The 72,089-nt window shown below is 33.0% G+C and overlaps 1 protein-coding gene across 1 annotated transcript; it reads left to right on the forward strand.

Annotated features, from left to right (window-relative positions):
* The first annotated feature begins 18,283 nt into the window (after nt 1-18,283).
* LOC108463739 (ATP-dependent zinc metalloprotease FTSH 12, chloroplastic) lies at nt 18,284-46,514 on the forward strand. Its single transcript, XM_017763641.2, has 19 exons — nt 18,284-18,718; nt 19,616-19,800; nt 20,564-20,790; nt 21,150-21,427; nt 22,961-23,038; nt 23,133-23,375; nt 23,463-23,603; nt 23,693-23,860; nt 32,532-32,644; nt 33,195-33,411; nt 34,817-34,888; nt 40,461-40,580; nt 41,003-41,119; nt 41,235-41,411; nt 42,588-42,707; nt 42,793-42,867; nt 43,837-43,944; nt 45,359-45,439; nt 45,787-46,514. Exons 1-19 carry the CDS (start codon nt 18,344-18,346, stop codon nt 45,859-45,861), a joined length of 2,970 nt encoding a protein of 989 aa, XP_017619130.1. The 5' UTR covers nt 18,284-18,343; the 3' UTR covers nt 45,862-46,514.
* Nucleotides 46,515-72,089: the final 25,575 nt, after the last annotated feature.

Raw genomic sequence — 72,089 nt, forward strand, 5'->3', positions numbered from 1 at the left:
GTAAGCCATGTCTAGGACATGCATCGGCCTCGAGATGTAAGCCAGTGTAAGATATGTCTGGGACATGCATCGGCTACAAGATGTGTCAGTGTAAGACCATGTCTGGGACATGGCTTCGGCACGGATATGTGAGAGTCAGTGTAAGACCATGTCTGGGACATGGCATTGACCTAATGGATGAGCCAGTATAAGACAATGTCTAGGACATGGCATCGGCATTATTCCAAGTGTTTGAGGCTTAGTGAATATCCGATAGTATTTCAAATGGTTCAACAGTGAGAGTTACAGTTTAAGTTAAACGAGAAAAGTATAACCATGTTGTGAGTGGTACAGGTACCTATTTGAAATGTATGAGATATGAGTTTAGTATATGCTATATGAATTATTGGATAGAGACAAGTAAGTTGTGCTTATGCCTACTTTTGTTTTATGAGCATGATGATGAATGGTAAAGTTGTTGTTATATTTATTTTCATACAACTTACTAAGCTTTATGCTTACCCTATTTCTTTCTATTTTTTTATAGTACCTCCTAATTAGCTCGTGGATCAACGGGATGTCAGAGGCATTGATCACACTATCATTTGAAGGACTTGTTATAATTAGTTCTTAAATTTTGATTATGGCATGCATAGGACTCTTTGATTTTGTTTTAGTGTCACATTGTTTTGGGGCCAAATGTGCTGGCTTGCTTCAATATTTGACTCATTTTGTATAAGGCCATGAAAAATGGCTAACATTGAAAGTTATTATATGAATGCAAAGTAGTATTTCATGAATGTGAAATTGTTGGTTTGGTTGAGTACATGAATTGTATTTAGGCCTTAGCTATATTGTTTGGTTGTGAAATCATATTAATTTAGACTTTGATGTGTTGGTTGGTGTTAAATTGTGTCTCAGGATGGCAAGGGCTTGGTAGATAGCCTTACATTGTCCACACGGGTAGACACACGAGCATGTGTCTATCTTACACGGCCAGCCCCATGGGCATGTTGTCCAACCATATGTCCCCTGCGCGTAAAAATTACAAGTCAGTATGCATGGTAGTAAACACAGAGTAGAGATAGAGCCGTGTGTCTCAGCCATGTAGAGGACACAGCCACTTGCCATGGGCGTGTGCCTTGGCTGTGTGCCCCTTATTGGATGCTAACGTCAGAAACAGAATGTTAAGTTTTTAGACACGAGTTAGGACACAAGCGTGTCATGGCCATGTGAAGGACATAGATCATAGACACGGGCGTGTGTCAGGCCGTGTGAAAACCACTGTAGGTTAAAATTTGGAATTAAACTCACATGGGTATAGGACACGGGCGTGTCCCTAGATGCTTAGGCCGTGTGTGTCACACGGGCCATCAACACGGCCATGTCATAAAGACCACACGGACGTGTGCTGTGATATCCCGAATTAGGGCCTAATCAGAATAGTGGTTTCAGGACCACAAATTTGAGATAGAAATAATTATTTTATGATTATTTTGAGGTCTATGATATGATTGCATGATTGTGTGAAAATTTCGTGAAGAAATTCTATGCATAAAGTGCTTAATTTGGAGTTAGGGACTAAATACAAAATTTGCATTCTAGAAGTTTCTAGTATGAAATTGCTTTGAAATATTAATTAGGAGGTCTTAAATAGCAATTTGACCAATTTCTAAGTTTATGGACAAAAATTGGACATGGATGGAATTTTTGAAAGTTTAATAAGGAAGGGCATTTTGGTCATTTTGATATTAAATGAAATAAAATGGGAAAAATAACAAAAAATTGGTCATCTTCTCCATAAGTTGCTGCCAAATTTTGCTTTCCACCATAGCTAGGGTTTGAACACTTTTAAGCCTTGATTGTAAGTGATTTCTCTGCCCGTTTTTAATGTTCTTTACATTTTTGAAATCCTCGTAGCTCAGTTTACCTGTTTCTACCAATATTTTGAGCTAGGGTTTATATTTAAAAATTTACCCATGAATGATATGCATGAATTTTGATGTTTTATGGTAGAATATGAAGCTTCAGATTGTGTTAAACAACTTTTGCTAAGTGACTTTACGTAAAAACGACTAAAATGACATAATCGGTAAAAATACCTAATGTTCATAAGTACATGTTAGAGTGAGAATTGGATGTTGCTGTAGAAGGGAAAAATGATCAACATATCATAAAACATAAGAAAATAGGATGAATTTTAATTTACGAGATTTGGGGCAAAAGTGTAAATATGTGAAAGTTTAGGGGTAAATTTATAATTTTTCCAAAATATGATTTTGGGTTGATTTGAATAATATGAGTCCTAATTAGGCTATATTTGAAATGATAGAGCAAGGAAAATCAAAATTCGGGCTAAAATCGGCAAAATACCAAGTTGTGGACAAAATGGTAAAAATGACCATTTTCGCATACGAGGTAAGTTCATATGTAAATATTGTAATATAACTGTTATTTTGAATCATTTAATGCCATTTATACGATATTATGATTGTTATCATGCAATTCTATGTTTTGTGGTCATTGTTGAACAACATGCAAAAATTTTATGAATTATGTGAAAAATGTGAAAGACTACCAAAGTATCGTCATTGGTATTCCAAGGAGAATGGTAAAGGAGTACAAACGAGGAAAGTCCCGTTGAACCTTAGGAATAGATTTAGATATCTAGGCATCCGAACTCGTTGAGTTGAGTCCGAGTTCACTTATGGATGCGAACGTCCGAACTCGTTGAGTTGAGTCCGAGTTCGTGAGATGTAACTAGGCATCCGAGCTCGTTGAGTTGAGTCTGAGTTCAGTTATGGATGCGAACGCCCGAGCTTGTTGAGTTGAGTCCCAGTTCGCTTATGGGCTGGTTACATGGTAGCTTGGCTACATATGTGGCACTTATGTGCAAACTTTCCATGTATCCGAGTTATATTCCGATATGTTCAACGGGTAAAATTCTAGTGAAATGGAAGAATACTCAAGATGCAAGTGACGTATTGGTTGGAATGGGCACTTTGGACAGGTATGTACTTAACCCTCGGGTTGAGACTTGATAGGACAACAATAATGTAGTAAGACGATAAATGATGAATAGAAATGTGATATATGTTTTGGTGATATTATGCTAATGTTGGTATAATTGCTTTGTTAAGTTATTTGTTATTTGCATGTGAACTTTCTAAGCATTTATGCTTACTCCTTCCCTTCCATTCCTTGTAGTTTTGATTAGCCGGTTTGGAGATCAGGACGGTCGGAGGCACGCTCACACTATCAATGGACCATCTCGGTATGGTGGCTTGCATATTTTGGGAATATGGCATGTATAGCATTATAATCCTTTTCTGTATATAATCTTATGTACAGCTCATGGATGGCATGAAAATGTTTGAAAATGATTAGCTATTGGAGTGGCTAATCGAGATTATATTTGATAACACGTATGCTTTATGTGCTAAGTAATCTATGGAAATCCATAAAATGGTGAAATTGGCTATAAAACAGAATCACACAGCAGCAGTGACGTGAGTTTGAAAAATCACTAAAAATAGTAGAGATAGAATTAGATGATGAATAAAATATGGAATTTAAGATTAATGAATCTATTTTCATGTGGAAGAAACAAAATAGGTAAAACAGTTGTATTTTATGAGATATTTACGTCTTGGTGAAACAGGGTCAGAGCAATTTCTAGATTCCCTTTTATGACTTTAGAAATTCACCATAATTTGTGTAAAAATAATTAGGACTTAAAATTTATATTTATAGATTCCTTACTGAGTCTATTTTTAATTGAAACAAACAGAATAGTCATTTAATTCCTGTACAGAAAGAAATTTGATTCGTAGTGCACAGGGGTTAGAGTAGTCGAACCCTAAAACAGGGGATACTTTAACTAATAAACTGTACTACTTGGCCCAACCAAAAATTCTAGAAAAAAATTAGTAGATATATATATGAGTCTAGTTTCAGGAAAAATTTACGGATCTTAATTTCGAGTTTCAAAACTCAAGATATGAATTTTAAGCGATCGTGACGCGTGATTAGCCACTTGTCTGGAAATTTTAAAAATAAATTGTTTGAGCTATTTAATTAATGAATTAAGTCCGTTAACACCTCGTGCTCGACTCCGACGATGGTCTCGAGTACGGGGGCGTTACATGTGCCCTGTTTTCAAGGGTTAATTTTCTAAAGTTGGTTAAGGACCCGAACAGGTCTCGAATGGTTTCGAATGGACGTTTGAAGCCTGGTAGGCCCATGTTAAGGAATTTAAACAAATTTTGAAAAAGTTTTAAGTTTGATAAAGTCTTAATGATTCAAAAAATTTGGAATGCATGTGTTTAAGTGAGGTAATGCCTCGTATCTCGTCCCGGTGTAGGACTAGAGTGTGGGGTGTTACAATCTCTTGCTAGTGTTACCGGAATGATGAGCGAAGGTGGGAGGAGATTTTCGTCTTAAAAAAAGAGAAAGCCATTACGAGAGGAATTGAATAGGCAATTCAGAGCCCAACCCTCTAAATGAGTATGCAATGTTCACACGTAATAGGGTCCATAAGGAATAATTGATTCGACAGTTAAATTTCAACCAAGCAGATGTAACACTGTAGTGCGTGGAATAGAGACTAAATGGAATTGTAACAACCCGATTTTCAATGGTGACGGAATAGTGGTTTCGGGACCACAAATTTCCATCGTGTCGACTCATAAATATTATTTTTAGAATATTTATAGTCATTATAGTCGTATTAAAATTTGGTTTAGAAATATTAATGTTTAGATAGTTAATTAAATGAATATGACTAAATTGAAAAAGGTGCAAAGTTTAGTAAATCTTGAATTCCATAGACTTAATAGCTTAATTATGGAATAAAAAGGGGCTTAAATAATAATTAGCCCATTTGACTGTTAATGGACCATAATGGGTTTTTATATTGTGGTTTTAAAAGGTTTTAATTAAGGCTAATTAGGTAATTTAGTAAATAAATTAATGTTTTGATAAAACAAAAGTCAAAATTATCATCTTTTTCATCTTCTTGCTGAGAACCTAAGGCATTTTTCACCATTTTGGGAAGCTTTACAATCGGTTGAGCATAGAAGCTTGCATGTAAGTCCATTTTAATTTTGTTTCTTATAATTTTTATGTTTTTGAGATCATTGCAACTAGGTCTAGCTTGCACGTACCTTCATTTTTTATTCTATTAACAATTTTGGAAGTTTCCATTAATGAATATTAATTTTTTTTTATGAATACCATGTATTTGGAGCTTTGATTATGCTATTTGATGAATTTGTAAAGTGATTTTTGTTAGATTTTGATTTTAGGATTAAATTGTGAAAATGTTAACATTTTAGGGTTTAATAGTGAATTTAATATTTATTAGAGGCTTTTTGAGGGCCTAGTATATTTGGATAAAATATTGACTTGAGAAAAATGGTTAATTTGATGAATTTTGGGTTAAGGGACTAAATTACAAAAATTGTAAAAGTTTGGGATAACTGTGTAAATTTAAAAAATAAAAGAGTATTAATTGTAAAATGTATTGGAAATGAAATATATGCTAATGAATGAGTAATTTTAAATTTTAGATCAAGATCTCGTAGATACTCGTGGAAAAGGAAAAATAGTGGAATAGTCCTTGAACTTCTGTAGTTTCTACAATTTAGTCCAGGCAAGTTCGTACGATTAAAATTTAATATTTATATACATAGGTGATTGGTATTACATGATATAATATATATGTAACAACCTAATTTCAGTGAAATCGGAACAGTGGTTTTGGGACCACAAATCCGATTCGAAAATAAAATTTATTTTTATTTTATTACATGGTCCATAATATGTTAGAAAGGCCATGTGAAAATTTCGATAAGAAAATTTTATCGATTAAGTGCTTAATTACGGGATGGACTAAATCTCATAAATTGCAAAAGTTGAATTCTAGTAGCTAGAAGGATTAAATAGCTATAGAATTCAAAACTTGAGGTCCTTATATGGAATTAGACCATTAAAGAAAAGTATGTAGATATTTTGGTGACTCATCCATGGAAATTTAGGAAAAGGGCAAGGACTAAATTGGAATTTGAAATAATTTAATTAATTAAAAGATGAAAAAGAAAATATCATCTTATTTACTCATCTTCTTCCCCAAAAATACATGAAAACCCTAGGAGAGAGAGAAGAAACTTTCATGGCTTCATTGGGTAAGTTTCCTTATCCCGTTTTTAGTAATTTTTATATTTTTGAAATCGGGATAGCTTAATCTATCTATTTGGGGGATCAATTTGAAGAGTTATCAAAGTATAAAGATTAGGTCATGGATGAATATGCTGAAAATTTAAAATTTATGGTAGAAAATGAAAGGTTATTGATAGATAAACAACTTTTACAAAGTGATTTTTGATGAAAACATGATTTAGGGACCAAAATGTAAAGTTGTAAAAATTGATGAAAAATGCTAAAATTTATAGAAAATATGTGCTGTAAATTTTATATTGAAATTTTGGTTAGGCTTGGAATATAAATTGCATGAATTTCATTTTCCGAGCATAGAGATGAAATTAGAATTTATGGAAAAGTTGGGGGAAAAATAGTAATTTTGCCTAGGATGTAAATTGAGTCCAAATAAATAAGAAATGTCTGAAATTGATGATTAAAGTTATTTATATAGATCCTGACAACACAAATTCGAGGTTAGATCGAGGAAAAGAAAAGGTTTCGGATTAGTAGATTATTTACGTGAACAAGTGTCAAGGTAAGTTTTTGTAACTTAATCGAGCATGTAAATATGTTAACTTGAATGTTACGATTGTATGCAATATGATTTATGTTTATGTGAATATTATAAATGTATGAAATGATTACATGTTCGTGAATGTTGGAAAAAGGGTAAAGTCTTGTTTGAATATTGAATTTCAATGAATATATGTGCTTTCCTGAAATACATGAGGTCCTGCATTTGTTCTTGACGGATTTAGCTCAGATTTAGTAATCCTATTGACCTCATTATAGAAAGGATTTAGCTCGGACGGGTAAACTTGATATATCCTCTCGAGCATATGTTACAATTAGGATTTAGCCCGACGGGTAATCCTAATTGAGCTCTCCTAAGCATACGTTACATAAAGGATTTAGACCGGATTTGGTAATCCTATAATACGATATGTAGCTCGAGAATGTGTTCTTTGATTAAATGCCCTAAAGGGGTACTCTTGAATAAGAATTGACGGGTTATTGAATTGTACACCTTGAGTGTACTACTTGAGTATCCATCGAAATTTCAATGATTCAATGGACAAAACTTTTGGCATGATGAGAGAATTATGAGATGAAATGATAATGTCTTGAAAGAATATTGCATGTTGAGCTCATCTATGTTTACTTGATGTATATGAAAAATTTGTGACTAACATGTTTGATTGAATGCATGTGTTTAGGCAATTTTTCCAAGTTGATGGAAAACATGATATTGTATGCTTAGATTTAATAAACGGGATTGGTAAGTTTAGTTTCTGTTATATGAACTTATTAATCATGTAATGCTTACTCTGTGTTATTTTCTCCTGTTTTATAGTGCTCGGAAGCTCGTGAAGGTTGAGCATCATCACACTATCCACTAGTTTATTTTGGGTATATATATAGTAAGATCATTTTGGTATAATGGCATGTATAGGCTAACTTGGCCATAGATGGCTTAAATATGTGGTTTGTAATCTAGCCATTAGAATGGCTAGTAATGGTTGTTTTGATACACTTGTAATGTCACACTATGGTAGCTAAATATATATTAAATGGTTGATCAAATTATGTCTAACATATGGAATATATACCAAGGTAAGATTATAAACATGTATGCATGTAATGATATGCCATGTTAAATGATAGAGTTTGCTTAATTTGAATGCTTGAGATGTTTGGTATTTAGATGTGAGTTTAAGTGCAGGTCATTGGTGTGATTTTGAGTGAGAAATGAAGCTAGAAATAGCTTTATTTTGTCCACATGGGCATGTGTGTCTAGACAGTGTGTGACACACGGCCTGGTACATGGGCTTGTAGTTAGGCCATGTGTGCCTGCACCTTTAATTCGAGAAGCAGAATGCTCAAATTTGAGCACATGGGCAGAGACACAGTGTGTGTCTCGGTAGTGTGCCTCTGCACCTTTAATTCGAGAAACAGAATGCTCAAATTTGAGCACATGGGCAGAGACACAGGTGTGTGTCTCAGCCGTGTGTGCTACATGGCCTAGAACACAGGCATGTGGCTGGTCATGTGGCACAAGTCAGAGAGTTACACAGGTTTGAACACGGCCTGTAGCACGGGCGTGTCCTAGGGTCACACGGGCATGTCCCTTGGACCGCACGGGAATGTGAGCTCTGTAACTTAGAAAATTTGTGTAATTTCACGAAAAATTTTTAGAGTTTTCTATTAAGTCCCAACTTGATTCTAATGCTCGTATTGGGCCTCGAGGGTCCATTTAAGGGACGATATGAATAATCTCTGTTAATTAATAATAATTTACGTGAATTATCTGAAAAATATTCTGAAAGTTTCAATAATGCTCCGTAACCCTGTTCCGGCGACGTACATGGGTTAAGGGTGTTACAATATATATGTTCCATTGTTGGAAATGAATCATTATCTGAGTTATAATATTGAATTTGATGCTTGGTTTGAATTAAACGCGGGATAGAGTACATTCGTGTTTTGGTGTATTACGAGAGTTTGGAGTAAAGATGGTATTGGAAGGAGATATCTGTATATTACTCAAGTAACGGAGGTTTAGCATGTAACACCCTATACCGGTCCGACTATATGGACCGTGTAAGACTATTACATTTGGCGCCAAAGCGATTTTGGCTAGACATTCTATAATTCAATCATTCATACATAGTGTTTTAACTTATTTAACTCAAAATTATTAATATAAATATCCGAGGTTATTAATGGATGTTTGTTTTGCGTTTAGAAATGATTTAAATTTTTTTTTTACTCAAAACAGGGGAAAAATATCGATATTTAAAAAAGAGTATCGATATTTTATGAAAAATATGGATACCGCTAAACAAAAACGATATCAAAATAGCATTTAGAACTCCAAAAATTCAAGTTTTGATGAAGGTATCGATACCTACCTCAAAATGATACCAAAATTGCTCTCTGCTTCTAATTTTTTTTTTAGGTCAAGGTATCGATACCTTTTGGTTATTGTGACACAAAATAGTATGGAAAAATTGCTAAGAAGCCCCCTGTACTAATTCAAAGCATTCAAACACTTCCAAACCAATTCAATTACCCTCAAATTCATTAAAATTCACCATAAAATCTATATAATAACATCATATATGCATGCATATGTTAAGCTATTATAAATTTCTTTCAAAAGCTAACAACATATACCATTAGATCACCAAAATAAAAAGGTTTCCAAAGTTTGCATTTTAGTCTATGTAACATTCACCTATACCAAAAACCTATGTACATGCCATACGAACCCCAAAATTCATACATACAGCCTTGCCTCTTGGAATGGTGATGAGAGGGGATGCACACGACCTCAATATTATCCCAATCGAATCTACTTCACCTACGCGTTAGAGAATTAACGCGGTAAGTCTGTGAAGACTTAGTAAGTATTTCAATTTTTTTTAAATCTACTATTAATAATAACATAAAATAAAATTTTATTTATTTTATAGACATATAATTTTCATAAAATTAGTATCTAAAGTTTAATATATTTTTCTTAAAAATCACACTTACCATTACTTACCATAACCCAATAATTAATAATAGTTGAATTAAAACACTATAGCCTAATGTAGACTACTTGAACACTTAGGATATACGGAAAGAAATCAATAATGCATTGTTAATGCATATCATATATCACTAAGCACAAAGTGCAAATAAAGATAAGCACTGAAGTGCAAAATAATTACGATAAGCACCAAAGTGCAAATTTTACAACGATAAGCATGTATGCGAAATAATATGATAAGAGCACTAATTTTTCCTCAATAGCATGCCATCAAGATCCCAATAGTTCGGGACTCATCTACATGGAATTTTCTTATTATTAAATCTTTTATTCATTCACTTGACAAAAATAATATAACTTCTTATTTTTCACGATTTAGTCTTGATCACAATGATAACACTAAAACTTGTAAATTCTCTTCATTTTACCACATACAACACTATAATTTTTACATCACTTTATTTAAACTCACTTTCCACATATTCATAATATCATAACATATTTTAATTTCTTTCAATTTAGTCTTTTTCATTATCACCACAATACATCATATAATGGAACACCAAAGCCAACATTCATAACATTTACCTTATTTACCCTACTAAATGCTTACTATGATATCATTAATTTAGTATTAACTACTTAATTAACATAATTACCTAATTAATATAACTTAAACAAAATTATTACTTGAAGTACTTACAACCAAAATTTGGAATTTTTCTTTTCTTTTACTCCTTAACTACTTCTTTTCCTTTCCCTTCACTTTTGTTCTCAAACTTCTTCTCTTTTTCTTCAATTTCATAACAACATATAACATTTATAAGTTAAAACTAAAAATCAAATAACTTTTCTATACTAGATTATGAAAATAAACATGTATGTTATGAGAATTTCCATAATCCTTACCTTAACTTTTTGAAAACCTAAAACCTTAACTCATGTATTTCTCTCTTTTAACCCATCTATGGAAGTTTACTCATGCAATAAAGTTGCTCACTAGTCTTCTTTTTAACTTTTACTAAACAAATTTCACAGAAAAATGAAAGTTTGGAGCTTGGATGGTTCAACAAAGAAGAAAGGACATAAAAAGAAATAAAAGAAAAGTTGGATAGATTTGGGGCGGTGAGTGACAGTTGGTATGTTGGAAAAGATGATATCTTTCATCTTTTCTCCACTTTTCTACACATTTCCACTAAAAATATCTCACTTTTTCTTATTAAATGGTCAATTTGCTAATAAGTCCTTAAGCCATCCATGTTTACACTTTTACCCATCATCATTACACATTAAAATATCTACTTGGTTATTTACCATTTTATCCTAACTCATCTTTTATAATTCCTAGGATGACTCATACTTCACTTGGTTAAATTTCTTTTTAATCCTTACTTCCTTTCTACTACCACATGTGTTTCCTAACTTTCTGAATTTCTACTTCTACCACAACAATTTTTATACTCTTTCAATTTAGTCTAAGCTTCTATCTAAATCTTTTCTATCTGGAAAATATTTTCTAATTTTCTATCGGGTCTAAATACTTCCTAATTTAATATTTAAAATCCCTATTTAGTAAATTTCAAATTTTCTCAACTATTTCCTGACCCGGTCCGTCACTGTACCTAACTTTAAGTCAAAATTTGGTCGTTACATAACATTTGTTGCGAACTCTTGCGTTATACTTTCTGTTTGGCGTGATTCGGGTAGATTAGCTCTTATGAGCTTCTGTTGGCATGTATTGAGTGGACTAGCTTTTATGAGCTTCTATTTGGCGTATTTTAATTGGATTAGCTCTTATGAGCTTCTGTCTGGTGTGTTCAGTTTATCTGACGATGTACTTTTACCCGTAAGTCGTTCTTCGAATAGAAAATCTCGGTAAGGTAATATGTTTAATTAATTTAAAAGATATGTTACTTATTCCATATTGATATGAACATAAATGAATTTATCGACTGAAATTGTGAATGATAGGGAGTTCTCATGGATGATTATTATTGTTAGAATTATTATAATTATTTAGGTAAGATTTATCGTTTAATATGTCGAACTTACTAAGCTTCATTAAGCTTACTTGTGTTATTTAATGTCATTGTAGATTCTTGGAAGGTTGGACGATCGGATCAGCGCTTAAGTCACATTATCCAGCTCATCTCGGTAGTTTTTGGAACGTTTAATTCAGATTATATGACATGTACAGGCTCTTGTGTGGTTTTGGTTATTGTTTGGCTTATGTAAATATTATGAATGATATTTTGTGCGAATAACCAACTTACATATTACATGAGAATGATGTATAATTTTTATGCTAGTATGAATGGTATATATAAATGAAATGTTGTAATTGTGGTACCTTTGATAGGTATTTTGATTAGGTATTGCTTGAAAGAATTGATGAATTGAATTAATTTTTATTTTTATGTATAATTGTATACACTTGTGGTGCCATTGAGGGTATATTGGTTAGGCACTTATTAGGTTGGTTTTGGTGCCTTTTTTTGCTCAACTAATGTCATTTTGAATTGGTATTTTGGTTGGTATTTGAGTTTCTTAAAGTCCAAGCAAACTTGAAATGGTAAACTTGTGTTTTAAGGTTCATTTTAGGGTCACACGGCCATGTGACACCGCCCTGTGTCTCAGCCGTGTGTCACCTATAGGTTCAAGGCATGTAAGTTAGGCAGTTACACGGCCTGACACATGGGTGTGTGGCTTGGCCGTGTGACTGAAGTCAGTGAGTTACACAAGCATAGACATAGGCTGGGACACGGCTGTGTGTCCCTATTTCGAATGTCCATCTGGCCTAAGACACGGGCGTGTATCTTAGTCGTGTGACCCCTCCAGTCCAAATTTTTTGACCTTTTCCTAAAATTTTCAAATATTTTTTATTTAGCCTCGGGCTATTTCTATAGTATTTTTAGGACCTTGAGGGCTCAATTAAGGGACATTATGAATGTATTTAAATGAAATTAGATTATTTTTGCATTGATATATGAATTGAATAGTTTACTATTTCGTTGGTCCTGTAATGCTCCATAACCCTGTTTTGACGATGGATATGGATTAGGGGTGTTACAAGAAAGACCATTTTGACAAGCCAAACATGCTGTAAGTGTCGACATCCCAATATCAACATTGATGAAAAATGCCCAGTGTTGAAGTAAAAGAGGAAGAAAGCAAATAGTACAACAACACCAAAGTGTTGTTGGGAAGAAGAATGGCAACCTTCTAAAACCAAGCCAAACCCATTCCATTACAATAGAAGATTGACCGATTTTCTTGAATACTAAAGTTTTTTTTATCTTTCTTTTTCTAAACGCTAATGTTGGAAACACTTTGTTGATGTGTATAGTGATGATTGGGGGAATTTTGTAATGAAATATGTTAATATCTGTAACACCCCCTAACCCCACGCCGTCACTGGAATAGGGCTACGAGGCATTACCGGACTTATACACTAACATTTATATAAAATCGAGGCATAAACTTTACATTTCAGATCAATTTTTATCAAATTTCATCTTAAAGTCCTTAATATGGGCCTACGGGGCCCAATATATGTTTTAGAAGTGATTCGGGACTAAATTGGCAAGTTTAGAAATTTTTCCTTGGAGATAGAGGCACACGCCAGTGTGGTATGAGACATGGCCGTGTGGCCTGGAACATGCCCGTGTGGCCTGCCCATGGGCAGATTCTGACTTTTCCACACGGCCTGGACACACGCCCATGTGACTTGGCCGTGTGAAAACGTAATTTTTGACCATTTTAAGGCTATTTTCACATACTAAACACATCCTATTCATACCAAAAACATTTACTTATATATCTTGATCAAATAACATTCATCAAACCTTTCAAACTTAGCAAATTCTCATTCATTCATTTCATTACCTCTTACGGATTATGCACCATATTTACATTCAAAATATAAAACATTTACAAGTGACAAACACCAAACCTAGTACATGCCACATTTCTAAAAGATAGATGCATCACCAAAATTGAGCTGAGGTCGGGATTGACTTGGATGCTTGACTGAACTTCAACTCCACCTAACCTGTGCACGGGAAACAACCGTACGCTGAGTATTGGAATACTCAGTGGTATTATCATGATTCAAATTATAACAACAATTAAAATATCATAACATACATAGATAATTAGCAAATCATACATACAAATCATACATATAAATTCATACCAAACTATCATATTTCCATTATATCATTTCCAATGTTAGATCCAATAAATCATCAATAAGATTTCAATTAATTCATAAACCTTTGATTTATCTTTCAACCACATATAATTACTCAATTCACATTTCAAATATTAACACTTCATGAACCTTTGGTTCATGCCTTCAATCTCATAACACATATTGCATTTCTCAATCTATCTTACAATATCATTTTCACTTTCATTCAATAATTCAATTTATCAAATTCATTTGATTTTTCCCTCACATATATTTCCCCTATTAACATAACTCGGACTTTAGAGGATACACGGATCCAACCAAACACACCAGAGTGGCGGCCAACACCTTATCGGATAGTTCAAAGCAAATAAGTGACGACCAACGTCTCATCAGCTAAGTCGAAGCAAAGTGGGACCAACGCCTCATCGAATCTATCCGAAGCAATAATGACACACCAAGTGTCTCATCGACTCGAGGTCGAAGAATCCCTGAACTCTTCCTATCCTATGGCATGCCAACTATATCCACCCTAGCCCGACTAGTTAATAGGGTATCAAAATCACATATTCATATCACTGTCACAATCATTCAATTCAAATCCATCACACTAACAATTCAATCACAATTTCAAATCCACTACAATTCATTATACAATTCAATTTCACACATGTATACATTCATCAATCAAATCCAATTCTTATCCAATTCAAATGTCACTACTTACCTCACATTTAAATTCCATACACATATATTAAAAATTAAACATTTAATAAGAAATAACTTGAATTATGATAATACAAACCGATATTTTCTCGAGTTATTCCTTGATCACTTTTTCTTTCCCCTTCGCATTCAACGTCTCGGTTTCCTTGTTTGCAACGAAAATTAGCATAATTATAATTAATTAATAACACACTTATTTTATATAAAAAAATAACTTTTCATACAACTTTTACCTAAATCCCAAATTTATCCTAACCATTTTCATCTTCTTCCTTTTTACAATTCACATCATTTTCTTATTCAATTTCCATCAAAGCTTCAATATAAACATCAAATTTTCATTATTTTACCATAATTTCAAACTTCTTTCAATTTAGCCCATAAACTCAAAACTTATAGCCTAGTTTACAATTTAGTCCTCTAATCAATTCTAATCAACAATTATATCAATTTGATCCCTAATTTCATCATTTATTTAACATAAACCCTACTCAAAAGTCTATCAACTTTTAATATTTCCACATAAATTCAAAAGTATTCAACTCTAGAACTTCAAAAACATTAAAACTCACAAGAAAAAGGGCTTAATTAAACTTATCAATTGAACTTGAAGCATTAAAACCCTAATTTCTCAAATTTCTTTTCTTTTCTCCTTTCTTTCTTTCTATTTCGTTTGGTTCTCTATAAACTTTTTCTTGTTTTTCTTTTGTTTCTTTATTTTATTTCATTTTATTCCTTCTTTATTTCATTATCTCTTAACTAATATTTAATTATAAAAATATCTATATAATAACAAATAAAATAATACTACATGTGTATCCATACACACATATACGCATGTAAATATTCATTACCACACATTTGTCATTATCTCAATTATTAGATAAAATATAATAATAATAATAATAATAAGTAAATATCTTTTACTTAATAAATAAGTAAATATATATAACATACATTTGTACTAATAATTTAAATACACATGTATTTATTCTCTATCTTACACATGTCACTAATTTAGTTTAATTACTAATTTAATCCTTTATCCTTTCTCTATTCTATGATTAAGTTTTATACTCTATTCAATTTAGTCTTTCCTACTAATTACTTCTAATTAAAAATAAATTCACCTAATTAAAATCTAATTCAACCCATAACTAACTTCGTAAATATTTTAATAAATATTTACGGACTCATTTTCATAAGACGGAGGCCCTAAATTCACTTTTCTGGTGCTTGTGAAATATGGGTCGTTACAATATCTATATTTAGGATTGGGACATACATGATGGAGTTCATTCCTATTATTATTGTAGAATGTTATATTAGTCCAATATTGTCTTAATTCTCACTAAATGACATAGACATAATTGTTCAAACCAAACAAATCATTTCATTATACAACTTCGAGAAGTTAAATTACACAACTAACTTGCACTAAAATAAAATTCCACGTTTCACTTCTATGAACCTCCAAAATTTGCATTTTATTACATTATCATATCATTCACTACATTCCACTAAGATATATACTCAATTTCCATGCTGTCTACAATGGACATTTCAGGCCACAATAACATAATACCCATTCTCACTTAAGAGGATGAGGAAGTCAATCGGCCAAAAAATTCAAATATAAAAAAACTGAAACCAAATATTTCACAAATCTTATAAATCAAACAAAGAAAAAACAAAAGGATCCCAATGAAAGACAGGTCGATATTAATGGCGGGGAGTAAAGAAGATAATGGATTTTTGGTTGAGGGTTTGTCATTTAATCCCTTTTTAATCGATAATTTTTTTTAATGTAATGACTTTATTAAGTTTATTTAATAATTTATATTTCTATTTAATTTTTTATTGAGTTTAGACTCAATTAGATAAATTATAAAAATATTATTTTATAAAATCTTTTTACTTTAACAACAAGCAATAAAAATATTATTTGTATGAGATGGACTTTGAATTCACACAAATTATTGAATTAGTAAAATTTAAATTTTACTATTTAATCAAAACTTTATTTAAATATTTTTATATGTTCTTTTATTTTAATATCTACAATTTACTATATTCATCTATGTTTTAAATCTGTGTATGCATGTAATAAGATTCATAATATATAATAATTTTTTTATTACATCCAACGTAGAAAAATACAAGAAAAGAAAAAAAAAGGTTAACAATCATTTCATTACTATTGTTATATTTTAACAAATTGAATACCTAATTGAGTGACTTAATGAAACATTTTGAAATTTTGAAAGATTTTACAACCAAAATTAAAGAAAAAAAACAATATATATTATTACAGTCATATTAATAATTTAATTTTCATTTATTATTTTCCTTATTTATTCACTCTCTTTTTTTACTCTCATTTTCACTCCTTTTATCTCAAGTTATTTCACTATTATTATAATTATTATTATTTACTTTTTCCCTATTATAAATATATTACTTTTCATCATTTTTATTTTAAATATATCTTTATACTAATTTTCCCAACTCAAGTGAGTGTATGTAAGATTAATATATCTTTATAACAATTTTTCATTTATAATAACAACATCCATCATTATTATTTATCAAATAAAATAACATTAATTAAAATATTATTTTAATAAAATAATTAAATTTCTCATGAAGAAATATATTAATCATATTTTATTAATTGAAAACAATCTTTAATGGGTGGAATTAAAATTATCAATTTAAGAAACTACTAAGTTCTCTAGCTAAATATTCCACTAGGAATTTGGAACATCGTAAATTTATGAATTGATTACTTAAAATTATTAACTTATTATAAATTAATTAATTTTAATTCATAACTCATATTGATTAATTGAATTTATTAGATTTAAGAATTTTATAATTAATTTTGTGAAAGAATGTAAAAGAAAAGATGCATAAAAGTAATAATATATGCACATGTTATACATCTTTTAATTTTGTTGATTTGATTCTCACTTTGTTTCTTTTTTGAAAACAATTCTCTCTTTCTTTATTTGATAAAAATTCACTATATGAATTTTATGATATGCTTACAACGGTTATCTCTCTATAATAAGTAAAATCTAGACAAACAAATGAGGCTGCTATACAGAGCGTTGATTCATATCTATACTATATATAAAATAGTTGTCTCAAATTATATTTTAGTCACTTCTATTTGAAATGTGACGTTTTAGTCACTTACGTTATCATTTTGTTACGAAGTGGTCACTCTACGGTTAAACTCTGTTACCTTTCTAACGGTAGCCTATGTGGTAGTCCAAATAAGTTTTAAATGCCAACTTGAATGTTTAATTGCTGAGATGAAAATATATTTTTAATTAAATAAATTTAATTTGGATTGTCATGTAGGACATCCAAGTTAGTATTTAAAACCCATTTGGACTGTCATGTAGAACTGTTGTTAGTGAGATAACGAAGCTTAACGGTAGATTGATCACTTTGTAGTAAAACGATAATGTAAGTAAATAAAACGTAATATTTTAAATATAAATAATTAAAATGTAATCTGAGCCAAACAAAAAAGTAATTATTTTTGTTGTGTACTAAAAATAATTTCCCTGCAGGTCACGTGTCACCGGACTGGACAACGGGCCAATCAAAAAAGAAATAGGTGCCATTTTTCACTGTTCATATTTAGTTTAGATAAACCCCTCAAACCCCCCCCCCCCCAATCAGAACAACTCTGGATGGAGGTTTCAATCCCCTGCGCCCAAACCCCTCTTTTCTTTTCTTCCTCTAAAACCCCTCAAACCCTCACTTTCTATCAGCTCCCTACAAGGCGCAGGCTCAAAATTAGGGCTTCTTCTTCGTCTGCCAATCCCGGTGGGTCTGGCTCCAATGCCTTCTCTTGGCTCCGCCTCGGCTCCCAGAAGTTCTGGTCCAAATTTGGGGAGTCGGTTAAGAAGGAAACCGGGTTTGATTTGCATGAGGCGAATGTGAGGGTTGGTGAGTTGGTCGGGCGAGTTAACCAAGGGCTCAGGAAGGGCGAGGGTGAATTCAATCGGTTACGGACTGAGTTGCTTCCCGAGTTTGTTAGCTGGAACCGGTGGGATCGTTGGAAGGTTAGTTTCTTTGTTTCTTTTTCCTTTTTGGCTATTGCATTTTCTTAGAAAAAAAATTTAACTAATGAATTACAAATTAAAAATAGTTTAATAAATAACTACTGAAATCCATAATGGTTTAAGCTACTGAATTATCATTATCACAAAGCCTGCAAATGTCGTAAACAGATATTATCCATGGAAGTATATGACTAGTCTCTACAATCCAGTTTCTCTTCTGTCTAGTTTCGAAAGTTTTGGCTATGCCCGGTAGTGGTCTATTGCTGTTGTTTGAACCGACTCGCTAACCAAATAGAGCACCAAAGGCTAACATATTCCTAGAAGGAATGTGCATCATTAGGCTGTTACAAGCTTTTATAAGGAGTCTTTCTGGATTTTTTGCCACCATGCCTTGAAATTTGCTTCCGTTGACTTTACTTTTTGGAATTCTTTTCTTCATTTGCTTCTATATAAAATTGTTCTCCAACTTAGGAATTCTGTAAATAGTAAATTCACTGCCGAACAACTGTTGAACGCATAGTATAAGTTAGAATAAAATGTTAAAGGCAAATATAGTTTTTTCCCCCTTTCATGATCGTAAAAGGTCAAATGTTGTTGATAGGCAACAAATGCGATGATTCTCAGTGCATCTTCAGGTTTTTTTGAATTAAAAAATTAAAATTTCCTTGAAAATAAACCAACATAACAATATTGTAGCAATCTTTAATAGTGATTGGGAATAGTGCTAGAGTGCCTTTCTACTTGCCCTTTAATTGTTACCCTATTGACTGCTCAAGGAAGTTGAGTTTCAGGATATAGTTCATTGTGTACCACTTTGCAGTAGCTTTCTGCTTTTCTATTTTTTTTCCCTGGACCATTTCATTGTTTTTAAGCTGATAATTGGTTAACTCTTTTCAGGATTTAAAAAATTGGGAGCTCAAACGGATAACTGCTTTGATCCTCTATATTTTTGTTGCAATAATTTCTTGTCAAAAGTTGTATGCTGTTGTGCGAGCTCCTCAACAAGATCAAGAAAGAAAACAATTAACAGAGGCTTATATGGAGGCTTTGATTCCTGATCCATCTCCTAATAATATTAGAAAGTAAATGCATTTCTTTTATTACTTGCAATTACAATTGCAGTTTACTAATTTCTTTATATTCTAATAATATACCAGGCATGACTATCTAGTTGTGCTTTGCTGCATGATTTTTTACTCAACCAACATCTAAGTTCATGTTTTAATGGAAGTTTAATCTCCTTCTATATAATTTTTGTGATATTAAACCTTTTAGATTTTTCTGCTTATTGTTTATTTATTTTCTTGGTTTTGAAGTAAGTTGGTTACTTTCATGTGTGTGTAGGGATTTTCAAAAATATCAATCTTTTATAATATAAAGATTTTGTTCAAAATCTGTCTATGAATCTATTTTTGGACAATGCACAGTATCATTTTGAGTAAAGGTCTAGATACTCATACATAATTGTGGAAGTAAGTGATTTGTTGTGTTAAAAAGAATGTGTTCTTCTTTAATTTACTAAATTCTTGAAGGGAATGCAAGTGATATCTTCTGCACATATACTATTCCCAATCATTTTATCTATATCTACTGTTTTTGAGTAACAAGTAACCTGCATCTTATGTTTAGTCTATTGTTGGTTATTATGAAGCATTTATTTGGCCTATAAATCCTCACGTGTGCCTATAATCTATTTTTCTTTCCCAGTTTTATTTTCTTTGAGCTTTGTTAATTTGAGTTCTTTCTTGTGATACAAACATTGAAAATGGTAAGGCAACAGAGAGATTTGGCAGCATGGAGGCCTTTCGGTTAATTCTTATATCTCTAGCTTTCATGTAATTACAGGTTTAAGAAGGGGTTATGGAGGAAGACAACTCCCAAAGGCCTCAAATTGAAGAAATTCATTGAAGGACCGAATGGAATGCTTATTCACGATAGTTTTTATGTTGGAGAAAATGTGTGGGACGATGATCCAGAGTCTTCTAAGGAGAATGTGAAACAAATTATTGACAGTGATGCACGATTGAATGCAGAAGAAAAGGAGGAGCTGAGAAAAGAGTTAGGCATTTCAGGTTAGTTAATATATATGCTTGTACATAGCCATCAATCATTAATGCAAGGCTTTTATTTGCTTCTATAGAAGAAAGTTCTCTTGCATTGTGTTTTGAGTCTTCTCTTTTTTTCAATGGAAACTTTTCATTGTAGTATTTTACCTTAGTTCGTCTCCAGTACATGAGTAGTAACTGGCTTCCTGCTTTAGTATTTTCTGCATGTCAGGTATATAACTTGTGGTTAATTTATGACAAGTTTTTTTCTTAAAGTCATGTCGGTTTTTTGGGTATTTGACTTGAATTTTATCTATCTATAATGACTAAATATTTTTCCCTTTGTGTTTATTGACACCCTGTTTTATTCATGCTTGCTCCGGCAGGTGAAGTTCCAGATAGCATGGGAACATGGCGTGACAGGCTTCAAGCTTGGAAAGAGATCCTGAGAAAGGAAAAGTTATCTGAGCAATTAGATTCCATAAATGCCAAGTATGTGGTTGAATTTGACATGAAAGAGGTGGAAAATAGCCTTCGCAAGGATGTAGTTGAAAAGGTAACAGAAACACAGGGAACTAGAGCTCTATGGATATCTAAGAGATGGTGGCGCTATCGTCCTAAACTACCTTACACTTACTTTCTTCAAAAAATTGAGTCCTCTGAGGTAAGTTGGTGTCCCGTCTTGTTTATTCTTGCACTTTTTGGGAAATAATTAGCATGCTTCTTGAATTCCATTGCTTGAATATTTTTTTATTGTTTTCCATACCTTACTAACTGGAATTTATTTTGCATTTCATTGGTGAATTTCATATTGTTACCCTCGAAATTCATACACACATTAATACCATAGTTGTCTAGATGAGAGTACATGCTGGTACATTCCATTTGTTTTATGTACCTCTCAGTCTCAGTTTATTTCTTTGTACTGGCTTGTTTCAAAGCATTATGTTTCAGTGAGAGCAAATCTTCTGTGGTTTTTTATTATGTTTTTCATTTTCAAAATCTAATGCTACAGATCTCATAAAATCACTTGAGAATAGCTGCCTTATAACACCAAAAGGCAAAAGCTGCAAACACCAGGAATTATATAGTTACAGATTTGTGTTGTAGAGCTGTAAAATTACTTCAATTTTCCTCTCAGAAAGGTAAGGAGTTGTTGAGAGATTGGCAAAATGAAAGTCCATGTGGAGGGAAAGAGGACCTACATAAAATCTGATACTGCAGAAACATGGGCAGAATGGGTCAATAAATTCCAGTGGTCATGCATAATAAAACATATAACTTTTGTGTTTACTCCAAACCGAGCTTGGTGTTCTGTCTTAAAGATAAGTGCTGTATGGTTTTCTTATTCTAGAAATTAAGAGCTGCCACATTTTTCACTTCCAGTTATATCCTCTAGGTGCTTGGTGATTTGAATGGGTGGGCATTTGCCCACTAAAAAGTTAAAACGTCTTCACCTGTATATTCAGTTTTACTAAGCAAGAAGATTTTATTTGTGGCAAATTTCTCAATTACTTTTGTTTAAGATTTTTTATTTTGATTATTGTTTAGTGGACTATGATACTGTGATGATTTACATTTTGGTATTGTTATAATCAAAGAGAGTCTCATTTATATTCTCTGTTATTAATATTGTTCAAATGATTTTGAATTATGTAACTTGAGTTAATTTTCCTGTTTTCATTTCATGCATATAAACAAATGTCTGAAATTCATTTCATTATATATGTCATAAGACTGAAATGGTATATCGAAATGCATTGTACCAGCATTTACAACTTTTCTGAGAAAATGGAATGCTGCTTATCAATATAGTACTTGCAACCTTTGAATATGTGGTGTCTGTGTAGACATATATTTGTTTGCAGGCATGTGTGCTCATCTGTCATGTACATATGTAAGCATGTGCATTGCCAATGCGCTTGCACTTGCACGTGCATCTTCATAAGCATATTCCCTTTATTTGCTTTTTGGGGTGAGGATTTAGATGGTTTTATAGAAATCCTGTAAATTTTAGAAAGTGTGAATCCAACATAAAAGAAAGTGAGTAGGTACATTGTGACACGAAATTCAGGGGATAAATTGCATGGTGCTAACATAATTATTTGTTGTTAAAACAATTATTACTGTATGATTTTTGTGGGATACCAGAATAGCAGTGGAGGAAGTTTTGATAATGCATTCTTTTTAAAAACAGGTTGCTGCTGTCGTGTTCACTGAGGACTTGAAAAGATTGTATGTAACAATGAAAGAAGGTTTTCCGTTAGAATATATCGTAAGTACGATGTTTCTTTCTTGTTGCTTCTGAAACAGAGTTATATATACATATCCTTTTCATAAAATTTCTTGTTGCCATACCTCTTTGGCAGGTTGATATTCCCCTTGATCCTCACTTATTTGAGATTATCTCAAGTTCTGGAGTTGAAGTAGACCTCCTTCAGAAGCGACAGATCCATTATTTTATGAAAGTTGTGATTGCACTAGTTCCTGGATTATTAATTTTATGGTTAATTAGGGAGTCTGCAATGCTTCTCCATATCACTTCTAAGCGTTTTCTTTACAAAAAGTATAACCAACTCTTTGATATGGCTTATGCGGAAAACTTCATTCTGGTAAAATTTTCAAATTTCCCTTTTGTTTTTCCCTGCTGTCAAATTCTTCACATTCTTAAATTCTGATTTCATTCTGTACTTATTCAGCCAGTTGGAGATGTTGGTGAAACAAAATCCATGTACAAAGAAGTGGTATTGGGTGGTGATGTCTGGGATCTTCTTGATGAGCTGATGATTTACATGGGAAATCCTATGCAATACTATGAAAAAGGCGTTCAGTTTGTTAGGGTAAACTTTTTATACTTGATGGATGTTTTCTCAGTCTACTACTATTGATTGGATTCTAAGGTAAGCATGTCATTGTTATGTCATTATAGGGTGTACTTCTCTCTGGACCTCCTGGGACAGGCAAAACACTTTTTGCTAGAACACTAGCTAAAGAAAGTGGGTTGCCTTTTGTTTTTGCTTCTGGTGCAGAGTTTACAGATAGTGAAAAAAGTGGTGCAGCTAGGATCAATGAGATGTTTTCTATAGCAAGGAGAAATGTAAGCCTCCTCCTTCATCCCCTCCCCCTTCAATTTTGAAAAAAATTGTTAATTTTTGGTTCCATTTTGGCTCATTTATTTATTGACATTTCGGAGCTCATTTTTTGCTGTTGGAATCTGGTTGCTCTGGTGATTTGGAACTACTTTACACATCGAAAGCATGAAAGCTAATTGATACTAAAGCTTTCTTGGTTTGACTTGATTGAAGTTTCTGTAAACTGTCTTGAAACTTAAATCAGTTGGATTCCAGGTGCAGTTCTAAAATAGCTCTTTCGATTTTCACCCCTAATATACTCCGTGAATAGCTTCTCAAATGTTTTAAGAAATAGAGTGGTGAAGCAAAATCATAGTTGGAATAATTAATGAATAAAGTGGTTGTCTGATTTTGTTGTAATTTTGCCCTTTTCTTTTTTCTTTTTAATTAACAATAAGTAAAAAGTTAAAAAAATTGATGTTTTTAATTTTTAAAATCTGAAAAAGTTAACATAGAAAATGGAAAAAGATATCTTTTATGCTTCCAAAATAAGTAGAAAGTTAAAAAAATTGATGTTTTTAGTTTCTAAAATCAGAAAAAAAAAGTTTTGAGTTAATGTGGAAAATAGAAGAAATATGCCTTTTATTCTTCCAAAAGTTCTAGAAACAAGAGAAAACAGTTAATTCTTTTTGGCATTGTATGACATTCTACCAAATACTCTTCATTCACCACCTTTTCATGAGAACAACCATTGAGAGTTGTTAAAAACAGACTATTTCAATTCTGTTTATTCACAAGAAATTACATAAATATTTATACACATAGTGAGCCTAACTTAGGAAGCTTTATACTAGGAAACAGACTAATTCTAGGGATGCTGTCCTTAAAAACAGCCTTAAAGTTAGGGATTAAATATTTACAGAATCCTATCTGGTACACTCAAATATTCCTTAATTAGGAAACTGTAATCTGACACTCCCCCTCAAGCTGGGTAGTGGATATCATCCATTCTCAGCTTGCTTCCTAGTTTCTGAAACAACTTCCCAGACAATCCTTTAGTAAGTATGTCTGCTAGCTGACCATCAGTGGACACAAATGGGGTGCAAATTAAGCCACTATCTAGTTTTTCCTTTATAAAATGTCTGTCAACTTCAACGTGCTTCGTACGATCATGTTGAACTAGATTATGTGCAATATTGATAGCAGACTTATTATCACAATACAACTTCATTGGACCTTCCCACTTGATCTTCAAATCTTCCAAAATAATTTTTAGCCATAGTAACCCACAAAACCCAAGAGCCATCACCCTAAATTCAGCTTCTGCACTAGATCTATCCACAACATTCTGTTTTTTACTCCTCCAAGTCACAAGGTTGCCTCCTAGGAAAGTGCAATAGCCCGAGGTTGATCTTTTATCAACCATAGACCCTGCATAATCTGCATCAGTATAGGCTTCAAGGGTTAAATTCTCCCCCTTTTTAAATAGGATTCCTTTGCCTGACGTGCCCTTTTAAGTACTGTAGAATCTGATATATAGCTCTAAGATGTGATTCCTTAGGGTTGTGCATAAATTGACTTACAACACTGACTGCATAGGCAATATCCGGTCTGGTATGAGACAAGTAAATAAACTTCCCCACAAGTCTTTGATATGAACTTTTATCAACTGCTGCATCTTCTAGTGCATCTCTAAGTCTGTGGTTCACCTCTGCTAGTTTACATCCCAACTTGCCCGTCTCTGTCAACAAATCAACTATGTATTTTTGCTGAGATATGAAGATTCCTTCCCGAGAGTGTGCCACTTCAATACCAAGGAAATATTTTAACTTACCGAGCTCTTTGACTTCAAATTCTTTTACTAGGCATTTCTTTAAATTCTCCATTCTTTCCAGATCATCACCAGTCACTATAATATCATCTACATAGACTAATAAAGCAGTCACTCCCCTTGAAGATAAGTGTTTTACAAATAGAGTATGATCTCCTTGACTCTGTTTATATCCCAACTTGAGCATTACTTTGGTAAATCTTCCAAACCAAGCCCTCGGGGACTGTTTTAGTCCGTACAAAGCCTTTTTTAATCTGCAAACTACCTATCCTGTATTTGGACCGAATCCTAGTGGAACATCTATATAGTCTTCCTCCTCAAGATCACCATGTAGAAAGGCGTTTTTGATGTCAAATTGCTGTAATTTCTAGCCTCGGTTGGCAGCTTGTGACAACAACACTCTCATAGTGTTCATCTTTGCAACAGGGGCAAATGTCTCAAGGTAGTCTATTCCATACATTTGAGTGTACCCTTTAGCAACCAATCTTGCTTTGTACCTATCCAAAGAACCATCGGACTTATATTTCACTGTATACACCCAGCGACATTTTACTGGTTTCTTTCCTCTCGGTAATTTCACCAAGTCCCATGTCTTATTTTTTTCAAGAGCTTCCATTTCAACCTTCATGGCATTTTTTCAATTCTCATCTTCTAATGCCTCGGATACATTTTTGGGAATGGAGATAGAATTTAGGCTAGTAAGAAAGGCTTTGTGGTTTTGGGACATTTTTGTAAGACATGAATAAGTACAAGGGATGTTTTGTACAGGCTCTAGTCCTTTTTCTAATAGCAATGGGAAAATCATCTAAATTTTCAGTAGTTTCAGTATTAGTATTCAAAGTCGGTTCAGCAATTACCTCAGGTTGTATAGGAGAAGAAGATGATTGAACTTGCACCGGTGCCTTCTTCCTTGAGTAAACTAGTAAAGGAGAAGTAGTGTCCTGAATTCCTCTTTGTGATTTGGGTGTATTAGGCTCTGTTTCAAGTTGCATAGGGGCCATAGTTTCGAGTCGGGCAGGTTGGTTAGCAGGCAAGGACTGAGTGGGAGTGTTTGGTTGCTGGACAGGAGCTGGAATGTGAAGAAGAAAGAATTCTTTGTCCTTATCTTCTGTGAGTAAGATCTCCCCCTGAAGATAAGCGCGAGTAAAGAAATTCTCTTGTTCTGCAAAATTAACATCCGCTGATACATAAAATTTTTTTGTGGCTGGATGATAGCATTTGTACCCCTTTTGCGTGGAAGAATAATCGAGAAAGACACACTTGATAGCTCGTGGATCAAATTTTCCTCTATTCTGAGAATGTACATGTACAAAGGCAACACAGCCAAATATTTTGGGAGTAAGGTTACTTGAAGTATTGAAATCAGGAAAGTATTTTTCTAGAACTTGCATAGGACTTTGAGATTCAAGGACTTTTGTAGGCAATCAATTTATCATATGAGTAGCAGTTAAAACAGCCTCCCCCCAGTATTGTTTAGGGACATTTTTTTGGAACAAGAGGGCTCTTGTAATAGCTAAAATGTGACCATTGCTAAAATGTGACCATTCTTTTTTTCGGCAATACCATTTTGTTGGGGTGTGCTAACACAAGATAACTCATGTATAATGTCTCTTTCTTGGAAATATGGTGAGAGAAATTGATTGAAACAGTCCTTGGCATTGTCTGACCTAAACTTTTTTATTTCAGCTCCAAATTGTGTTTTGATCATGTTGTAAAAGGTTGGAAAGACAAACCTTACATCAGATTTTTGTTTTAAAAGATATATCCAAGACGCACGGGTACAATCATCAATAAAGGATACAAACCACCGAGCCCCAGAAATATTTGAAATAGTGGATGGTCCCCAAACATCATTATGAATAAGAGTAAAAGGAGCGGATATTCTTTTATATGTTTATGTTTTGCAAGTTCACAAACATCACAATGGAATTTTGAGATTCAAGGACTTTTGTAGGCAATCAATTTATCATATGAGTAGCAGTTAAAACAGCCTCCCCCTAGTATTGTTTAGGGACATTTTTTTGGAACAAGAGGGCTCTTGTAATAGCTAAAATGTGACCATTCTTTTTTTCGGCAACACCATTTTGTTGGGGTGTGCTAACACAAGATAACTCATGTATAATGTCTCTTTCTTGGAAATATGTTGAGAGAAATTGATTGAAATAGTCCTTGGTATTGTCTGACCTAAACTTTTTTATTTTAGCTCCAAATTGTGTTTTGATCATGTTGTAAAAGGTTGGAAAGACAAACCTTACATCAAATTTTTGTTTTAAAAGATATATCCAAGACGCACGGGTACAATCATCAATAAAGGATACAAACCACCGAGCCCCAGAAATATTTGAAATAGTGGATGGTCCCCAAACATCACTATGAATAAGAGTAAAAGGAGCGGATGTTCTTTTATACGTTTATGTTTTGCAAGTTCACAAACATCACAATGGAATTTTGAGATTCAAGGACTTTTGTAGGCAATCAATTTATCATGAGTAGCAGATAAAATAGCCTCCCTACAGTATTGTTTAGCGACATTTTTTTGGAACAAGAGGGCTCTTGTAATAGCTAAAATGTGACCATTCTTTTTTTCGGCAACACCATTTTGTTGGGGTGTGCTAACACAAATGACTATGTATAATGCCTCTTTCTTGGAAATATGGTGAGAGAAATTAATTGAAATAGTCCGTGGCATTGTCTGACTTAAACCTTTTTATTTCAGCTCCAAATTGTGTTTTGATCATGTTATAGAAGGTTGGAAAGACAAACCTTACATCAGATTTTTGTTTTAAAAGATATGTCCAAGACGCACGGGTACAATCATCAATAAATGATACAAACCACCGAGCCCCAGAAATATTTGAAATAGTGGATGGTCCCCAAACATCACTATGAATAAGAGTAAAAGGAGCGGATATTCTTTTATATGTTTATGTTTTGCAAGTTCACAAACATCACAATGGAATTTTGAGATTCAAGGACTTTTGTAGGCAATCAATTTATCATATGAGTAGCAGTTAAAACAGCCTCCCCACAGTATTGTTTAGGGACATTTTTTTGGAACAAGAGGGCTCTTGTAATAGCTAAAATGTGACCATTCTTTTTTTCGGCAACACCATTTTGTTGGGGTGTGCTAACACAAGATGACTCATCTATAATGTCTCTTTCTTGGAAATATGGTGAGAGAAATTGATTGAAATAGTCCGTGGCATTGTCTGACCTAAACCTTTTTATTTAAGCTCCAAATTGTGTTTTGATCATGTTATAAAAGGTTGGAAAGACAAACCTTACATCAGATTTTTGTTTTAAAAGATATATCCAAGATGCACGGGTACAATCATCAATAAAGGATACAAACCATCGAGCCCAGAAATATTTGAAATAGTGGATGGTCCCCAAACATCACTATGAATAAGAGTAAAAGGAGCGGATGTTCTTTTATACCTTTATGTTTTGCAAGTTCACAAGCATCACAATGGAATTTTGAGATTCAAGGACTTTTGTAGGCAATCAATTTATCATATGAGTAGCAGTTAAAACAGCCTCCCCACAGTATTGTTTAGGGACATTTTTTGGAACAAGAGGGCTCTTGTAATAGCTAAAATGTGACCATTCTTTTTTTCGGCAACACCATTTTGTTGGGGTGTGCTAACACAAGATGACTCATCTATAATGTCTCTTTCTTGGAAATATGGTGAGAGAAATTGATTGAAATAGTCTGTGGCATTGTCTGACCTAAACCTTTTTATTTCAGCTCCAAATTGTGTTTTGATCATGTTATAAAAGGTTGGAAAGACAAACCTTACATCAGATTTTTTTTTAAAAGATATATCCAAGACGCACGGGTACAATCATCAATAAAGGATACAAACCACCGAGCCCTAGAAATATTTGAAATAGTGGATGGTCCCCAAACATCACTATGAATAAGAGTAAAGGAGCGGATGTTCTTTTATTGCTTACCGGAAAAGAGGTACGTTTATGTTTTGCAAGTTCACAAACATCACAATGGAATTTTGAGATTCAAGGACTTTTGTAGGCAATCAATTTATCATATGAGTAGCAGTTAAAACAGTCTCTCCCCAGTATTGTTTAGGGACATTTTTTTGGAACAAGAGGGCTCTTGTAATAGCTAAAATGTGACCATTCTTTTGTTCGGCAACACCATTTTGTTGGGGTGTGCTAACACAAAATGACTCATGTATAATGCCTTTTTCTTGGAAATATGGTGAGAGAAATTGATTGAAATAGTCCTTGGCACTGTCTGACCTAAACTTTTTTATTTCAGCTCCAAATTGTGTTTTGATTATGTTGTAAAAGGTTGGAAAGACAAACTTTACATCAGATTTTTGTTTTAAAAGAAATATCCAAGACACACGGGTACAATCATCAATAAAGGATACAAACCACCGAGCCCCAGAAATATTTGAAATAGTGGATGGTCCCCAAACATCACTATGAATAAGAGTAAAAGGAGCGGATGTTCTTTTATTGTTTACCGAAAAAGAGGTACGTTTATGTTTTGCAAGTTCACAAACATCACAATGGAATTTTTCAACAGTTAATCCTTTGAACAATGAAGGAAACATAATTTTAAGGACTCTAAATGATGGATGACCAAAGCGAAGGTGATGGAGCTAAATTTGGTCTTTATTGGTTTTAATAGATTCGGATATGAAAGATAATGGTGAGGAATTCATAGCACTAACTTCTCCTCTGGATTCTTCAAGATAATATAGGCCATTTACTTCCTTAGCATGTCCAATTATCCTCGTATTTTGTTCCTGAAAAAGACATCAATTGTGATAGAAAACCACACTAAAATTAGAGTCTTTGGTAATTCTTTGGATGGATAAAAGATTGGTAAATAGTTTTGGAACATGGACATTTTTAAGAGGAAGGGTTTTGTTTATAACAATATCACTTTGACCAGCCACTGTGATCACAGAACCATCGGCTACTGTTTTCTTTCTACTACTAGGGCAAGGTGTATATGAAACAAATTTTTTTGAGGAGTGGGTCATGTGGTCTGTAGCTCTTGAGTTAATGACCCAAGAACTTTTGGTGAGTATATCTGAGGCTTTAGAATTTTGAGAAGAGGATATACCTGAAAAAAAACAAACTACAAGTACCTGTTGAAAAAGATTTTTCCAATGATCCCAGCAAATTCTTTAACTTCTCAATTTCTTCTTTATTAAATTCAACAGGTGATTCTTGAGAATTATTTTTTCCATCCAGCTATCTTGTTGTATTTGCTCGCCCTTGTCCCTTTTGTTGTCCACCTTTTTTTGAAAATTTTTTGTTTGTTGTCTGTGGCTTCCCATGGACTTTCCAACATCTTTCTTTAGTGTGACGGGGTTTGTTACAGTAGGTGCACCATATGGAATCCCCAGTGTTACTGGTTTTGACAATTTCAGTCATGTTTCTTTTGAACAAATTCTACAGGCTTGAGGGTTGATTGGGAGTAAAAAAAAAATCGCCAGGAAAAGAAAAAAATCCCAGAAATCGGGTTAAAAAAGCTTTGATACTATGTTAAAAACAGTCTATTTCAATTCTGTTTATTCACAAGAAATTATATAAATATTTATACACATAGTGAGCCTAACTTAGGAAACTTTATACTAGGAAACAAACTAATTCTAGGGATGCTGTCCCTAAAAACAGCCTTAAAGTTAGGGATAAAATATTTACAGAATCGTATCTGATACGCTTAAATATTCCTTAATTAGGAAACTGTAATCTGACAAGAGTGACTTCCAAAGTTTTCAACGCATGCGCTGCTCTGCCATCTTTCACAGCTTGCACCATCTGAACTCTGCATTATCTCAAAATGATTAAATTTTATCATACACTATTTGCCAATCCCCACATTGTCTCTACTATCTTGTAGGACTACAATTACTCTACTTGCTTCCAGTATTTGCGCCAACCACCAAAATTTTAAATAACACAGTATATTGTAATCCATGTCTGCATCACGATTTAACATCATAATCTCTTTCTATTCATGGTTGCCTTTTATTCATAATTTAGTGTCATAATTACCTTAAGTAGTCTCAGTTACTAAAAGAAAGACAGTTTGGATTGCGGCAAAAACTTGATTAATGTTGATGGATAATGATAAAAAGTTCTTTGCCTTTTATGAGTCCTTGGATAAGAGATAGAAGACTTCATAAAACTTAGTAACTATTTCTTGAGCATTTGGTCTTTTAAAAAAAAAATTCTTGAGAATTTAGACAGTAAAATCTCCTAAGATTAGTTAGAACTGGTTATTGGCAATTGATTGTGCTTTTTCTTCTTTTAATACCTATATCACACTCTATATTCATCTCTCTCTTGGCCATAGAAGAACGTAATATTATTAATGGAAAGGAGAGGTCTACTGTAGTACCAACGAGAACAGCTTTCGTTGTAAGAAGTAGGGACATTGATCAAAGTCAACTGAGCATCCTTCCTTAAAGGTTATAATGTACCTTCTCTCGGATTTATTAGCACGAATAATGGATGTCAGGAAGTTACCTTTATTTTTTTCTCTTTAAAATTTCAGCCAATTGTTTCTTGGTCTTTTAAGGTCCATGAGGACTTTTTCTTGATCTTTTAAGGACCATGAGGACTTTCATTTCTAAAGGTTCTGTTGGCATTCTGATATGGCTTTAGTTGAACACATTGGTTAAATGAAACCAAATGCTACAGTGGAATTTATCCTCTTTGTATTCATAATTTTGCTTGCTGAGTACTGACAGCATTGTTATTTTCAAGTAGCAGTTCGAATATGCTAGCATTCTCATTCTAATTCCCTTGTAATAATTATTGATTTCCTTACTCTAGTTGTTTTCCACTTATCAGAATTACTTGCATATCCTTTGTTCCAGGCACCTGCATTTGTGTTTGTTGATGAAATTGATGCCATTGCTGGAAGGCATGCAAGAAAAGATCCACGCAGAAGGGCAACATTTGAAGCACTTATTGCTCAGCTTGATGGGGAGTAAGTGTACTAGTTTTTGTCACTACATATGCCAGTATTTGCTCTTGTAGCTACTTGTTTGCCTTTGAATTTATTGGAGAATGATTAGAATTCTTAAACAATATTTAGTAATACTCATTATTGTTTAATTCAAATTTCCATGCTCATCTCATCTAAGTGTCTTGTTTTCATTTTCTTTTTAGATTAATAAACATTCTAATCATTTTAACAGAGATTGATTTGTTATGAGTTCTGGGCCTTCAGGGTGGTGGGACTGACTCGGTAGAGTTTGTTCAGCTGATGTTCATTTTTGCACTTCTAGTTAATATTTTTCACTTTTCCTCACTTTTTTCTTTTTACTTAATGAACAATGATAAGTACTCTCTTTTGGTGCTGTACTAGAGTATCTGGTCAAAGGTTAAATCAGTTTGAATCCTAAAATGGTCATATTTTTAGTTCTTGAAAGGAGCTCTGTATTTTGTTGTTTTGTTGACTCTGCAGACTAAGCTACATTTTTCAGGCCTTTTCATGCTTGCAAAATAGTTTTCTTATTGAACTCTACATCATATAGGAAGGAAAAAACTGGTGTTGATCGGTTTTCACTCAGACAAGCAGTGATATTCATCTGCGCCACCAATAGGCCAGATGAATTGGACCTTGAATTTGTTCGCCCTGGACGCATTGATCGCCGTCTATACATTGGTTTGCCAGATGCAAAGCAACGAGTGCAAATATTTGGTGTGCATAGTGCAGGAAAGCTGCTAGCTGAAGATGTGAACTTTGAACAGGTAAGTTAATGTAATTTGAGCATGTGTCTATGTATAGTGGTTTGTCTGTTCTTAACTTCTTATTCATGTGTTTTCCTAAATTTGCTCAAGTTCATCCAACTCTTTTTTCATGTATCACGCACCTATGGATTAAAGGGATAACATATCTGCTGTTGACAAATAAATAGCATTTTCTTACCATCATCATCATCATTGCATGTAACACTTATCTGATGCTTTTATAAAGTCTGATTATGTGTTAAAGCACCCAACCTACAAGGTTAAAACTAACTGGCATTAAGCAAAGGGGCCCAATTCTATACAAGGACAAGGCATTGTCCAAAGCTAATTGACGTTAAATACATACCACTTAGTCCACTAGTAAGCTCTATTATCCATCAATTATGCACTTGATGTCATTTTCTTAACCTTGTACATCACCAATGAGCCCTTGTTCTGCCTTCCTGAAGCATATCAGTCTTCATAACTAGTCACCACTCTTGGCATGCTCAAGAATGGGTTCAAAAGCTGCTGAGATTGGTCAAGATAGAATCTTCATGTTGTATCTTTTTTGGTCTGATTACAATATTCTCTGACCTGCTTTTATTTCTTTGTGAAATTTGGTGAAAAGGCAATGGAAGCTGCCTTCTGAAGTTTATTTTAAGGGGATAAACAATTCTAGTAGTTGGCAAATTTACAAAATCACTCTTTCTTTTTCTTTACTGAGCTTGCCAATAACTCAAGCATTATCACTATTTTTCTTTCAGTTGGAAAGGTTCTGCTGGATTTTATATTGTCTTCTGCATCTACTGCACTGAGAAAAATCATTGAAGAATGTGTATTATGTAAACATTTTTTAACTCCTATGAGTTAGGCAGCTGTTTTTACCAATATATATAGGTGAAGTTATTTGGGTGGTTGTGTTGCTTCACTCTAGTAAAAGGGACAAGCAAACAAGTGTGTCTTTGTGTAATTGTTTTTGAGAAATAAAGGTTGATGTGTAATTTGATTGAACAAGATTTTTCGTCTGCGCTTTCTCATATTATCGTAATTATTAAGACCCCATTGGTATATGACTGCACAGTTGCACAATCCACACTCTGTTTAAAAGGATTAAATAGACAAATAATTTGAAGTAATGCAATTTTTAAATAAATGTAAAAATGAGGAGAGAAAATATGTTACTGTTAGAATGAAAATGGTATTTCAGGAAAATGGAAAAAAAAAATAGAGAGAGAAGGAATATGAATTTTAAGTGTAGATCAGAGTTCTTCATTAGAAAAATGAAGTGCCACCTTTTTGGTGCAGTAATGTGCACAATATGGCTTATCAGTTTTCAATTAGACATACTAAGTGTTTGAGTTTGAATGCTAAAAAGACTAATTTGGTTTTGGGCTAACTGTTGTCTTATCTCATCCCACTACAGCTTGTATTTCGCACAGTTGGTTTTTCCGGGGCAGATATCCGAAATCTTGTCAATGAAGCAGCAATAATGTCGGTAAGTACTCATTTTGTCATTAATCCAAAAATAATTGCTTTGACATATGATTATGTCAGATTACAGTTTACTAATTAAGGAATATTTAAGTGTATCGATAGGATTCGTAAATATTTTATCGATTCTTGTCCCTAACTTTAAGGATGTTTTTTTAGACAAGCATCCCTAGAGTTAGTCTGTTTCCTAGTATAGAGTTTTCTAAGTTAGGCTTACTATGTGTATAAATATTTATGTAATTTCTTATGAATAAGACGGAATAGAAAAAGCCATTCTTAACATGGTATCGAGCCATTTTTTAGCTCAAATTCAGGATTTTTTCTTTGTCCGCAACTTCTTCTCATTCCCGATCAACCCTCAAGCTGTAGAATTTTGTTCAAAAGAAACATGGCTGAAATCATCAAAACCAAGAACACTTGGAGAAGGGAATTCTCAAGAATCATCTGTTGAGTTCAAGAAAGAAGAAATTGAGAAGTTGAAGAATCACTTTGGGATCATTGGAAAAATCTCCTTCAATAGGTACTAGTGGTTTGGTTTTTTCAGATATATCCTCTTCTCAAAATTCTAAAATCTTGGATATACCCACAAAAGTTCTTGGGTCATTGACTCAGAGCTCTGCACCACATGACCCACTCTTCACAAAAATTTGTTTCATATACACCTTGTCCTAATAGTAGAAAGATAACTTGATGAGTCGATGGTTCTGTGATCACGATGGTGGTCAGGTGATATTGTTATAAACAAAATCCTTACTCTTAAAAATGTCCTTCATGTTCCAAAACTATTTACCAATCTTCTATCCATCCAAAGAATTACCAAAGACTCTAAGCGTAGTGTGGTTTTCTATCACAATCGATGTCTTTTTCAAGAATGAGAATCGAGGAGGATGATTGGACATGCTAAGGAAGTAAATGGCCTATACTATCTTGAGGAATCCAAAGGAGAAGTTAGTGCTCAATTCCTCACCATTATCTTTCATATCCAAATCTATTAAAACCAATAAAACCAAATTTGGCTCCATCACCTCCGCCTTGGTCATCCATCGTTTAGAGTCCTTAAAATTATGTTTCCTTCATTGTTCAAAGGATTAAGCTGTTGAAAAATTCCATTGTGATGTCTGTGAACTTGCAAAACATAAACGTACCTCTTTTTTGTAAGCAATAAAAGAACATCCGCTCCTTTTACTCTTATTCATAGTGATGTTTGGGCACCATCCACTATTTCAAATATTTACGGGGCTTGGTGGTTTGTATCCTTTATTGATGATTGTACTCGTGTGTCTTGGATATTTCTTTTAAAAGAAATCGATGTAAGGTCTGTCTTTCCAACCTTTTACAACATGATCAAAACACAATTTGGAGTGAAATAAAAGGTTTAGGTCAAACAATGCCAAGGACTATTTCAATCGGTTTTCTCACCATATTTCCAAGAAAGAGGCATTATACATGAGTCATCTTGTGTTAGCACACCCCAACAAAATGGTGTTGCCGAAAGAAAAAATGGTCACATTTTAGCTATTACAAGAGCCCTCTTGTTCCAAAAAATGTCCCTAAACAATCTTGGGGGAGGTTGTTTTAAGCTGCTACTCATATGATAAATAGATTGCCTACAAAAGTCCTTGAATCTCAAAGTCCTATGCAAGTTCTAGCAAAATTCTTTCTGATTTTAGTACTTCAAGTAGCCTTCCTCCCAAAATATTTGGTTGTGTTGCCTTTGTACATGTACATTCTCAAAATAGAGGAAAATTTGATCCACGAGTGTCAAGTGTCTTTCTCGGTTATTCTTCCACTCAAAAGGGTACAAATGCTATCATCCACCACAAAAAATTTTATGTATCGTGGATGTTACTTTTGCGAACAAGAGAATTTCTTTACTCGTCCTTATCTTGGGGAGATCTTATTCACGAAGATAAGGACAGAGAATTCTTTCTTCTTGACATTCCAGCTCTTGTCTAGCAACCAAACACTCACATTCCAGCTCTGTCCAAAGCAACCAAACACTCACATTCCAGCTCCGTCCAGCAACTAAACACTCACATTCCAGCTCTGTCCAGCAACTCAAAGCAGAGCCTAATACACCCAAATCACAAAGAGGATTCGGGGACTACTCGTCCTTCTTGGTTTACTCAAGGAAGAAGGCACCGTGCAAGTTCAATCATCTTCTCCTCCTATACAACCCGAGGTAATTGCTGAACCTACTCTGAAACTCTGAAAATTTAGATGAATTTCCCATTGCTATTAGAAAAGGGATTAGAGCACATACAAAACATCCCTTGTACTTATTTTTGTCTTACAAAATTTGTCCCATAACCACAAAGCCTATCTTACTAGCCTAAATTCTATCTCCATTCCCAAAAAAAGATCCAAGGCATTAGAAGATGAGAATTGGAAAAATGCCATGAAGGTTGAAATGGAAGCTCTTGAAAAAATAAGACATGGGACTTGGTGAAATTATCGAGAGGAAAGAAACCATGGGATGTCATTGGGTGTACACAAGTGAAGTATAAATCGATGGTTCTTTGGAGAGGTACAAAGCAAGATTGGTTGCTAAAGGGTACACTCAAATGTATGGAGTAGACTACCTTGAGACATTTGCCCTGTTGCAAAGATGAACACTGTGAGAGTGTAGTTGTCACTAGCTGCCAACCGAGGCTGGAAATTACAGCAATTTGACATAAAAAGGCCTTTTACATGGTGATCTTGAGGAGGAAGTCTATATGGATGTTCCACGAGATTCGGTCCAAATCTGAGACGGTAGTTTGCAGACTAAAAAGGCTTTGTACGGACTAAAACAGTCCCGAGGGCTTGGTTTGGAAGATTTACCAAAGTAATGCTCAAGTTGAGGTATAAACAGAGTCAAGGAGATCACACTGTTTGTAAAACACTCATCTTCGGGGGTGACGGCTTTATTAGTCTATGTAGATGACATTATAGTGATTGGTGATGACACGGAAGGAATGGAGAATTTAAAGAAATGCCTAGTAAAAGAATTTGAAGTCAAAGAACCGGAAAGTTAAAATATTTCCTTGGTATTGAAGTGGCACACTCTGGAAGGAATCTTCATATCTCAAAGCAAAAATACATAGTTGATTTGTTGTGAGACAGCAAGTTGGGATGTAAACCACAGACACACCCATAGAGGTGAATCACGGGCTTGGAGATGCACTAGAAGATGCGTGATTGATAAAAGTTCATATCAAAGACTTGTGGGAAGCTCATTTACTTGTCTCATACCAGACCGGATATTGCCTATGCAATCGGTGTTGTAAGTCGGTTTATGCACAACCCCAAAGAATCACATCTTAGAGTGTGTATCAAATTCTACAAGACTTAAAGGGCACGCCAGTAAAGGAATCCTATTTAAAAGGGAGAATTTAACCCTTGAAGTCTATCTTGATGCAGATTATGCAGGTCTATGGTTGATAGAAGATCAACCTCGGGCTATTGCACTTTCCTAGGAGGCAATCTTGTGACTTAGAGGAGTAAAAACAGAATGTTGTGGCTAGATCTAGTGCAGAAGCTGAATTTAGGCGATGGCTCTTGGAATTTGTGAGTTATTATGGGTAAAAATTATTTTGGAAGATTTGAAGATCAAGTGGGAAGGTCCAATGAAGTTGTATTGTGATAATAAGTCGCTATCAATATTGCACATAATCCAGTTCAACATGATTGTACGAAGCACGTTGAGGTTGATGACATTTTATAAAGGAAAAACTGGACAGTGGCTTAATTTGCACTCCATTTGTGTCCTTGATGGTCAACTAGCAGACATACTTACCAAAGGGTTGTCTGGAAAGTTGTTTCAAAACTAGTAAGCAAGCTGAGAATGGATGATATCCACTTCCCAGCTTGAGGGGGAGTGTCAGATTACAGTTTACTAATTAAGGAATATTTAAGTGTATCAGATAGGATTCTGTAAATATTTTACTGATTACTATCCCTAACTTTAAGGCTGTTTTTTTTGGACAGCATCCCTAGAGTTAGTCTGTTTCCTAGTATAGAGTTTCCTAAGTTAGGCTTACTATGTGTATAAATATTTATGTAATTTCTTATGAATAAGACGGAATAGAAAAAGCCTGTTCTTAACAGATTCTAATGAAGTGTATGTTTTTAGTCTACTCTCAGTTGTGTATCTAGCCCTCATGACAGCTTTCTTTCGGATATAGCTGATTCATGTTTGCAAATGCTTAATTGTTAGGAATGTCTTACTGATTGTTACTACCATTGTAAAATTATTATGCTTGTTGTAATATCAATGAGTAATTAATTTTTTCTTAACCTCCTTAAAATTACATGCTGTCTGACTTAATGATTTACAATTCAACAAACCCAAAATATAAATCATGTAGAAACCAATAAATCCCAAATCCTATCAACCTTTAGCCCCAAAAAGGAAAATATTACACTCTCTGTAGTTGCCTGGAAATATATAGATGCTTTGTCTCCTAAGTTGATCATATTCGTTAGTCTGTAGGAATAGAGCTGTGATTTGTAAAAGAAAGCAGGTTGTCAATGTTGTTTCAGTCAATTGTAAATTGGGACACTGGAGGAGTTGAGTTTGGTAATCCCAGTTTTCAGGTTAGCCCCTCTATGAAGCTGTGAACTATGGACATGGCTCAATTTACATTTCCATGTCAAATCTGGTTAAATGTTTAACATGGCTGGATACATGTATATACTACCAAAGATGCCAAAGCTGTTAAATAACAAGATTATTTTGTTTTCCAGCATGAGACAGACACAGTGTGGCCATGCTATATGCTGGTGAAGCAAGAAATAATTATTGCCACCATATTAGTGAAAAGAGAGAGCGATTGTGATGACTGTTTAGTCATACCTTGGCTTTGCCTCATGCATCAATCTTCATAGCTAAGGTTCATAGTAGAACTGACCACAGCATAGTTGATGCAATAAAGGAGTGAAAGGTGATACAATGATGTTGAAAAGCTGCTTGTGACAGCTGCTATGAAAGAAAAGATAAGTTTAACTCGTGAGGCACAAGTTTTTAAAATTTTTGGTACAAGTGAGCTTTCTTAGTCAAAAGATTTCACGCCTTCTGGGCTGGAGGTTTTAGATGAAAAAAGTAATTGGGTTTAGATAAATTTGAAGATCAACCCAATGGAGAATTTATGCATGATAATAAAATTACTTTTAAGCATTTGTTAATAGTGACGTACCCTCAATTATGTATATTGTTTTCTGTTTTCTCTTTTTGTCAAACTGTGAAATTTTAAATAATATAGACGTGTATATAACCATAATATTGTACCATGTTCATGCCCTAATTGATGTAGCTATGTCCATGCCTCTTTCTTTTGTTTTTGTTATTTTGTGTGTGTGAGGCTACCAGGAATTAAGCCCTGGTCACGGGAACTAAATCCAACACTCTATGTACAAACCGCATGGTAGCACACGCCAGTTTCCTGTTTTTGTGTTTGTGTCCATGCTTCTTAGTGCTGGAGCTTGTTTGAAAACCTTTGGACTACTGTGGTGACCTCTAGTGCAATCTGAGCGAAAGCTATTTTTTGTTGTTTCCTTCGGCCTTGGGTTTCTGTTACATTTATATCGTATTGCAGGTGAGAAAAGGGCATTCTAAGATCTCCCAGCAAGATATTATTGATGTGTTAGATAAACAGTTGCTTGAAGGTATGGGTGTACTCCTTACAGAGGAAGAGCAACAAAAATGTGAAGCAAGTGTAAGTGCTGAAATCTACTATTCTTAAATAGTGCTATCAGACAAACTTTGCAACCTTTTGTTGCAATATGCCACAGACTTTAAGAAGTTCGATTTTCATATTTTCTGTTCCAAGGGTGCATTTTTACATCTAGAGATATGATTACTGGTTATAAAATTTCAGGGAAAGATCTCCTAGAAGCCTGAAACTGGCTAGCACTAAAAGCATGTAACAAAAAATTGAAAAAGGATTTTCAAGTTTTATGAAAATCTCCTAGTGTAATCATTTGGTGGAGTAGTAGAAGCTGGTGGAATAACTACTATTGCCCTTTAAATTATTTCCTGTTGATTATCGGAAATTTGACAATGAAAGGAAGCTGATCATTTTGAATTATAGAATGTTTTAGCTTATTGTTTTTGGTTTTTTTGGTTGACATAATATAGGTATCTTTTGAAAAGAAGAGACTTCTGGCTGTTCATGAAGCTGGGCACATAGTTTTAGCTCACTTGTTTCCTCGATTTGATTGGCATGCATTTTCTCAGCTCCTGCCTGGTGGCAAGGTACAAATGTTTTATCCTCAATTGGTTTCTATTTGATGGTTTGTTATGTACTTTTTATTTTTATTTTCCTTTCTTTGTTATTTTATCTTCTTCTTCTTCTTTCCAACATGAATAGGAAACGGCAATATCTGTATTCTACCCCCGTGAAGACATGGTTGACCAAGGTTATACAACATTTGGTTACATGAAAATGCAAATGGTGGTAGCCCATGGTGGACGTTGTGCTGAACGTGTTGTGTTTGGTGATGACATAACTGATGGTGGAAGGGATGATTTGGAAAAGATAACAAAGGTGATTGCCTTATAGCATTTGCTTTTTGATAGCATAGTTTAAATGCATTGCTCAGTTTGAGGAAAAGTTACAAATATTACTCTTTGTCAAGTTAGCATGTTCTCGCCACTAACCCCACCCCCCTCTCTCCTTTTTTTTTGATTTGATGAATTTTGGAGTCAAAGCTTTCTTCTGAAATCTGTTGAATATGAGTTCAGGATAATTTGTCTTTTGCCAGTATCTTCTGCCTCAGTGATAGTGTACTTTGTGTGGAACCTTAAGGAAGCTTGAGGCAGGTGTCTGCACTGATTTGGTTTAGTTAGAAGGAATAAGAAAAAAAAGGTAGCTTTGAGAAGAGATGAAGAAATGTTTTATTGAAGTTAAATGGAATTTCAAAATCCTTAATTTATTTATCTGGCTCCCTGTCTTTTCTCTTGCACTGGTTCAAACTAATCTGAGTTGAGAAGCTAGTTGAGGTACCTGCTGCCATACATCTGCCTTGGAGTTAAAATTGATGATATCTGACGTCTAAGTTAGTGGGCTAGGTTTACCTTTGTTCCACTCTGCATTAATGAGAAAGTGTTATGGAAATGGTGCAAACAAAGATTTCATGATCTAGTTCTTTTCTGAATTTGTTATCTCAAACTTAAGCACTGATTTTATTGGTAGTTTATCTTGGTAGTCTTTTTAGAAGCTTTTCCAGCTGCATAAGCATAGCATGTCTTGAGTCACAACTTGGTGCACTACACACAAATGCCCTAAGGACTAGATCAAATTGACTCATGAACATGGATGCTTACTTCTGTAGAACATATACAGATAGGTTGTTTTGTGTTTGTATTGTTTTTATGACTCTTGTTCAACCTTTGGTCTCTGACTTTTGCTCTTACCCAGGGTTAGCCTCATGGCATTTTACATTGTCACAACTCACCTTTCAGGCATTAAGAGGGAAATTTTGTTTTAGTTTTCTTCTCCAAGAAATCATGTCTGAAGTATGAGCTAAAGCTTTAGTAAGAGTGTTTTTTTATTTATAATTTTAGATGTGCCTTATTTTTACATCATAATTTTTCTTAAGGATGTAAGTATCTAAACTAATTGCACTTCGGGGTGTTAAATTTACAATGACCTATGTCTTTGTTTTTTATATGAAAAGTACCCTTCAAATCTTGTTTTTTCTCACTGAATGTGTCTCTTCAGATTGCAAGGGAAATGGTAATCAGTCCACAAAATGCAAGGTTAGGGCTTACTCAACTAACCAAAAGAGTGGGGCTGTTAGATCGACCAGATAGCCCAGATGGTGAATTAATAAAATATAGGGTATAACTCTCAAGTTGTAAATTTTAATAGAAACATCCTATTTCTTTTTAACTAATTATTTTTTCCTACTCCTTTGTTTTGCTAGTGGGATGATCCTCATGTAATTCCTTCCAATATGACACTTGAAGTATCTGAGCTGTTTAGTCGAGAGTTGACAAGGGTAATTTTAGCTTGCTCTGTTTTTTTATAACTGTTGTTTGCTATGGTGATTATGTACCGTTAGTCTATTAGTAGTAGGTGCTACTACCTGCACAGTAGTAACAAATATCTGTTTCTTTATAATCTGAATCCCATCGGTGAAGAACAAAATATGGTGAAATATCCTTTAATCTCTCCCCCTTCAAATCTTTAGTTAGTTGACAGGCTTGATAAGTGGTAACATTGTCTATCTTACTCTTAGATTTTACTTCTTTACAGCCAAAATGATTACTCTTCTGCATGATGAAATGGTATTGTCAAATGCATGCACAGAACATATGATCTTGTGACAGCTACCTCAAAATGAGTACTGCATTTGTTCTTGCAATTGCCCACTTAACTATATGCATTCATGTAATTACATGTAAGAACTGGCATGAAGTGGCTTTGAAGCAGTGAGCAAGCTATTTGGCTTGAATTATGCCATAGCTATTCATACATATTTTAATCTAAACACATGCACATCTGTATGTATATGAGAAAGATGAAGAAAGAATGTCTACCCCTGCTGCAATGAGGTCTGATTGCAAATTATAGTCACTGCTGTTATTTTCACGTAGGATGAATATGAAATTCTGGCGGAGCTTAATCATTTGATTACCTGATGAACTGTCTGAAATTTATCTGAAGTAGGATGGAGTTTTGGCTTATAAAATTCCTACTCTTAACATGTAAAGTGCTACCATACTAGGGACAATGTTTAGTTTTACCAACAAATTGGTTTCACTTCAAAACAGATATTCGGCACCTTCTATAAATCTCAAAAAAAAGATGTGCATGCCTTTAAGGTATCTGTGAGTGTACGATTTTTGTTCGTTAAACAGGCATTGAAATGCTTTACTTTTTCCTTTTAAGTATAAATATGAAGGATGTGTTTAGTTTTCTGACTTTTTAACTTCAATTGAAATTATGATGCTTGTTGTTCATGCAGTACATTGAAGAGACTGAAGAGCTTGCAATAAATGCTTTGAAAGACAACAGGCACATACTGGATATGATTGCAAAGGAACTGTTGGAAAAGTCAAGAATCACAGGATTGGTATGCTAAAATACGCCTATTCCATATATTGGTTGATTTAAAGTTGGACAATTTTCCTGTGTTGTCCTGGATTATTCTTTAATGTTCTTGGGATTAACTCTTAGGATAAATCATATTCAGTTGAGGCCTTTAATCAACTCACTTTTTTGTCCTTGATCCTCTATACTTTTATTTTGGTCTCTTTTATTGCCTTTTTAAGTTTTGTGGAAACTGCTGATTCACTGATGTAGTTGAGTAGCTACATCTTCATGTTGCATGTATGCTTTTCTATCATATGATCATGGAGAATCCCATGGTTGCCCATTCTCAAAGTGTATCGTTGACATCCTATACCAGAAATTACTTGTATGTTAACAACGTACAACATTTGAAGCAGAAAGCCAAGAAGTAAGATTATAAGATAGGAACATAAGGCGTGCAAGTATATTGCTATATATATATTCATGTTATGGAACTAATAGTATGATCTGGTAGTAAAGCACCTCATGAGACGGAGGCTTATCGTACTGCATTTTTTCCTGTAGACCTCTTGAGATAAATACTTGAATTTCCATTACGACCACCTCCTATACTTTGGCAACTATTGGCTGTGTATTTTCTTATAACCTCTCTGTTGAGATCAGTTTTACATTCTTAGTTATCAAAGCAATTGGCCTATACATTGGTTAGATATCTGACCCTTTAGGGTCTTGATGCTTTTCACAAGCATAATTTCATCCAAGATAAACTTTAAAAAATTTCAGTTTTGAAAGTAAATTGGCCTTTCCTCAGAACTTATTAGGTTCCTGTTGAGAATGAGGACCAAACTTTTGCTGATGATTTGGTGAGAATGTGGCATTTAAATTTAAGTGGCCAGCTACTCCTGATAAGAAAAGAAGACCAAATGGGAACTAACCAACTTTTTTACTGCAATTTTGACATGTTGATGTATCTTTGGGTTTAGCAGTTACTTTTCATATTGTATACATGATCTTTGCTTTATCTTCTGCTGTTTTCTTTCAAATAATGGAGATTAGGCAAGAAAAACTTTCCTTTCTTCAAAATGAATTAGTTTTTCCAAATTAGAGTACGTAAAATTACACGTAGAAAGAGATCTCAAAATGATTCTGGAAACATACATCAAAAAAATGCTGTTCAGAATGTCTGAGATTGTGCAATTTATACCAAATGGTATTGGCCAGCCCTTACTAAAGGGTAATTCTATCCGAATACACTCTGCACTAGTCTATTGGGCCATGATTGCTGAATTATGACATGTTCACATAATTAAGGTTTGGAGATTACATCCATCCGAGTGGAATTTATAGTTTCGGTATCCATTATTGGCTATTGTATCACCTACGGAACTCTTAAAACATGGCTTGGGTTTTTTGTTATGACCCTCCTAACCATATTGAGTTGTTTCTTCTTGTAGGAAGTTGAGGAGAAAATTAGGGGGCACTCTCCAGTGATGTTTGAGGATTTTGTCAAGCCATTCCAGATCAACTTGGATGAGGTATTTTTATTTGCATTTTATCAACTAATATAATTCATTACAAATCTGAAAAGGTATGGACAAATAAAATTTTAGTGATCCGAGTGTTGGAAAAAAAAATTGTGATATGAGTGTTTTTAGCATGTCTAATGCTGGTTTTATATGGACATTATTCCTTAAAACATCTGCTTATGTGGTGAATTGAACTGTCCGGCCCTTTCTGGATTTACCATTTAGGGATATAGTTGCCTTGGCTAAGTTGTTTATGCATTTTTGTTCGTCCTAACTGCCAGTTGTATCTTTGTCTAACAACTCACTTGTTTCAGTCAAACTTGGCTTCACTTAATAACACTTGTTTAAATGCACAGGAGGGACCTTTGCCTCATAATGATCGCTTACGATATCAACCTCTGGACATATATCCTGCTCCCCTTCACAGATGATAATGGTTCCTAAATTTAATGACAAATCGTGGCATTCAAGACTTATGGTTGGATGTCAAGAGGCTAGATATCAGCCCCACCTTCCAAATTTCGGTATTTGTCTCCTAACTGAGGAAATTTTGATGGTTGCTTGGGTTATTACATACAAAAAGCGCCTCTGCTCCGTGTGAAAGCTTTGCTTATTATGATGTTCATGATCATGATTCAATAATATTACTGAAGTCCATTGAAGCTTTCATAATTTCAGAGATGAGTTGCAGTTTGACTTTTCAACAAATTAGAATCTGAATTGCTAAAATTGAGTTGAAAGTCCCAATATCCATCTAGCTAGATGCCACTTCCAAGCAGTTCGTTTCAACAAAGGAAGGTGGAAATCCAGGAATTCAGCTGTGTTGTGTGCAATAAGCAAAGCATAATAATTATTTTCCTGAACTGTAATAGTAATTTCCTCTCCTGAAAAGTTTTGGTCTATTTCCATTCAGATTTAGTTGTGATTCTTATTCTTTAGATCTTTAGAGCAATTTACATGCTGAAAATGAAAATATGAAAAGTTGTATGTTGTTCCTAGCCTTTTTTGATCCCCTATTCCATAATGTTGTGAACATATGATAAAGGCTAATAACTTATTTTTATATCGACGAATTTATTGCAAATGATTTTACATGTTTAAATATTTTAATTTATTAAATCAATGTAAGGTAAAATAATAAACATAATTAAACTAGATAAATTATTTTGATAATTCAGTATTATCATAGGAATATATTTCAGATCATAATTAAAGAATTTGTATAATATTATAAAATAAATGTATCGTAAATTTTTCCAATGGTTTTCCTTTATTTAATAAATTAAACTATGTTAGTTCAAAAATTATTTATGTTTGTGCTTTTATGAATCATTCATCATTACATGCGTTGCATGTGGTGTGCATTAATTTTGCTTGTGATATTATGCAATTTTGATTACATTTTAGTTGCTTAGTTGATTTACAGTTGTTTGATAAGTTTTTAATTTTGGCTTAGTGCATCATCATTTTTTTTTTGGTAAAGGGCATAGTGCATCATTTAGTCATTAAAGTGTGTATATATATATCTATACTATAAAAGTTTTTTTTTATCCAAATAAGGACTTAACGTTTCTGTGTTGATCACTGGTTCAATTTTTTGGACATTAAAAATACTGGTTGGGATATCTTACGAATTATAATTCATCATATATTTGATGATGATACCATTGTGACCTTATCATTTAAAAATTCTCAGAAATTATAAGAATTATAAAAAATATTGAAAAATGTTAAAAATTGTAAAAAAAATTACAAAAAAAGAAAAAAGAAAAAGAAGAACAAACAAAACAAAACTATGTGCATAAGGTGAAGAGGGTCATTTGCTCTTAAACTAGACATGAGTAAAATCTATGATCGTGTTGAGTGGCACTTTGTTATAGATTTACGGGTTAAAATGAGTTTCGTAGGTTGACGGATCAATTTGGTAATGCAATGTGTTTCTTCAGTTTGGTATTTAATTGTGCTTAATGGGTTTGCTAGAGGAAGAATTACCCCATCTAGAGCACCACAATAAGGAGGTTAAGCCTCTTTTTGTTTTTGATTTGTAGTGAGAGCTTACTACTATGTTGTGACTTGCTAATTAGGAGGGGGCTTTATGAAGGGCAAGGGTTGGTTGAGGTGGTCTTTTAGATAACAAACCTTTTTTTTTTTGTCGGTGACAATAGCATCTTTGGTGAGGCTTTGGTTGAAGGGACCAATGTGAATAAGGGAATCATCAACGAATATGAACAATATTTTGAACAAATTGTGAATTTTAAAAAATTGCTTATTTGTTTGTGCTAATGTGACTACGCCTGATAGGCACTTGGTAGCTTGAGCTTTTGGGGTTCATAATTTGGCTTATCCAGAAAAGTACTTGGTGGCCTTCCTATTATGATAAGTTCGAATAAGAAATCAAATTATTAGGCTTTAAAAGGTAGGATTTGGAGTAAGATCAATAGATTGAGTATGCGGAACTTTCTTAGGGAGGTAAGGAGGTGTTTATAAAGTTTGATTTGCAGGCTATTTGCACTTACATTATGGCTTGTTTTCTGTTACCAAGTTCATTTTGCAAAGAATTGGAATCCATTCTAATTCAATATTGATGGAAAAAATCTCATGGTAAAAGGGGGGATTCATTGGTGTTCGTGGGCCGCAATATGTGATCCTAAAGAGGTGGGCAGTTTGGGTTTCAAGATTTAGCAAAATTTAACATAGCTTTATTGGCTAAGCAACTATGGCGTCTCTTCTGTAATTCCAGTTCTTTTATTTCTCATGTTTTAAAGGCGAAGTATTTTACGAATAAAGAATTTTTACTAGTTGAGTTAGGAAATCAACTTTCATTCATTTGGCGTGGTATTTGGTCGGCTAGGGCCTTATTACAGAACAGGATCCAATGGGAGGTAGGTTCTGGGAGCTGTATTATTGTCTAGAATGATTCTTGGCTTCTATGCAAGTTCCTTGTAAGGTGTGTGCAAGTAGAGTGAATAATATAGAATGGATTGTTGATCTTATTAACTTTAACAGAAATTTTTGGAATGAGAACCTAGTCCTGTCGGTATTTCATGTGGAGGAGGCAAAGATGATTCTTAATGTTCCCATTTCGCTACATGGCCAAGAGGACCATCTAGTTTGGTCTGTGGAGAGTATTGGTGTCTTTACGGACTGTAACGGGTATAGATTGTTGCTGCAGGGGTTCACTCTGACTGAGGATGATGCTTATGCAGATATTGGTTCGGACATTGATAACCTTTATCAACAACTATGGTTTTCAACGACCTCAGTGATAGTAAAACAAACTCGGACATGCGGATGAACTACACCACACCAAGATAGCTCATATCAGTATAAACTACACCACACCAACGCATCGTAGTGCAAAGTCAGTAGCATTAAATGTAACATCCTGAAAATTTCTACAATAAGATATTATCCTTACTATAGTAAGATAAGGAAATAAAGTGACAAGAAGAGGAAAATTGAGTTATGTCACTGGGAAGTATATTATGACATATTGATTCAAGAAAGGACTAAATTGTAAAAGTGAGAAAATTTTTGTGGCCTAATAATAAATACTTAAAATTTGAAGGATTAAAGTGTAAATATGAAAAATTTGAAGGACTAATAGTGAAAATATTTTAATAGTGGAATGATCTAGAAACCAAGGAAAATTGATGAATTAGGACCAAATTGAATAGGTGAAGAATTATGAGGGACTAAATTGCAATTTTACCAAATTAAGTATGACTCAAGAATGGAATTTTAAAAGATCACGAAGGGCAAAATGGTCAATTGGAAGAGAGAGAAATCTAGAAAGTAATGATGATGTTGATGATATTTTATAATTATTTAATTAGATAATTATTATTTATTTAATATTTTAATAAGATATTTTATTATTTTATTATTTTATTTAGTCTATATATATGTGTGTGTGTGTGGAAAAAAAAATAACACACCATCCATCATTGTCCATGCATCCCACGTTAGAAGGAAGAGAAGAGAAGAAAGAAACTTTTCATTTTTTACAATTTAGTCTTTCCACCAAAAATTCACCATTTTCACCTAGAAATCAAAAGAATTTTCATAGTTACCAAGAGAGAAAAATAATAAGGAGACTATGGGAAACTATATTATCAAGTTAGATTCAAGAAATAGAAGCTGGAGGAGAGACAAAATCAAGTTAAAAGATTGGAAACAATAAGACAAGGTAAGAACATCCAGATTTCCATGTATTTTTAAGTTTGATATTATTGAAAAAGCATGGAAATGAAGCTAAAGTAGAGTTTTCTTATATATGGTTCTATGTTCTTGATATATTAGTGAAGAGAAATAAGAGAAAGTGGTGGGAAATATTGTAGAGAAAGGAAATAAGGGTGTTATAAACTTAATAATTAACATTTTGCACTAAAACATTTTTGGGTAGCAGCAGTAGTCTAACTTTCAAAAATTATCAAAAAATTGTAGAAATCGAATCAGAGAATAAATAAAATATTAAATTAAATCTTATTAACTCTAGTTTCTTATAGAAGAAACTATGTAAGCAATGGAATTGTGAATCATAATATATAATAAATTTTGTGAGACAAGGTCAGAATGATTTCGAGTTCCCCTGTTCTGACTTTGGAAAAGCATTAAAAATTGGAAAAACATAGTTAGATTCTTAAAGTTACATGATTAAAATCCTAAATGAGTCTATTTTCAATTGAAACAAATGAGAACATCATTTGAATCCTGTACAATGAGATAATTAATTTTTAGTAAAGAAGGGTCGAAACTGTCAGACAACAAAATAAGGGTGATTTTAAAGAATAAAATATACTTATTGATTAAATCAAAAAATTCTTAAAATTTTATAGTAAGAATATACGTAAGTCTAGTTTCATGGAAAATTAGCGGATCCTAATTTCGAGTTCGGTAGCTCAAGATATAAATAATTTAGTGACTATGACTCAAATGGGCAGTTTTGAATTTACATATAAGTAAATAGTGAAATTATTGATAATGTTACTTGTAGCATGTTATATAAATTAAGGATGTGGAATGGAGAGGAGGATGAAAAATATGTATGAATATTTAGCTAGCATGGCTAATTTGCATATTTTAGGCTCAGAGACTAAATTAAATAAAAGTAAAACTTTATGGGCAATTTTGTAAAAATGTTAGAAATGACCAATTTGTATGAAATAGATTATTTTATTATTTAAAATTGCAAATTTGAATGAAATTATTAATTTAGTTCAAGATCGGGAAAAACATATTTTAAGGATTAAATTGAAAAGTGTTGAAATTATGAAAAATTCTGATATTTAATAGAATTCATGTGTTGTTTTCAATTTGTATGAGAATAAAGGCTGGAAATAAGGATTAAATTGAAAGAATTTTATTTTTTTGAGCCTAAGGATGAAATCGTCATTAATTAAAAGTTTAGGGGTAAAATGGTAATTTTGTTTAAAGCATTAATTGAATGTATTAGAACATTAAATAAATGAAAACGAAAATCAAATTTATTTATAAAGATCCGGATGACTCGAATACGAGACTTGAACGTGGAAAAGAAAAGATATCGGATTAATGAAATTATAAACATGAACAAGCAACGAGGTAAGTTAGTGCAACTTGAATTGTATTTTTAAATGCATGAAATATCGATATAATGAATTACCTGATTTATGTTTATGAAGAAATGACAAGAGAATGATATTTATCATGACATGTAAATATGTGATTATCTTTGATATGTTGATACAAGGAAATTAAGTACATTGAGACGAGTAATAAATTCAAGTAAAACATGTCGAGAAAAATAAGTACGTTTAAGGGACAATATGTTTGATTTTAAGTGGTTCCAAATATGAACGTTAGATAAAATAAAATATCTGATAAATAAATCGGTAACTCCGGTAATGCTCTGTAACTCTATTCCGGTGATGGATTTGGATTAGGGGCGTTACATCAAATGTTTAAACATATTAAAATACATACCTCCACCACACTAAGGTCTCTGTATAGACAATAAATACTCAATGATCTGCAATAAATGTTGGATCCCAAAATAACACATCATAATCTTCACATCGCCAACTATCTTGTACACAAGTGTCACATCCCGCAATTGGGCCTAGAAGTTTTGAGGGTAATTTAGGGATTTTAGCTCAAAATGTGCTCGTAAATTTTGAAGTATGGAAAACCAAATATATATTTGACTATACCTTTTTGAAAGTTAAATCAATTTTTGAAAATAATGTAGAAAAGACCTTCAATATTAAAATGAGGATTGTTTTGAAGAATGGGTTAAAATCAAGAGTACCACAAAGGTAAAAATCCCAAAAATTTTAAAAAACACCCTATTTCCATACTCCTCTCACCTATTTGTGCTGCCCTTTGAATTTCCCAACTCCATTAATCTGTTTTGATCTTCCAAACTCTAATCCTTTGGTTTTTATCAAATCTGAAACACCAAATCCCTCCCAAATTCAAAGAGAAACACTAGAAACACCATTGGTTTTGTCATTGTTCGACTTGTGAGTTTTTTGGATTTTCAATAAAACACTTGTTTTACTCTCAACGAAGGTAATATTTAATTTTCCTAAGAGTTTTGATGAACTCTAGCTATTTAAATTGAGTTTTTATCTATTGAATCAAAGGTTTTGTGTAAATGCCAAAATTTAGGGAGTTAATGGTGAAATTCAGGATTGTGAATGAAAAGGATGTTTCAAAGTGTTTTTCAACTTGTTTTGATACGATTAGAATATTTCTAAACTCTCTTTAAATTTTTGTTAAAAGATTCAAGGTTTTATTGAGTTTTCATGAAAAAGGGCTATTATACGTCGAAATATTGGAACCACGAATCTGTATAGTTTTTTTATAGTTTGAAGGTTGAGAATCATTATTAAATAAATAATTAGATGATTGGAATTGATTTTAGGCAAAGGGAATGAGTAAAGATTAAGATATTTGAGTTTCGAATTTCCAAGTAAAAAATTTCAGTTCCAAGAGGAACAAACCTTAGACATGCATTTTTGATTGATTGGGTGTGTCTATACCTGTAATTTAATCATGTTTATTGTGTGGTAATTAAGAGTGAAGCTTTGGATTCATTAGGACCTTCTTCGAGTAAGGCGAAAGTTAAGGAAAAGCTAGTTTAGGCTTTTGACAACTAGGCGAAAGCTCGTACGGTGAGTATTTGGAATCGCTGCTAGTAGACATGATTCATAGTGTTAATTGGGAACTTAGGAGTAGCCTAAACCCCTACTCTAAGTTCCAAGTGTAAGCTTTCTTATACCCCTCGTTTAATTTGAAAAGTATGTGATTGTGTGAAGTGGATTGAGTATTAAGTTGTGATAATGTGACATGTGATATATATTGTAATAACTCTTGTGAATGTGTTATTTGTGGGCATATTAAACATTGAGAATGACAGTGATGATGTTGTGTTAGTGATATAAATGTACAGTGAAAGTGTGTAGAAAACGGTAAGTACATATGTGTCGAATTGTGGAATGTGATGCTTATGTGACAGGTAAAGTAAGTGAATATTGGTATGTGGCATGTGATAATCTTATTTTTAATACATTTATATGTGAATGGATATGTGATGACTCAATGAGCATAATTGTGGCACCTACAGTGCAATTAAATGTGAATCCGATAAGTGTACTATGTGTACAAATTGTGATGTGATTTGATGTTGATGAATATAGATTGAGTACTTGAGGACAATAATTAATTGTGTGTATTTGTGGATAATTTAGCCTTGTGATCTCATGAAACCATTTGATATATTTGGCATGCCATAGGATTGTGAGTACTCACCCTTGTGTTGTGTTTTTGGGGCATTAAGGCCTGAGACAGTTTTGGAGAGATAATAAAATGTGAGCTTAGCTCCATTCACCGGGATATGTTGGTGTGTTAGAGAGTATTTAGCTTTATGCTACATTTATAAGATATATTAGACTTTTTGAGTTATTGGTGTGATGGAGATCTGTGTATCCAAATGTGTGGTGATAGAGCTCGCTTTTATGTTTCATATTTCTAAGTTTCCAAATTATCATTAATTGATTAATATATGAAAATGTTGTGTGTAAATGCATGTGAACATACAGGCTAGACTTGTGGGTTATTAAAGCATGATTATGTTGTTTTGTCTTGATGAATTATCGTTAAATGAATTATATATATATGAATTATGTGTAATTGCATGTAAGTGTACATGCTAGTTCTGTTTTTTAATGAAGCGTGAATATGTTATTTTGACTTGGTTAGAATATGATTGTAAGTGTGTTGTAGTATGTTCTTGTTTAACCTCTGATGTTGTGTATACCTTGTGGTTATTTCGACATTCACTAAGCTTGTTTAAGCTTACCCACCCTTTCTAACCATTATAGATATTTAGCGTTAGGGTGTGATCGGTGCGAAATTCCAAGGAAGTGATCCAAGTTAGGCTTTACTATTTAAGTAGGTGATATTATTATTATTCGTTGAACTATGGAAATAAAGGCAATATGGTTAGAACTTTGGCTAGTTATTATTATGTTCTTGTTGATTTAATATGATTGTGAACTTCTAGAAATTTTTCTTGGCAATTATTACTATTTTTATTTGTTATCACCATGATTTGGATCAACAAGGTAAAGAGGTTGTATTGGACTGTGTTTTGGGTAAATTTGATACTTAATACTATGATGATTAATGCATGTTAGAATAAAGATATGTTGAGCATGTTTAATTACTATTTTTTTATTATCTAGCCTATAAATTGAAGGGTTGTTTTTAATATAAAATTAAACTAATTTTTAAAGACTCGACAGAGAATGAATTTGGAAAATATTTGAAGAAAACCAATGATAAAGACAATACTCAGGAAATAATCTACCTAGACTTCACTTATTATTCTGAATCTAAGTTAAATGATTTATTTACTTGCCTTGATCCGTAGAAATCCCTAAATTATATTAATATTTCTTTCGAGAGTAAAAATAACTGACTCTAGGTTGATTAATTGAAATCTCTTTCTAATTAAAACCCCTATTGTCGTATTAACCCGATCTATGGATTTCCCTATTAGATTTGACTCTAAACCAGTAGATTTATGTCATCCTATTTCTAGGATTGCATGCGACTCCACTAAATTATGCCAGTTCTACTCTTAAATAGAGACTTTTTCTCCACTAAAATAAGCACATCAACCATGAATTAATATCCTGAAAACATTAACACATGAAGTAAGTACACATAATTAAGATCAAGAACAAATATTTATCATGTAATTCAGAAAAAAATCAATAATAATATTCATCATAGGTTTCATCTTCCCTAGGTATCTAGGGAATTTAGTTCATAATTTGGGAAGAAAACATTTCAAAATTAGGAAAACAACAAGAATAAAGAACCCAAAAACTTCTAGAGAAATTGAATGGAGATCTTCAATCTTGAAGGAGATCCTGCTTCTGAGTTGATTCCGACAGTATTTTTTGAGTAATTTCTTTGTTCTACTCTGCATGCTCCCTTAGGTCCTTTTCTAGTATGTATTTATAAACTTTAGAATGCTCAAAAACCCTAAAAATTGGCTTGTTTTTGCGTATTTGGGAAACAGGGTTCGAAATCGACATGAGCTGGCACATGGGCTTGTGGCCAGCTCGTGTGGATCACACACATGGGCTTGTGGCTAGCTCGTGTGGATCACATAGGCATGTGCTCAGCCCGTGTGGGAATGGCTAGATCATGTGGATCCTGAAAGTAGCTCGTATTGTCTGATTTTGGCCTATTTTCTGCTCCTTTTGCTCCCCTATGCTTTCCTAAGTATAGAAACATGGAATTAGAGGATTAGGAGCCTCAAATTCACTAAATTATATAATAAATCATCCAAAAACGCATCAAGAATGAGATTAAAATATGTTACTTTTATGGCTTATCAATGTTAATACACTATTTTACGGTGTTTTTGCGAATTTGAGTAGATGTATCGATACTCAAGACATAATATCGATACCTCAAAGTTGAATTGTATCTTTGTGAAGTCAATAGCCTAATTTGGTATCAATACCCAATCACGAGTGTCAATACTCGGGGTAAAAATACAAATACCTTCGCCTATGTATCGATAAAATGCTTTCGTTTAAAATTTGACAGAATGCTAGTTTGGTATCGATTTTCTTACTAGTATCGATACTTATCTTCCAAAATATCGATACCTGTGATGGCTTATTGATAGCTACTAGGTTCTTTATAATTTTATCAAATGGTTCCTAAGCATGTTTTTAAATTATTTTTAAATGTTGTCTAAAGTGTTTAAGACTCTTTACTCCTCTAAATATTTGAAAGTGATGATGGTTGCATGTATTTGAGACTGTATGGAATGTGTGTGAACCTGTGACATTCGATAAAGCATCCTGTTACCCGAGCTCGGTGACCGGGCTGGGTATAGGGTGTTACAGAAGCGCGCATATGACACTATTGACATGCCAATTGTATCCTAGATTTTTACTAAGTTCACATGGACATCAATCAATATATGTAGATATTCATAACTTATAACAGTCACATATCAATTTCTGAATTTCGTCGATCGAATCTGGACATGAATTACACATACATTTAATGATCTTTGCCAATATTCTAGCTACAAACAAAAAAATATAACACCAATCACTTAGCTTATTTCATTTCAATTTAGTCACATTTACTAGCCATGCATGCTAATTTCCACCAAAATCTTAACTTGTGCTCAAGCATAGATATAATGAAAATAATGTTGGATATAGTGCCATAAGTGTAGTATATTCGTTTGTAAACATGTAATTTTTTCGAATAGATTGATTAATAAAATATTTCATGGATTACATTAATATCTTTTATATAATGTTCTCATGTGGTTTTTTCATGCAAAGCAAAATAGAAGCAAATATTAGCTCACTGGTTGTCTAATGTTAAACTAATAGTAAGCGATATTACGTGGCTGGATCATAATACGAAAAGATAACTTATATTGGTAGACGAACCTAAACATGTTATTAGTCTAATCGGAAATGAGAAAATCGATTGAAAGACTAATATTTCGTCTATGAAGTCCAATTGGAGAGATGCCTTGTCTTGGACATCGAAGCGAATGACTCCCAGAAGATAGAGATACAAATGTGACTGACTGGACTGACAGTACATTGAATTGGGCCCAAGAAGAATATGTTCTGAATCTGTTTATGGATTTATTCACTTTTGACATTTAAAGTGTGACATACCTTAATCATAAATGGATGATGAACTATGTATGCATGACTTGTATACTATGATGTAAGTGAATGCCTGAGTTTAAATAGATAAGGAACCGAAAGTTGGTGCGTTAGGTATACAACTTCTACAATTTGTAGCGTCATTCACAACAGTAAAATTCATAGCCCGAGATATGGGTAAATGATACCCTCTCATTGGCATTACATGATAGATGAAAAGTAAACATGACCATGAGTCATTCATCTTTGTGATGAATGGCTTGATTACTATTTGATAGTATTTGACTTTTCATGAAAGAAGATGTAATGGTTACCATGAGATAAAATAAGATCATATTGGTAGAGTGGATTTATCTCAAAGAGATTAAGGATATCTTATGAGGGTAACACACTTATGACAAGGTCATTGGATGAGCATTGATTGACTTGCTTTCGTAATGATATGTCATTAGGGAGAGCTCAACCATGATACTATAGTGGAATGAATTTGTGACTAAATGAGATCATAATTAATAGGCGAAAAGCTGAAACTTAATTATAAATCATTTGAGCCTTAATCGCATATGTCTAACCGGTCCTCATGCTAGCTCGTTGAAACTAGAAATGAATTGCATGTTAAATCAAAAGAACAAAAATGGGAGAGATGGTAAAGTTGGAGAAATAGAAACATTCGAAAACTAATGTGTTTTTCCCACTAAATGAAAATAACCTGGAAAATTAATTTATGATTTTTTGAATTATTAATTAATTAATTGTGGGAGGTGATCTGCCACAAATTGATGTGTTAAATTGGGCCTTGTTTGTCACTTAACGAGGTTATTTTCAAGTAGTTTTAGTTTCTTTTTAGTAATTTTACATAATTTTAATTTTTACAAGTAGATTTGTGAAATCGCCTCTTTTCCCTCATTTTTTGACCAAAATGGCCAATTGTACCATTGGGTAGACTAATGTGTGTTTGAGTGTTGTAAGGACATATAAGCAGCCCAAATGGAGTGGAATTCAAGCCACAAGTAGTGGTATTGCGATATCAGAGCTAAGATATCACCATACCATTGATGGAATCGAAATAGAAAAGATTTGGGACCAAGCTACAGGGGTATCGCGATATCCCCTTAGGGTATCGCGATACCCAACTCGTGACAACTCCCTCTATGTATTTTGACTAGGGTATCACGATATCCTCAGTTGCATATCACGATATCCCTGCCGTGTGTGGACAAAAAATGACATTAGGGGAAGAGTTTTTCCACCTGGAGCACTAATCAAAAGCCAACGTTTAAGGGAACTTATGGCAACATTTTTGGGGTAAAAAATAAGCTATTAAAAGCAACTCTTGGCTGAGAAAAAAGTAGGCTGTAGTTTAGATTAGAAAGCTTTTTAGTTTTAGGTTTTTTTCATTTTTTAGCTTAAGAGTAGAGTAGTTTTCTTCTCTATAGTTTTAGGGTTTTAGTTTGTATTTATTTCTAGTTTTACTTAGTTTCATAGTTGTTACTTAAGTTAGTTTTTGCTGTAGCTTAGTTTTATTTACATTTTAAAGACTTTAAACTTAGTTGTAATCACTATTTAATCTTTGAGTTAATGTTATTTGAATTTTCTTTCTTTTCATTTGTTAAAGCTCTCATCTTTTGTGTTCTTGTTTCTTTATCTTTGTGTTAGTTGCTTTTCATTTAAGTTTATTATGTTAAAAATCAAAGCTTTCATCTTTTGGTTTAAGTTTGAGTTAATGGCTTCCATAGTTGTTTCTTTCATGTTTGTTAGCTTTAATATGTTAATGGGTAACTAAACCCTAGGTGGTTGGTTGATGGAAATGTTGTTTGGTTAGTTTTTGAGTTCGAGGACTAAATCGCAAAATTGGACTAAAATAAATAAACTTAGAATCTTAGGATTGACGACCCTAAGGGAATATCAAGATAGGTGAGATCGAGAGGATATCTTATTGGGCACCAATTCTTTAGTCCTGGGTTAGTCGGTGAGATCGAGGGATAAACCAGACTAATTTGTCTAAGTCGGTAAAGTTGAGACCAAGAGGTAAAATAAGGCCAATTTGGGAGAGTGAGCGATTTGCATTCCTGGTTCGATGGTTAATGAACAACATGGAAATTAACCATCCGCAGCCTATTATCGTATTTAGTAGTTTTATATCTTGAGTTATTTACAAATTAGTCCTTTCCTGTCTTAGATAAGTAATTAGTTTTAATTAACTTCATTAATTGTTTGTCGTACTATAGCAATTAGTGAGTAGCTAGATAAACTCCTTTCTTACATGCACTTTTGAATATAAATTTCTAAACCGCCAACTCCTTTGGGTTCGAATCTTGGAATACTTTGGTGTTCCAGTGTAACACTATAAATATTATAATAGATCTGTACGCTTGTAGTAAAATCACTTTTTAAATTTGCTTTATAAAATAATTTGTTTTTCTATGCACAAGAGTGGCGCAGTTAGGAGGTCACAACGAGGTTCTTCCTCCTCCTCTCGAACAAGTTCTTCGTCCACCTGCTCCTTTGGTTGGTTCTTCACAAGCTGGTCATTTTTCCGTTGAGACCGCCGCTCTCCTCTGTGCCATTAATTCTTTAGGAGATGAATTTTGAGATTTTAAAGTTGAGGTTAACGATGCATTTCATAGTTTGGGCTTTAGGATGTTTTCATTAAAGGATCAAATGGCTCAATTTATGGGTAATTATCCTCTACTTCTGTCTCCTCCTTAAGAGGATTAGACTAGCATATGCATTCTCATACATCTTTCATTTGCGTCATTAGTTTAGCTTGACTTTGTTTCCTATGACTTTGAATGACTGCACTTAATGTTTATCTAGTATGTTTAAATACTTTGAAGTTTTTATTTGACATGGTATTTCCAATTTTCTCACTCGCTTCCTTTACTTGTTGCCTTTTGATATAACAAAATGGGGGAGAAAAGAAAGGTAAATTTTGGTGAAAGATTGATTATTTGTGCCTGTGCCAAATTACAAATTTAGTGACCAAGTTTTCAAAATGCCTTTAACTGAAAATGAATGCCAAATTTTGATAATTAACGACAAATTTTTCTAAGCCTTAAATTGAAAATGATTTTTAGAGAGGGGGAGCAAACTTATTCGAAACCAAATTTACCAAAATGTTTTGTTTTATAAAAAAAAAAGGGGGAGATTTTTGGACCAGCTTTACTTGGAAAATTTTTTTGATATAAAAAATATTAAGTTTTGAATAAAAGTCATTTTAAACAAAACTTGCCAAAAAATTCATTTCAAATGATATCTAAAATGAAAAATTGTTGAACTCATACTAGAAAATATTTTAAGGCCAAGTTAGTTAAATAGTTTTCAAACTTGTGAAAACTGCTCCAGGCCAAAAAGTATCGATCCAGTATCGATACTTTGTATCAAGTATCGATAAATTTTGTTGAGTATTGATAGATTCAAAATTTAATCGATACATTTTCAGTATCGACATGAAAATGACATTCCATTTTCCAAAGTTTTTATCAAGTATCGATACCATATCAATACCTTTTGTTGGGTATCAATAAATTTCTTCAAGTATTGGTAGTGGTATACTTTTATCGATACATTTTTCAGTATCAATACAAAATTGGCAATCTTACTTCCAAAATATTTATAAAGTATCGCCACGATATTGATACCTTATATTTGGTATCCATAAAATTCCCCTGGTATCGTTATTGATGGCTCCAATGATCACTAACTTAGGCTATAAATGCTTATAGTATCGATATTATAAGAACAAATATCGATACTTGTTGTTGTAGGTGACATTAATGCATTGATATTTTTATCTCCAATGGCTCTATTCAATATTCCAATAACCACAACAGTTGGAAAATCAATTAAAGGGTATAAATACCATCTAAAGGTGCTCATGGGCCGGGCCAAGCCCAACAAAAAATTTAGGTCCATTTGCTAGGCCCGAGCTCGGCCCAAAAAATGGGTTTAAATTTTGCCCAAGCTATGCCCAGATAAAAATGTTAAAACTCGAGCTCAACTTTTCACCTTATATAAATTTTTTATATAATTTTTAAAAATATAATACATCAAAATGCTAAAAATATTAAAATAAATGTTTCCTAACAAATTGAAAATAAATTTAAAAATATGTATAATTAAATAACACTAAGATAGATGCAACTTAACAAGCAAATTGCCTCTAAAATAATAACAAAATTAACAATAAAACGAGAGTTAGACATTATCCAAACAATAACAACAAAATAATATCAACATAATAGTGAAATGGTAGCAAAATAGTGAAAAAAAAAAGAAGAAAGAAAAACAAAACAGTAAAAAAAGCAAGAAAATAGTAAAAAAATAGTTTTTTTGCATATTCAGGCCGGGTCGGGCTTGGGCAAAAAAAAGCCTTACTTGGGGCTTGACCCGTTTCCTAACAGGCCTTATTTTTTTCCCAAGCCCATTTTTTGGGTATATATTTTCATCTAAACACTCCCACTTTTTAGGTGGGCCTTCTAGGCCCAGCTCGACCCATGAACAGGTCTAATACTAGCCTCCAAAAGTCTACAACAATAAGAGAGATTATCCAAGAAAAAATTTCAATCAGTCAACCTTTGTGCATAAAACTTTCATACATTTATTGTGCACACTTGTGAGCTTGCATTGTTGTTTATTCAGGTAAAGTGTTTTATTATTTCATTTGTGCTAAATTGGAAAACAATCAAATATTGTAAGGAGTAATTCTTAGTTTTCTTGTTTGTAACACTCTTTGAGAAGGTTTATCTTAAGTTTTGGGTAAAAACCTTAAGGGATTTGTAACGTTAAACCTTGTCCTCAAAGGTTAGTCAAATTAGTGAATTTGAGAAAATCTTTAGAAGTGGAAAGTTAAGGTAGTGGAGTAAGCCGTTGGGGCTGAACCACTTTAAATCATTGGGTTCATTTGTTCTATATTTTCTTTCAAGTTTCCACATTTTTTCAAAAGCCAATTCACCCCCTCTTGGCTATTTTGGCTTGATTATTCGAGCTAACAATTGAGGTCAGAGCTAATCTTTAAAGATGATCTATCAACCAAGAGAAAATCATTGAGGTTGCTCAGCATTCGTCAAATCAATCTACACAAGATGATGTCCACTTCTGGGTCAATTTTCTATGGTGAATCTCAATCTATCTCTAAACCACCTTACTTTAATGGAGTCAATTACTCTTATTAGAAGACGAGGATGACAAGACAATGATCTTGCGGCTTGGGACATTATCATGAATGGTCCTTCATCCTTCAAAAACAAAAACGAGAGCTTTTGGTGCCAAAAAGCAATGAGTGGAATGAAGATGATAGAAGGAGCATTCAACTAAATTCCAAGGTAATGCAAACTTTATTTTGTGCACTTGGTCGAGAAGAATAGAGTAGGATACCATCATATCCCAATGCCAAGGAAATTTAGGATAAACTGGAAGTCACTTATGAGGGAACAAGCTAAGTTAAAAAGTCGAAGGTTGGAATTCTCACACTTAATTACGAAACATTCAAGATGAAGTTCGAGGAAGATATCAAAACTATGTTCGATCGGTACACAATTATTATTAATGGGTTCAAGTCATAAGAGAAGACTTATCCCAATGAAAAAGTGAGGAGAAAAATATTTTGAAGCTTACCAAAATCATGGGAAGTCAAAGTGATAGCCATAGAAAAAGTAAATAACTTGGAAACACTTTCACTTGATGAGTTGATTGGTTCTGTGCTCAGTCATAGATGAGAATCAAAGAAGGGGTTGAAGAATAAAAGGTTAAGAAAAAATAGGGTTAGTGTAGCTCTCAAATCCACAACTATTGAAGAAAGTGAATCAAGTGATGATGTGGATGAAGATAAAGAGATGACCATATTTGCTAAAAGATTCAAGAGGTTTATGAGGTCCAACAAAGGGAGAAGATTCCAAAATAAAGAATGGTTGAAGCTTGAATCTACCAAAAAAAATGATCCCATCATTTTCTTTGAGTGAAAAATCTAGGACACATCAAATTCAATTGTCCTTAATGAAAGAAGAAGGGGTTTAGTAAACAAAAGCACCAGGCTAATTTTGGTACATAGAGTGGCGATGAGGACTCCTCCGGTGATGAAGAGCATGAAGTATCAAATCTTTGCCTTATGGTTATTGAAGAATCAAAGGTACCTTCCTACTCATCTTGTTCAATTCACTATTCTTTTGATGAGTTGCAAGATGCCTAAGATGAACTAAGCTTGGAGCTGAATTAATGGTTTCAAAATATAAGAAAAATATTTCAAAATTAAAAGATGAAAATTATTCAGTCTCCAAACCCAAGCATGAAATTGAAAGTAAAATTAATGACATGTAAGAAATCATTAATGATTTTGATAAAAAAGAATTTAGGCTTGCATAATCTACTTTCAAAAATTTATAAAGATCATGAAAAGCAACTTGAGTTGCTTAAAAGTTAAAAAGCTTACTCTAACAAAGTTTTATAAACACAAAAGTCCTCATGATTTTATAAGGGAAAACTTGGTGAGAGTATATAGGTCCTTAAAGGATTTGTGCTACTTTATACAAGGAAGCTCTTTCAAAATAGATACCTAAAGGGACAAGGATTTTAGGAACTAATGTTTATGGACCAAAAAGAATTTGGGTACCAAAAATCAAAATTTAGTTCTATGTTTGTAAGGAAAGGAGTAGTGCTTCAAGGTGGACAGTTCAAGCACAAATTCATGGTATCTTGATAGCAATGCTCAAGACATATGACTGGTGATAAGAGCCATTTTATCGATTTAAAGCCAAAAAGTAGAGGAGAAGTTACATTTGGTGACAACTCCAAAGGGCTCATTGAAGGAATTGACTCTATTGGTAAAAACTCTTCAATCTTTATTTGAAAATGTCTTATATGTCAACGGTCTTAAGCATAATCTCTTAAGTATAGTCAATTGTGCGATAAAGGTCTTAATGTCATTTTTGAGTCAAATGGTTGTAAATTTTTTGACATTGTTTCTAATAAGATTATGCTTGCAAGTCATAGGATAGGAAACATACAAATGGTGCATCTAGATGACTTATATAATTCAAATGTTTGTCTTATAGCCAAAAATGAAAAAACTTCTTAGTTATGACATAGGAAAATAGGACATGCTAGCATAAGCATATTGTATAAATTAGCTAAAAGTGACTTTGATTTAGATAAAGTTTGTGATGCATGAAATAAAGATAAACATTAAAGAGTCTCTTTTAAACCTATTAATGGTGTATCTACTAGTAGAGTCTTAGAACTAATTCACATAGATCTTTTTGGAACTATTCTAGATTTACTTAGGTAAAAAACAATATGAATTTGTGTTTGTTCTAGATTTACTTGGGTTCTTTTCTTAAGTACTAAAGAGGAAGCTTTAGAGAAATTCATCACATTTTCAAAAATTAATCAAAATGAAAAATGTTACTCTATCACTAGTGGTAGAAGTGACCATAGAACGAAATTTCAAAATCTTGGTTTTGAAAATTTTTGCATCTCAAATTGTATTAGCCATAAAATTTCTACACCTAGAATCCCTCAACAAAATGTTGTTGAGAGGAAAAATAGAACTTTAGAAGAAATGGCTAGAACCATGCATTGTGAAAACAACTTGCAAAGTATTTTTAGGCGGAAGCCACAAATTTTGCATGTTATATTGTAAATTGAGTAATGATTAGACCTATTTTAAAGAAAACTCCATATAAAATTTTTAAAAATGAAAAGCCTAACATTAGCTATTTTCATCTTTTTGGACGTAAGTGTTTTGTTCTAAATAATAGAAAAGATAATCTTGGAAAATTTGATGCAAAAATTGATGAATGAATTTTTCTTGGTTATTCTTCAAATTTTAAAGATTATCGAGTCTTTAACAAAAGAACTTTAGTAGTAGAAGAGTCTATAAATGTTGTTTTTGATTGCTCTAACCCTATTTTTAGATAGGAAAATTGTGCTGTTGTTGATGATGATGGTGCATAATTTTTTAATGATATTAAGAAAGTGGATCAATCATCAAGTGAGAAGACACAAGAATAAACTCAAGATGCTCTAAAGGAGCTTACATTAGAGGAAAGAGAAGTCAATCATCTAAGGGAATACAACTGTGTGAAGGATGGTAAGGTTTTGGGAGATCCATCCAAAGGGGTAACTACTAGATCTTCTCTTAGATATACTTGTAATCATGTTTCATTTATCTCATGCATTAAGTGTAACACCCCTTACCTGTCTCCGTCACCAGATCAGGGTTACGAAATACTACCATTCAAAATAGAACAGAAACGACCTATCACAGTTCAAATTTTGTTTAAATAAAATTACTCATTAAACATGTAATAAAAAACATGATATTCATACATAATAGGGATTAAATTGAGCTTATAGAAGTTTTAAAATAATTCAGAATGAAATCGGAACTAATTTGAAACATCTAAGAAAAAGATGGAAAAAATACAAAATAGGGGTCACATGGCAATACAGCTAGGCCGTGTGATAGCTTGAGGTCGTTTGGTGCAAGGTCATACGCCCGTGTCCTCAAACTGTGTAACAATATGATGCCATGTGATAAAGGGCCACATGACCGTGTAACAAACTATTTCTGTGTGAACCATCCTGCACCAAAATTAACATACCACATGGTTAAGTCATGCAACCATGTGTGGCACATGGCCAGTGGCAAATTGTGTCACTGTTGAAAAAATGAGTTTGGAAAACGTAACGGAAAATAAATTTAGGGAAAAACCAGAGTTTTAAAAAATTTTCCAAAACAAGATCTTGGTCGTAATATCTAAAGTAATAAACACTTAATAAAAATTGTACCTTTTCGATTCGTCTAGGATGAGTGCTTCTACCAAGTAGTCTTCTTTGCTATCCTCAAGCTCACATCTATCGAGTGTGGGCTCGCTTTGAATTAGAAAATTTTTCACAAATATTGCCGGTGGGGTAATTTTACAATTTATCTAAACTTTTGGGTGAAGTTGTAAATCAGAAAAATATCTCTAGAAATTTTCTAGAATAATCTTTTCAGAGAATTCTCTCTACAACTTTCTCTTGAATTCAAGTGTGTGTAAAAAATGACCCAGGACTCTCTTTATATAAGAAGAGTTTAGAGAGTTCAACTATGATTAAACTTAATCACTTTAATATTAAATTAATATAATATTAATCAAGATAAATATTAGATTAAATTTAATATTAAATCCATTAAAATAATAGAATGTTTATCTAAAAGATAAATATTAAATTAAATTTAATATTAAGATAATCACTTTAATATTAAATTAATAAAATACTATTAAGATAAATATTAAATTAAATTTAGTATTAAACTATTAAAATAATATTATTTTTGAAATAATTAATCTGAAATCAAATTCCTTGGTAGAGTCCTAGTAGGAGTGTAACTCTTCCACTACTCTACCATTGACGACCAACTGACGCCGGCCACCGGGATGCAGGTGCAACACCCTTACGGCACCCCTAGCTGATTCGGCTACTGTTTGTTCGGTTTGGGTCAATGACGACTCGACCAATCCAATCTAGCCATCGGTTGGACTGTCGGCCACCAGGCTCGATTCGACCAGTTTTTAGGTCTTGGTCTCGATTTTGGGCTCCCAAGCCCAATTTACGATCTCTGGTCCAATTTCCAAGTTCAATTACCTATTTGGCCAATTGTTTGACTTGAAAATTATCTTCCAAAAATATCATATTAATTTTAACTGATTTGATTAATTTAATTTTATTTGATGAAAATTAATTTTTCCAAAAATTACTTAGATTTTCTAAATTAATTTTTCAACAAAATTCTTTAATCAAATTCTCTAGTTGAACAATTCTCAAGACCACCTAATTTATTTCCACATCGAATAAATCGGTTCAATTAAATTATTCCCAAAGTCGTAGAATTTTCTTCTAATTCAAATGCAGTTCGATTGAGCTTTTCTTGAGCTAGTGGAGGGACCAATCAGACAAATACATTAGGCTCTAGTGATTGTAATTATGTCCATAAGCATTGTTTCGATAATTTGCAATTACTTAATCATGGATCAGTCCACAAGAAGTACCATGATTGAAAACTCCTTATTGTATACTCTTTACGAAAGCAATTCATCCAACTACTTTGTCCAATGACCTCGTCATGTTTGTGTTACACTCATATGATATCCTTGATTCCTTTAAGTTAAATCTGTTCACTCAATACAATCCTATTTTATCTCATTGTCGTCATTCATTGTGTCTTCTTAATAATTAATATGATCAGTGTCAACAAATGACTGTGAAAAATTGCTTGTTCGAGAACAAGCAACCTGTGGCCACCTTCCGTATTTATCAATCCACACAATGCCAATGAAAGAATATCATTAACTCTTTAATTGAGCTATGAATTCCATTGTTGCTAGTAAATCCATGCCATACAAAAGTCATGTACCCAACATACCAGCTATGGCTTCGATCATCTTTGGAGCATAAGCCTCCACTTATATCAAAGCACATGAGTTGCATACAAGTCGTCAGTGACTAACTCGGGATTTAGGTAAATCACACCATGAACGTCATAAGTGAATTAATTCACAAATAGATTCAAAATTAATTCATCTTAGGTCCAGTCTTATGTATCATTCTACTAATGAATACATTTGTCTCTACTCGTGGAGTCAATTACTCTGATAGCCAAGACTAGCCATCTTCCCAATTGGAATTGTAGACGAAATAATAATCCTTCTCAGTATTTGAATCAAATGTTCACTTTGATTTTTTTACAGGATTATGAACTCATATAGATTATGTACTGAAGTAAGTTGTCTTTTTCACAATGTAAACGTTCTTTACAATGCCACTTATCTTCAGTTTTAACTTTAGACAATTAATGAGCTAATATTTGCTTGTCACAATTTCGCTATGCATGCAAAATATAAAAGACATAAATACAAAAGACAAAATAGTGAAACTTGAAATTAACTTTTATTTATTTATTTATTAATCATTCAAATAAGTAGAAAACAATTACATGTTTACTACAATATGAGCACATTTCCCAATAGTCATAGGCCGAGTGCACCTAAACATGCCTTCAAAACTAAGTTATTTAACCTACAATTTCGTAGATCATAAGCTTTGCAATTACCATAAATTATACCTATATAAAATACATCAAAGTATGTCAAAATATAATAAATAACATTCAACCTAAGTGCCTAACTAATATGCCCTCATTGGCACCACAATTCAAACTTTAAAAAATAACCCATTTAAGCATTTAACAAACCAAAACAAAACTAACCTTCCATCCTTATACATTCACCAGATCAATAAGAAATACCAAATGTTAAAATCATCAATTATTACCAAGTTTCAAATGCTAGCATAAACCAACCTAAACATGAGTACCTATTTTCACAAGTTAAGCATACCTTATTTAACCATGCTTTTAACCATTTTATACCATTCAAGTCAATCATTCCAAACATCAACAATTACCAGCATTCATTATCAAGTTATGCTAATATCTAAACATACACATAATACCATTCAAATATTGGCTAACATCATTAACTTAGTAAAATATCAAACAGGTACCATACACCTAATACATCAAGGTTTCTTATAATCTTGTACACAACCAAAGCACCAAAACATAATCATTAACTTGCAAAGAAAACATCCTATATACATGCCACAAGTAACTAACTTTCAAACTTCAAAATTCTATCGAGTCAAGTGACAGTAGGTGTGAGCTTTTCGCTAATATATTGAGACGTTCCGAACATTCAAAATTTACAGAGAAGTGTAACACGAATAAGTATATAAAATACTTAGTAAGCTTATACAATATAAACATTCACTTACCTCATATTCTTATCATATACAAGTTCATTATGAAAAAAAATAAACTTATCAAATTCAACCCACATCATCAATATATAAGGTTTTGAGCTCATATACATAAATAACCATAAACATTTTCATTTCCAAGCAAGCCAACTTTGATCTCATAATCAAAACATATTAGTCATTTATCCAATCTCAAATGGCATATCTCTAAAACTTCAATAACAATTCTACCCACTGAAATTTCGTAAAAGATCTCAATATAGAAGTGAAAATAATAGTGCTTGGTTACCTGTTAGGGTTAAACCTAAATGATAAATAACCTGGCTAGGGCTTAACATTTCTATAATCTCGAGTTTGCAACATATGTTGGAGCTCGAACTTGGGAAAAACTCATTACCCTGTATACGAGGATCTCACTAATTTCATCGGGACTTATCTCTCATTGTAAAACAATTTCCAATTCACCAACAATCAATATCAACCACTAAAATATAGCACATTAGTATAAACAATTTAAATTATATTGTATGAACTTACCTACCGAAATCGTAGCAGTTTAACTAACAAGGACTAGTTAGCAAATTTTCCTTTTCCTCGTACGTCCACCGATTATTGAATTTCTTGATCTAATTCATAATTTGTTTAAAGTAACCAATTATAATAATATAAAACAGCATATGAACACAATATAATAGTTAAAATTCTAATTTTACAATATATCTCCAAATTTTTGTATTTATCACAATTTAGTCACTAAAACCTAAACTAATATAATTTCATATTTGATCTTCGATTTCAAAATTGGTATCAATTAAATCCTCCAACAATCCAATAGACCACAAAAATTTAGAATATTCACACACATTTTGAACTCATTGCATTTTAGTCCCTAAGTTCAAAACTAACAACTTTTACTTTAGAAACTAGTCCATTAACATATCTAAGCTTTCAAACTAACCAAATAGCCACAAAAGCTTCAAGAAAACGTCAATGAAAACTTTAAAAAATATTAATAGTTTTGTAAAATAGTCCTCGAGTTAGCTAAATCAAGCTCCCGAGATTCTAAAAATATAAAAAAAATTACAAGAAAATAACCTGAAAAACTCACTCAGTTGAAGAAGATGACAATGTATTTTCTCTTTCTTTCCATGTTCTTATCATCTTTTTTCTTTCTTATTTTACTATTTAACTTTAAACATAAGAATTTAATTACTTAATCTTAAATAGCTTAATGTCGTCCACCAACTATCAAGGTGGTCTGATTTCCATTTAAGGCCTTGTTTCCAATCTAACTAATCATTTTAACAACTAAAAATCAATAGTGATAGACTTTTACGGATATAGTCTCTTTCCCTTAATTAACTAAACAAATGAAGAAATTACTAGACCAAAAATTAATATGACACTTAAATAACTTCGTAAATATTAGATAATTGATATTTACAGACTTTCATGTTGGAATTGTGGTCCCAAAACCACTGTTTCTAACACCACTGAAAATGAGTTGTTACATTAAGCCTAAAAATATCAAAAAAACATTAAATGATGAATGGTGAATACTGGTTATGCAAGAAAAGTTAAATTAATTTAAGAGAGGTAAATTATAAACCTTAGTTGAAAGTCATTGCGATAAATCAACTATAGGAAGTAAATGGGTTTTTAGGAACAGGCTAGATAAGAGTGGTGACATAGTGAGGAATAAGGCTAGGCTTGTTGCTTAAAGTTACATTCAAGAGGAAGTAAAAGATTATGATGAGACTTATGCTCCTGTAGCTAGAATGGAAGCCAATAGAATGCTTTTAGCTTTTGCTTGCTTTAATAATTTCAAATTATATCAAATGAATGTTAAAAGTGCTTTTCTAAATGGTTTTATAAATGAAGTGTATGTTGAAAAACCACCCAATTTTGAAGATTCAAAATTTCCAAATCATGTTTTCAAACTTTCAAAAGCCTTTATGGTTTAAAACAAGTTCCTAGAGCTTGTATGAAAGATTATCAATTTTTCTTGTTGAAAAAGGTTTTTGTAAAGGGAAAGTTGACAATACACTTTTTATTAAAAGAAAAGAAAAAGATTTTTTAGTTGTACAAATCTATGTTGATGACATTATCTTTGGTACTACTAATGATTTTCTTTGCAAATATTTTTCAAAGCTAATTAACCGCCTTTGGATGTACCAATGTCCAGAGTGTGAATACTACAACTAAAGATGTAGATTTGAGGGGTGTCCGCATGTATATGAGTCAGGTTGTAATATAGTTTTTTGACAATGAAACACTTGGTAAGTATTCTGATGATCGTACCCAAAGGATTGCAGTTTGGGAAAAAATGTTACCAAGCCAATTACGGGAAATAGTTACTAATCTACTCGAATCATGAATTAGTAGTGTTAATCAAGAAGTAAAGTGACAATAATAATAATAAACTAAATAAATTTAACTAAACCTAAAACTACTCCTAGGTTCCTGTATAGGCTTTTCCTATTTCTTGTTTTGACTATGCAAGTTCCTTTTGGCCGAGATCCAATTGTTTTACCTAATTAATTATTGATGTACGTTCTAAGCAATAAACTAGTCGATACCTTAGCAGGATCTTTTGATCTTCCACTAAAATAACAAGTCAATAAGGACTACTTATCTTCTGACCTCACAGTCTAAAAAAGTTTGGGGTTAAGGTGTTCTCGGATAGGCTATACCAATTTTGGGTTAATTCTTATTTAAATGACATCCCAAGGTTGTCAAGCCTAGGGTTTAAGTTTTTCCTCTCCCAAATGGCTGATTCGCTAAAAAACTCTATCATTCAATTAATTAATTAAGTTAAAGCAATTAAAACATGCAAAATATGTAGAAATCATAAATTGATTCTAATCTTTACACAAACATTCATCTAACAATGGTAAAGAAATAAATATAAAAAAGAGAATAAAGAAAAGACATGCTCATGGATTTATCGATGAAAGCATGGTTTTGAAACAATCTCCCATTGCGGAAGTCTCACTACGAAATAGGATCTTCTGATTTTAAGAACATAAATTAACCTATGTGAAAACTAGGAATGCAAGAAAAACCTAAGAATCGAACCCTAAAAAAATTGTGCGTTTAACGTGATTATAATGGCCTTTATATAGGCTCAACTTGGAATATTAAAGTGCCTAAATTATCTTTGAAGTCCTTAGAGTTCGACTAGGATAAATACACCTAATTTCCCTCTAAAATGTAATTAAAATGTGCCGGAATTTTTTAGCTATGCAAGGGCTTGGTTGCAACATAGGCCTGCAGTGTTCCAACATCAAAGTCCGATTCGCAACATCAAAGGGCCGTGTCATGACATTGAGGGCAGTTTCACTCCAAAACTTATTTTTGGCTTCTATCTTGGACATCGAGACATCAGTATTTTGACGTCGCGACATAGGTATCAATTTTGGCCCAAATAAGCGTATGTAGCTCCCGACTTGACCTACAAGACCATGTTACCTTATTTAGATATATAAAATGTAATAAACACTACTAAAAAGCATAAATTAATACTGTAAGTATGAAAAACCTTAATATATACTAAGATGCTTTGATTTAACTATCAAACAAGCTAAATTTATGTGTAAAAAGGTTTTAAATAATAGTGTAATTCATGGCAGATCACACCCCTACAATTAACT

The sequence above is a fragment of the Gossypium arboreum genome, chromosome 13 (assembly GCF_025698485.1).
Source record: "Gossypium arboreum isolate Shixiya-1 chromosome 13, ASM2569848v2, whole genome shotgun sequence".
Lineage (NCBI taxonomy): Eukaryota > Viridiplantae > Streptophyta > Magnoliopsida > Malvales > Malvaceae > Gossypium > Gossypium arboreum.

What these genes read in the sequence shown, in the direction of transcription:
- LOC108463739 (XM_017763641.2), top strand. Translation starts at nt 18,344, where the DNA reads ATGGAGGTTTCAATCCCCTGCGCCCAAACCCCTCTTTTCTTTTCTTCC. An exon ending in AAAAGAGTTAGGCATTTCAG is followed by an intron (nt 20,791 to 21,149) that starts GTTAGTTAATAT and finishes TTGCTCCGGCAG; the next exon opens with GTGAAGTTCCAGATAGCATG. An exon ending in AGTCAAGAATCACAGGATTG is followed by an intron (nt 43,945 to 45,358) that starts GTATGCTAAAAT and finishes TTCTTCTTGTAG; the next exon opens with GAAGTTGAGGAGAAAATTAG.